Genomic DNA, 65,913 nt, shown 5'->3' with positions numbered 1-65,913 from the left:
TGCTATTGTTGCTTTACATCTTTCCTCTAAATGTTATAAATCTCATAACTGTCATATTTTTGCTTTAAATAGCCGGATATCACTTAGAGTATTGGTGGGGGGGGGGTTTACTTGGGATTGAATTTAGGGCTTCATGCATATTAGGCAAGGGCTGTACCACTGAGTTATAACCCCAGGCCCCTTTTAAAAATGTATTTTGAGCAAGGACTTGCTAAGATGCCCAGGGCACCTCAAACTTGGAAAACTTCTGCCTCAGTCTCCCAAGTAACTGGGATCACAGGCATGTGCCACAGCACCCCAGCTAAAGAATTTTTAATAAAAAATTTACTTTATTTCTCCACTTATATATTTCCTGTGCTATTTATTTCTATACATAGATCTATGCTTTCATCTAGTATCATTTTTTTCTTCTGTCTGAGCAAATTTTTAACAGTTCTTAAAGTGCAGAACTGCTGGTGCTAAATTCCCACAGCTTTTGTTTTACTAAAAAAGTTTTTTGTTACCATTTTTACTTTTTAAAAATATATTTTTTCTGGTTGGCAATTATTGATTAACAATTTCTTTTACTTTTTCCAGAATTTTAAAGAAATCGCCCCATTGTTCTGTTGCTCATGGATTTCAGACAATAAAGTTGTGGTCATTTTTTTGTAAAAAAAAATAAAAATAAAAAAGTACAGAGTGGATAGTAGACATCTGCTAAGTGCAGGCATAATATTCTGGTGTAGTATGTGGGCCCTGAAGCCAAAGTGCCTGGGTTCTTTCTGACCCTGCCAGTTATTACCTGTGGACTATGAGAAAGATACTTATGCTTTCTATGCCTCAGTTTCTTCCCCTGTAAAATGAAGATAAGAGTAGCTCTCTCCTGTAGGGTTTTTCTAAGTGCTGAATTAATGTATATATAGTATTTAAAGCAAGCACTCAATAAAAATGATTACTGCTTAATGACAAAAATAGACAACACTGTCGACATTTGAGTGCTCAGAGTATTTTAATGTACTTGATTGGAGTTGTAGTTCAGTGGTAGAACTCTTGTTTAACATGTACAAGGCCATGGGATCAATCCCCAGTGTGGACGAAATAATAATAATAATAAAGTACAAGAGTTATGTCACTAGTCATTCATATATGCCAAAGGGAAGCCATAACATGGTTTCTTTGAGTGAATACATGAAAGTTCTCAACATGATAAAAAAAATTGTATACTGAGGATGTAAGATGTACAGAATAATAAGAGAGAGAAAGGGACCACATTCACGTGATTTTTATTATAGTATACAGTCATAATTTTGTTTTATTATTAGTTTTCTTAATCTCTTACTGTGCCTAACTTAAATTTAAACTTTAACATAGCTATGTATGTATTAGAAAAAAACGTATAGGTTCAGGAACTGTCTGGGTTTCAGGAATGAACTGGAGGTTTGGGAACATATCCTCCATAGATAAGGGGGGGGACAACTGTATAGATACCAGTAATGAGATGACAGAGAATTAGAATTCTATGAAAAATATTTCTGCAACTTTCATTAACCAAACTTTCTATTTGTTCATTTCAGGTATATTTGCCATTGCAATAGAAAATCTCATGGATGAATTAGAAAATCTCAGCAAAGAAACAGATGATTAAAAAACTAAATGCAAATTTTACAATAGAAAAATACAATAACAAAAACAAAATCTCAGTAGAAGAATGGAGTAGTTTAAGAAAAAGAATAAGTAAGCTAAAAGATAGAAAAATAGGGCTGGGGATATAGCTCAGTTGGTAAAGTGCTAGCCTTGCAAGCACAAAGCCCTGGGTTCAATCCCCAGCACCTGAAAAAAAAAAAAGATTGAAAAAATAAAAATTACCCAGTCTGAACAATAGAGAGAAAACAGATTAAAAGACATTAAAATGAACAGAACCTCATGTACTATAACAAAAGGTCTAGCATTCATGTTGTTGTTGTCATGGAGAGAAGAAAGAGAAGGAGGATGATAGAGTACTCAGAAATGAGAAACAAACTCTCCAACCTAGTAAACAACCTAGGAAGGTGAGTACACTCCAAAGAGGATAAATATAAAGAATCCACACCAAGACACATGGTAGGCACACTTCTGAAAGGAAAGACAAAAAATCTTGAGAACAGCAGGAGAGAGGACACCTTACCTACACATAGGTGGTACGATTCTAATTAAGTGAATTTCCCATGAGAAAGTATGAAAGTCAGAAAGAAGTGTCACAATATTTTTAAAGTTGTGAGTGAAAATCACTGTCAACTCAGAATCCTAGACTCAGCAGGAGTAACAAATGAACAGTAAATCAGGAAATTTTCATATGAAGGAAAATCAAGACAATTTGTCACCAGCAGACCTACCTTAAAAGAATCACTAAGGGTTCTATAAAGAGAAAGGAAATGATAAAAGAAGGTATATTGAGAGATCAAGAAGGAAGAAAGAATACAATAAGCAAAAATATGGGTAAACAAAATAGTATTTTGTCTTCAGATTTAAAAATTATTTGGTAGTTGAAACAAAAAATTACAACACTGTTGCCTATGGATTTAAATGAAAAGTAGAGGAAATATTTACAAAAATTATAAAAATGGAATGGTAGAAGGATGTAAAGAAGTTACATACGCTAAATTTTATTTGAACTAGTAAAATGAGAAAATAGACTAAAACAAGATAAAATGAACAGAACCTCATGGACTATAACAAAGGTAATAGTCACCAGTAGACTGATGTGTACATAATGTAATATCTACAGCAACAAATAAAAAGCTATACAAAAAGGTAAGCACAACAATACCACCAGTAAATGAAAATGGAATTCTAATATATGTTCAAGGAACCTACATAAAGACAGGAAATAGAAAGCAGAAATGAAATAATATAAAGAACAAAAAAAAACAAAACAAAAATAAAATAACATACTTAAGCCAATATGTGTAATTACATGAAACACAAATGATGTAAAATATACCAAATAATGGACAGATCAAGAAAGTAAATATGACCCAGTTATCTCCTGTATATAAGAATCTCACTTAAAATATTACAATATAAGGAAACTGAAATAGAAAGATATATCACACAACCATTAATTGAAGAAAAGCGGAGTATCGATTAATATAAGATTTGGCGCAAAGAAAATTACTGAAGACGAGGAAATTATAAATGATAAGGGGTCACTCCAAGATGATGTAGCTGTCCTAAATGTGTATGCATTAAATAACAGAGATGAAAAATATAAGAGGCAAAACATGATAGAACTGAAAAGAGAAATAGACAAATCCATAATTAAAATTGGTTATTTCAACACTCCTCTCTCAACAACTGATAGAACAACTAAAGAGAAAATCAGCAAGGATTGAGAAAAGTCAGCAATAGTAGCAAATGGACATTTATAGAACATACCACACACCACACCTGATAAAATACATATATGAAAAATCTGTGGATAATATAATACTTAATTGTGAAAAACTGAATACTATAACAACAAAGTAAAAATATCTGTTCTCCCCACTCTCACTTTACTACTGGAAATTCTACTCTATGCAATAATGCATGAAAGGAAATACAAGGCAGAAAGAAAGATTTTCCCATTTGAAAATAACACAGTTGTATACATTAAAATACCAAAGAATGGGCAAAAACTCCTGGAATAAGTGAGTTTGTCAAGGTTGCAGTAAACAAGATGAACATACAAAAAAAAAATAGTATCTCACACACTAACAGTAAAATGATAGATGTCCAAATTAAAAATGCAGGGCTGGGATGTAGCTCAGTGGCAAAGCATCTACCTCACATTTGCAATGCCCTGGGATTGACTCCCAGTTCCAAAAAACAATTTAAAATGCTATACTATTGATATAGCAAAAATAATGCTTAGGGGTAAATGTAACAAAACATGTACAGGACTTGTATTCTGAAAACTAAACAACATTAATGAAAATTTAAAAATCTAAATAAACAGACAAATATACTATATTCATGAATTGGGAAAGTCAATGTGTCACAGATGTCAGTTTTCCCTGAATTGATACATTGATTGAAAACAATTCCTTTCAAAGTGCCAGCAAGATATTCTATAGATGTAGATGAGATTATTCTAAACTTTTTATGGAATAGCAAAGGGACTAGTGCAATTTTAGAAAAACAAAAAGTAAGAATAATCAGTGTACTCTATTTTGTAATTTTATTATATAACTATAGTAGTCAAGATTATGTGCTATTTGGCAGATGAGTAGACATGTAGATAAACAGAATAAATTAATATAAAAATAGGCCCATGTACTCTTCCACCAGGAAATTAATATCAAGATATTAAAGAACTCAAAAAATGCAACACAAGAAATAATAAATGGGCAAAAGAATTACACACTCCTCAAAAGAAGAAATACAAATGATCAACAAATATATGAAAAAACATTCTGACATTTTGGGAAATCAGGAAAATGCAAATCAAAACTACATTGAGATTTTATCTCACTCCAGTTGAAATGCCCATCATAAAGAATACTACTAATAATAAATGTGGTGAGGATGTGGGGGTAAAGGTAGTATATACATTCTTGGTGGGAGTGCAAATTAGTAAAACTACTCTGGAAAGAACTACAGAACATTAAAGAAAGAAATTGAAGAAGACCTTAGAAGATGGAAAGATCTCCCATGTTCTTGGATAGGCAGAATTAATATTATCAAAATGTTCATACTTCCAAAGGTATACAGATTTAACACAATTCCAATTAAAATCCCTATGACATTTCTCATAGAAACAGAAAAAGCAATCATGAAATTCATCTGGAAGAATAAAAGACCCAGAATAGCCAAAGAAATCCTGGGCAGGAAGAGTAATGCAGGAATTATCACAATACCAGGCCTTAAACTCTACTATAGAGCAATAGTAACAAAAATGGCATGGTAAATCAGCAAGACATAACAATCATAAACATCTATGCCCCAAACACTGGCTCATCCATGTATATCAAACAAATCCTTCTCAATTTCAGAAACCAAATAGACCGTAACACAATAATACTAGGTGATTTTAACATGCCTCTCTCACCACTGACAGATCCTCCAAACAAAAATTGAACAAAGAAGCCATAGATCTCAATAACACAATAATTTAGACTTAACAGACATTTATAGAATATACCATCCAACCAAGAGCGAATACACCTTCTCAGCAGCACATGGATCCTTCTCTAAAATAGACCATATATTATGCCACAAAGCTAATGTTAGCAAATACAAGAAGATAGAGACACTACCTTGTATTCTATCAGATCATAATGGATTGAAGTTAGAAATAAATGAAAGAGTAAAAAACAGAAACTACTCCAACACCTGGAGATGAAACAATATGCTATTATATGATGAATGGATAACAGAAGATATTAGGAAGGAAATTTAAAAATTCTTAGAGGTAAATGAGAACAAAGAAACATCATACCAAAATCTCTGGGACACTATGAAAGCAGTACCTAGAGGAAAATTTATTTCATGGAGTGCATTCAATAAAAGAAGTAAAATTCAACAAATAAACAACCTAACACTACAGCTCAAAGCCCTAGAAAAAGAAGAACAGACCAACACCAAAAGTAGTAGAAGACAGGAAATAGTTAAACTCAGATCTGAAATCAATGAAATGTAAACAAAAGAAACAATACAAAAAAATTGACAAAATAAATAGTTGGTTCTTCGAAAAAGTAAACAAAATTGATAAACCTTTAGCCACACTAACAAAGAGAAGACAAGAGGAAACCCAAATCACTAAAATTCAGAATGAACAAGGAAATATCACAACAGACACGATTGAAATACAAAACATAATTAGAAGCTATTTTGAAAATCTATACTCCAACAAAATAGAAAATTTCGAAGACATCAACAGGTTTCTAGAGACATATGAATTGCCTAAACTGAACGAGGAGGACATACACAATTTAAATAGACCAATTTCAAGTAATGAAATAGAAGAAGTCATCAAAAACCTACCAACAGAGAAAAGGCCTGGACCAGATGGGTTCTCAGCAGAGTTCTACAAAACCTTTAAAGAAGAGCTCATTCCAATTCTCCTCAAAGTATTCCATGAAATAGAAGAGGAGGGAACCCTCCCAAACTCATTCTATGAAGCCAATATTACCCTGATACCTAAACCAGACAGAGACACATCGAGGAAAGAAAATTTCAGACCAATATCCTTAATGAACATCGACGCAAAAATTCTCAACAAAATTTTAGCAAATCGCATACAAAAACATATTAAAAAGATAGTGCACCATGATCAAGTGGGTTTCATCCCAGGGATGCAAGGTTGGTTCAACATCAGGAAATCAATAAATGTAATTCACCATATCAATAGACTTAAAGTCAAGAATCACATGATTATTTCAATAGATGCAGAAAAAGCATTTGATAAAATACAGCACCCCTTCATGCTCAAAACACTAGAAAAAATAGGGATAGTGGGAACATTCCTTAACATTGTAAAGGCCATCTATGCTAAGCCCATGGCTAATATCATTCTAAATGGTGAAAAACTGAAAGCATTCCCCCTAAAATCTGGAACAAGGCAGGGATGCCTTCTTTCACCACTTCTATTCAATATCGTCCTTGAAACTCTAGCCAGAGCAATTAGACAGTCCAAAGAAATTAAAGGGATCCGAATAGGAAAAGAAGAACTCAAACTATCCCTGTTTGCTGATGATATGATTATATACTTAGAGGAACCAGGAAATTCCACCAGAAAACTTTTAGAACGCATAAGTGAATTCAGTAAAGTAGCAGGATATAAGATCAATGCACATAAATCTAATGCATTTTTATACATAAGTGATGAATCTTTGGAAAGAATAATTAGGAAAACTACCCCATTCACAATAGCCTCGAAAAAAATAAAATACTTGGGAATCAATCTCACAAAGGAGGTGAAAGACCTCTGCAATGAGACCTACAGAACACTAAAGAAAGAAATTAGAGAAAACCTTAGAAAATGGAAAGATCTCCCATGTTCTTGGATAGGCAGAATTAATATTGTCAAAATGGCCATACTACCAAAAGTGCTATACAGATTCAATGCAATTCCAATTAAAATCCCAATGACATACCTTACAGAAATAGAGCAAGCCATTATGAAATTCATCTGGAAGAATAAGAAACCAAGAATAGCTAAAGCAATCCTTAGCAGAAAGAGTGAAGCAGGGGGTATCGCAATACCAGATCTTCAACTCTACTACAAAGCAATAGTAACAAAAATGGCATGGTATTGGTACCAAAATAGAAAGGTAGATCAATGGTACAGAATAGAGGACATGGACACAAACCCAAATAAATACAATTTTCTCATACTAGACAAAGGGGCCAAAAATATGCAATGGAGAAAAGATAGCCTCTTCAACAAATGGTGCTGGGAGAATTGGAAATCCATATGCAACAGAATGAAACTAAACCCATATCTCTCACCATGCACGAAACTAAACTCAAAATGGATTAAGGACCTCGGAATCAGACCAGAGACCCTGCAGATTATAGAAGAAAAAGTAGGTCCAGACCTTCAACATGTCGGCTTAGGACCAGACTTCCTCAACAGGACTCCCATAGCACAAGAAATAAAAGCAAGAATCAATAACTGGGATAGATTCAAACTAAAAAGCTTTCTCTCAGCAAAGGAAACTATCAGTAATGCGAAGAAAGAGCCTACAGAGTGGGAGAAAATCTTTGCCAATCATACTTCAGATAGAGCACTAATCTCCAGAATCTATAAAGAACTCAAAAAACTCTACACCAAGAATGCAAATAATCCAATCAACAAATGGGCTAAGGAAATGAATAGTACTTCACAGAAGAAGATCAATAAGCAATCAACAAACATATGGAAAAATGTTCAACATCTCTAGTAATAAGAGAAATGCAAATCAAAACCACCCTAAGATTCCATCTCACCCCAATTAGAATGGCGATTATCAAGAATACAAGCAACAACAGGTGTTGGCGAGGATGTGGGGAGAAAGATACACTCATACATTGCTGGTGTGCAAATTAGTGCAGCCACTCTGGAAAGCAGTGTGGAGATTCCTTAAAAAACTTGGAATGGAACCACCATTTGACCCAGCTATCCCACTCCTCGGCCTATACCCAAAGGACTTAAAATCAGCATACTACAGAGATACAGCCACATCAATGTTCATAGCTGCTCAATTCACAATAGCCAGATTGTGGAACCAACCTAGATGTCCTTCAATTGATGAATGGATAAAGAAACTGTGGTATATATATATACAATGGAATATTACTCAGCCATAAAGAATGATAAAATTATGGCATTTGCCATAATTGGAGAATATCATGCTAAGTGAGATAAGCCAATCTCAAAAAAACAAAGGATGAATGATATCGCTAATAAGTGAATGATGACACATAATGGGGGGTGGGAGGGGTTAGTGTTAGGGTTAGAGTTAGGGTTAGGGAGGGGGGCAAGAATGGAGGAAGGAAGGACTGTATAGAGGGAAAAGAGGGGTGGGAGGGGTGGGGGGAAGGGAAAAAATAACAGAATGAATCAAACAACATTACCCTATGTAAATTTATGATTACACAAATGGTATGCCTTTACGCCATGTACAAACAGAGAAACAACATGTATCCCATTTGTTTACAATAAAAAAAATGGCATGGTATTGGCACCAAAATAGACAGGTAGAACAATGGTGCAGGATAGAAGACAAGGAGACATGCCCACATAAGTACAGTTATCTCATACTAGACAAAAATACCAAAAACTTACAATGGAGAAAAGATAGCCTCTTCAACAAATAGTGCTGGCAAAACTGGAAATCCATATACAGTAAAATGAAATTAAACCCCTGTCTCCCACCCTGTACAAAACTCAACTCACAATGGATCAATGATCTAGGAATTATATCCCTTCATTCTTCTCTTCCCAAAGGTAGAAAAGGTAGGCCCAAATCTCCATCACATTGGTTTAGGACCAAACTTCCTTAACAAGATCCCAATAACACAAGAAATAAAAGCATGATTTAATAAATGGGATAAATTCAAACTAAAAGTTTTTTCTCAGCACAGGAAACAATAATGTGAAAAGAGAGCCGACAGAGTGGGAGAAAATCTTTTCCACACACACTTCAGACAGAGCACTTATCTCCAAAGTTTATAAAGAACTTAAAAAACTTTATACCCAAAATACAAAAAAAAAAAAAAAAACAATCAATTAATGGGCTAAGGAAATAGGCAGACACTTCACAGAAGATATACAGGTGACCAACAAATATATGAAAAAGTGCTCATCATCCCTAGTAATTAGAGAAATGCAAATTAAAATCAGCCTAAGATTTCATCTAACTCCAATTAGAATGGCTATTATCAAGAACACAAGCAATAATAAGTGTTGGCATGGATGTGGGGAAAAAGGCACACTCATACATTGCTGGTGGAGTTGCAAATTGGTGCAGCCACTCTGGAAAGCATGTGGAGATTCCTCAGAAAACTTGGAATGGAACCACCATTTTACTCAGTCATCCCACTCCTAGGTTTATACCCAAAGGACTTAAAATTAGCATACTACAGTGACACAGCCACATCAATGTTCATAGCAGCTCAATTCATAATAGCTAGATTGTGGAACCAACCTATATGTCCTTCAATTGATGAATGGATAAAGAAACTGTGGTATATATACACAATGGAATATTACTCAACCATAAAGAAGAATAAAATTATGGCATTTGCTAGTAAGTGGATGAAGTTGGAAAGTATCATGCTAAGTGAAATAGGCCAAGCCCAAAAAACTAAAGGCTGAATGTTTTCTCTGATAAGTGTATGACAATATATAATGAGGGAGGTGGCAGGGGGGAAGAGAAGAATGAAGGAACTTTGGATGGTGTAGAGGAAAATGGGTTGGGAGGGGATGGGGGATAGAAAGATAGTAGAATGAAATAGTATTACCCTATGTATTTGTATGATTACATGAATGGTGTGAATCTACATTGTGTACAACCATAGAAATGAAAAAGTTGTACCCCATTTGTGTACAATGAATCAAAATGCAGCCTATAAAAATAAAAAAGATTTTAATAAAAAATAAGAATTTAAAACATGGATTATTCAAAGTAACAGAATAAATGAACAGGAACAATTACTGAGGAAGTCCATACATAAGACTTACTGGAAAAAAAAAGGAAAAAAAAAGACTTATTGGGTAAAGACTTTTAAGTAATTGTCTAAATTTTATTCTCTAAAACATAAGGGAAAATGTATACAAACAAGTAAAGAAATTCAGGAGAATGATACAAGAACAAAACAAGAATATAAACAATGACATAAAAATTATGAAAAGTAACCAAATTCTGGAGATGAAACACAATTACCGAAATAAAAAGTCCACTACAGGAGTTTTCAGCAGATACGAGTATTCAAAAGAAAGAAAGCTTGAAGGAAGAAAAATTGAAATTGTCAAGGCGAAGGAACAGAAAGGAAAAAGGAACAAACAAAAGCCTAAGGAACTAGTGGTACATAACCAAGCAACCATACATTTATATATACATTTATATATATATATGTATATATGTGTGTGTGTGAGTGTGTGTGTGTGTGTGTATGTATGTATGTATTACATTTATGGGGGTCTCAGAAAGAAAGAAAAAGAGAAGGGAGAGAGAGTCGGACAGAGACAGAAGACAGAGAGATTGGCAGAAAGATTACTTGAAAAACTAATAGCCAAAAACTTCCCAATTTTAATGAAAGACATAAATTCACAAGTCCAAGAAGTTCAACGAACTCCAAGTAGAAAAACAGAAGAAACTCACACTAAGAAACATAATCAGACAGGCTAGAAGAGTAAAATTAAAAATTTTTGCAAACAAGTTTTTGTCAATTCCTTCTGGTTCAAGGAAGAGAACCGGAAAATACAATGTCACTTATTCAAAACCAAACCTAATCAAACTAAATAAAGTCAAAGATGGGGGGAAATCTTGAAAACAACAAGAGAAAAGAAACTCATCATGAACAAGGAATGCTCTTAAAATTATCAATGAGTTTCTCATCAGAAATTTTGGGGAGTTGTTTACTTCCTGCAGTGTGGACACTGTGGCCACATCCCCACTGTTTTTCATATCCAATAGGATGACTCTGGAGATGGTGCCCAAGAACTTGCAGCATCTGCAGGCTTGTCTGCTGTGTTCACTTATCAAGATACAATATACCAGTTTGAATATAATGGTTGAGATAAATGTGATGCATACCTACAAATGAAGGATAACTGAAAGAATGGTGTGTGACTGCACCAGCTCTTCCTTTGATGGAATCATGGTGATCAGTCCAGAGGACTTTTGGGTCTCCAAGTGGCAGCAAGTCAGTAATTTTAATTCAGGTGTGTATACAGTATCCGTCACTGGTCGCCTGCCCCAAGGAATCATGGTGAAACTGAAAAGTCAATGAATGACCTGAATCCAGGGATGTGGCTATAAATGCCTAGCAGGATGCAGATTGTCAGCATCTTTGCTCTCTACCTCCTTCTTCTGCTTACTTTTTGTTGTGGAACTAAACAGGAAGAACTTCAAATACCCTTGCCCTTCAACTCTGAGAATCAGCAAACTATTGAAGGAGCAACACATCCTGTCCCTGAGCCATTTCTCCTTCTTGGGACTACTGGTAAATTTGGAGGGGGGCTTTGGACTGGGGGATTCACACAGACTGAATTGGGGAGGAGTGCAAGATGCTGGTTTTCCTACCCATGCCCAGAGCTGTTCCCTTGCCAATGGGTCATACTCTGGATTGAATATCAATCAACATGAATGCCTGGAAAATTCTTAAAGCCATGACACATGCATTACCTTCCTCTCCATTTCTCAGGCACAGTAAGAGTTCACATGTCCAGTAAACACCATCCCAGCACAGGAAAGGCCTTTCTGCTCTCGTTATCTGTCTCTGGTCCTCCAGAGGTGCAGCCTTCCTAATGTGCTTGCTTGGGTTTCTTTGGAAGTTCTGGAATCCTGAGGCAAAGTAACTCCTCAGTGTGGTAGTCCCATTGTCTAGTGGTTGTATCTTCCTGCCTTCTAGACCTGGAAAATCAGTCTCCCTTGAAGAAATCTGGAGGCTTCTTAAGATTTGCCCCTCAGTTGTGTTTAATATTACTTCTTTTCCTTCTTTGTTTCTGTTTTCTTTTTTACTGATCTTCCTATACATTTAGCCAGTCTCTTCTGCATTTTACATTCCCTTCCTAGAGAACTTCTGGCCTCACATGGCTTCTGGGCTGTGTCTGGGTTGTTTGTGTTTCCAGAGAAAGCTAGTCTTTTCTTCTCTGGCCTAGGAGGGAACCTTGCATAAAGTACATTGACCAAGATGAGTTATTTGTTTTAGAACTTAAAATTACCATAAATTTCAAAAAATTATTGGGACCAATATGGCTGTGGTAAATTTAAAATATTGGAAAAAACTGTGAAAAAGAATTCCATATCCAGCAAAACTGTTCTTCAAAACTGAATGAAAATTAAGATATTCTGAGATAAATAAGAGATGGGAGAGCTAGTTTCCATTAAACGTGCAATACAAGAAGTGCTCAGTTTAAATTAAAGAATGTTGAACAATAACCCAAACTTGAATGAAGATATAAGAATTTCCAGTAAAAGAAATTACATAGACATATATAAATGCAAATATTGTAATTTTGGTTTGTAGCTCCACTTTTTGTATTCTATAGGCTTTTAGGAACAAATGCATAAAAATAATTATAACTCTGTTATTGGACACACAATATATAAAGATGTAATGTGTAGCCAAATGTGGTAGCACATACCTGTAATCCAGCTACTTGAAAAGTTAAGGTAGAAGGATCACAAGTTCAGGGCCAGCCTGGGCAACATAGTAGGACTTATGGCAAAATAAAAATAAGAAGGGCTGGGGTTGCAGCTCAGTGCTAACCTACCATGGCTTCTGGTGCAATCCCTAGCATTAAAAAAAAGATATAATGTGTAACATTAATGACATAAAGGGGAAACAACGTTTTATAGGAGTAGAGTTATGAGTGAAATTAAATTGTTATCAATTCCAATTAGATTGCTATAACTTTAGGATATTGCCTTACTCTGTTTGGTTTTACTTTAAAAGAACACCACAGACTGGGCTCATTTATAAACAATAGAAGTTTATTTGTTCCATGGAGCTGGATACTGGGAAATCCAACATCAAGGTGCTGGCATCTTGTGAGAGTCTGTGTGTTACATTATCCCACTGGCAATAAAGTGCAAGAGAACATAAAATCAGGAGGGTGTCAAACTCAATTTTATAATAAGTCCAGTTGTTTTAGTCAGCTTTTTTGCTGCTGTGACTAAAGGACCTGACCAGAACAAATGTAGAGGAGGAAAAATTTATATGAAGGATCATGGTTTTAGAGATCCTAGTCTATAAAAGTTTGGCTCCGTTCCTTGGGCTTGAGGTGAGGCAGAACATCATGGTGGAAGAGTATGGTAGAAGGAAGTGACTCGCATGGGTATCAGAAAGTAGAGAGAGAGGTATTCACTTGCCAGATACAAATATATACCCCAAAACCACACCCCCAATTCCCACTTCCTCCAGCCACACCCTACCACTTCAGTTACCACACAGTTAAACCCTATCAGAGTATTAATTCGCTGATTGATTAAAGACTCTCACAATCCAATAATTTCTCCTCTGAACCTTCTTCCATTATCTCACATGTTAACTTTTGGGGGACACTTCACATCCAAACCATAATACAAGTCTTGAAGTAGCTAACAAATTCCAATATCTATATCATGAATTCATTAATGAGAGCAGAGCTCCCATGAACTAATCATCTCTTGTTATGTTGCACCTCCTAATGCTGTTGCATTGGGAATTAAATTTCCAACACATGAATTTTGGGGAACATATCCAAAGTATAACAGATGTTATATGTAATCCTCATGTCATTCAATAAGGGTAAGATCTACAGAATATACACAAAAGTAAATGAGAGGAGAATCAAAGATTTTTACTTTTTGTGTGTGTGTGATACAGAAGATCAAAACTAGGGCCTCATGCATGCTAGGCAAACCCTATACTGAGCCACATCCCCAGTCAAAAGCTTGTTATTTTAAAAAAAATCAACTAAGCAAAAATAAGGCAGTACTGGAGTAAATGAGCAGGGAAAAGTTATTAAACATACACAAAACAAAAACCATTGCAGAAGTCTTTTTTATTAATAATTACTCTAAATATCAATGTATAAAATTCTCTATTCAAAAGATGGAGATTGCCAAAATGGAATTTTTTAAAAACCATAATCCAACCATATGTTATCTACAAGACCACACTTTTGAATCAAAGAGAGAAGTATATCAAAATTAAATGATTGGCAAAGTATATATGCAAACAGTTGATATACAAAAGTTAGGATAACTATACTTATATCAGACAAAATAGACTTGAAGGAACTGGGTACATTGGTGCACACCTGAAATCCCAGCAGCTCAACAGAGGCTGAGGCAAGGGGATCACAAATTCAAAGCCAGCCTCAGCAACTTAGTGAGGTGAGAAGCAACTCAATGAGACCTGTCTCTAAATAAGATACAAAATAGGGCTTGGAATGTAGCTCAGTAGTCAAGCCCCTGAATTCAACTCCCAGTGCCAAAAGAAAAATTGACTTGAAAATGAAAATATTACTAGAGATAAAAATCAATATTTTATATTGGTAAACCTTTCCATCTATATTGAAGTTCTAAAAATTATAAATATGTATACACATAATAGAGCCCCAAAATATATGAATCAGGTTGCCCAAATGGAGGGTAGACACAGTACTGAATAATAATAGTGAAAGAATTCAATATCCCACTGTTGCATTTATTTTTATTTATTTATTTTTAATTTGTTCTTTTTAGATATACATGACAGTAGAGTGTATTTTGACATAGTATACATACATGGAGTATAACTTCCCATTTTAGGGGTTGTACATGATGTGGAGTTACACTGATCATGTATTCCTATATGAACATAGGAAAGTTATGTCTGATTCATTATATGGTCTTTCCTATTCCCATCTCCCCTGCCTTCCTTTCATTCCTCTTTGTCTAATCCAATGAACTCCTTTTTTTCCCTCCCCCATCCTTACTTTGTGTTAGCATCCATATATCAGAGAAAACATTTTGCCTTTGAACTGCTATAAACATTGATGTGGCTGCATCACTATACTCTGCTGATTTTAACTCCTTTGGGTATATACAAAGAAGTGGGATAACTGGGTCAAATGGTGGTTCCATTCCAAGTTTTCGGAAGAGTCTCCATACTGCTTTCCATTGTGGTTGCACCAATTTGCAGTCCCACCAGCAATGTATGAGTGTATCTTTTTCCCCACATTCTCATCAACACTTATTATTGCTTGTATTCCTGATAATTGCATTCTGATTGGAGTGAGATGAAATCTCAGTGTAGTTTTCATTTGTATTTCTCTAATTGCTAGAGATGTTGAACATTTTTTCATTTATTTATTGACCTATCATATTTCTTCTTCTTCTGTGAAGTGTCTGTTCTGTTCTTTTGCCCATTTATTGATTGGGTTATTTTGGTTTTTGTTGTCATTTGAGTTTATATATCCTGGATATTAAAATTCTCTATCAAAGGTGTAGGTGGAAAAGATTTTCTCACATTCTGTAGGCTCTCTCTCTTCATGTTATTGTTTCCTTTACTATGAAGAAGCTTTTAAGTTTGATGCCATTACATTTATTGATTCTTGATTTTACTTGCACTTTAGGAGTCTTGTTGAGGAACTCATTTCCTAAGTTGACATGATGGAGAGTTGGGCCTACTTTTTCTTCTAGTAGGCACAGGGTCTCTGGTCTAATGCCCAGATCCTTGCTCCACTTTGAGTTTTGTTCAGGGTGAGAGACAGAGTTTAATTTCATTTTGCTACAGATGAATTTCCAATTTCCCCTGCACCATTTGTTGAAGAGGTTATCTTTTCTCCCAAGTACCTTTTTCTAGTATAAGATAACTGTATTTATGTGGGTTTGTCTCTATGTTTTCTATTCTGTACCATTGGTTTTCATGTCTGTTTTGGTGCCAATACGATGCCATTTTGTAACTATAGCTCTGTAGAAAAATTTAAGGTCTGATAGCGTGCTTCCCTTTTCTTGCTAAGGATTGCTTTGACTATTCTGGGACTCTTACATTTCCAAATGAATTTCATGACTGCTTTTTCTATTTCTATGGAGAACATCATTGGCATTTTAATAGGAATTGCATTATATCAGAATAGTGCTTTTAGTAGTACGGCCATTTTGACAATATTAATTCTGCCTATCCAAGAACATGGGAGATTTTTCCATCTTCTAAGGTCTTCTTCAATGTCTTTCTTTAGTGTTCTGTAGTTTTCATTGTAGTTCTTATTCTTTTTGTTAGATTGATTCCCAAATATTTTAATTTTTTTAGGCTATCATGAATGGGATAGTTTTCTCAATTTCTCTTTCAGTTGATTCATCACTGATGTATAGAAATGCAATTGATTTGTGGGTCCTAATTTTATATCCTGCTACTTTGCTGAATTCATTTATGAGTTCTAGAAGTTTTCTGATGGAGTTTCTTGGGTCTTCTAAATATAGAATCATGTCATTGGCAAATAGGGACAGTTTGGTTCTTCTTTTTCAAGTTGTATCTATTTAATTTCTTTCTTCTACCAAATTGCTCTGGTTAGAGTTTCAAGGAATATATCAAAGAGAAGTGATGATAGAGGTCATTGTAGCCTTGTTCCAGTTTTTAGAGTGAATGCTTTCAATTTTTCTCCATTTAGACTGATGTTGGCCTTGGGTTTATTGTATACAGCTTTTATAATGTTGAGATATGTTCCTATTATCCCTAGTTTTTCCAGTGTTTTGAACATGAATGGATGCTCTATTTTATCAAATGCTTTTCCCACATCTATTGAGATAATCATGTGATTCTTATCTTTAAATTTATTAATATGATGTATTAAATTTATTGATTTCTGTATGTGAACCAACCTTGCATCCCTGGGATGAACTCCACTTGATCTTGGTGCGCTATCTTTTTAATGTGCTTTTGTACACAATTTGCCAGTATTTTATGAAGAAATTTTTGCATCAGTGTTCATCAAGGATATTGGTCTTAAGTTTTCTTTCTTTCATGTGTCTGGTTTTGGTATAAGGGCAATAAGTAGCTTCATAGAATGAATTTGGAAGGGTTTCCTTCTTTTATTTTTCATGGAATAACATGAGGAGGATTAGTGTTAGTTCTTCTTTGAAGGTCTGATAGAACTCAACTGAGAATCTATCTGGTCCTGGACTTTCCCTTGTTGGTATGCATTTGACAGCATCTTCAATTTCATTACTTGAAATTGATCTGTTTGAATTTTGTATGTCCTGATTCCATTTGGGTAGGTCATATATCTCTAGAAATTTGCTGATTCTTCAAGATTTTCTATTTTATTAAAGTATAAATTTTCAAAATAGTTTACTATATTTTAGTAGTGTCCATAATATTTCATTTTTCATCACAAATTTTAGTAGTTTGAGTTTTTCTCTTTCTCTTCATTAGCTTGGCTAAGGATTTATCAATTTTATTTATTTTGCAAAGAACCAATTTTTTATTTTATTGATTTTTGAATTTTTTGTTTCAACTTCATTGATTTTGACTGATTTTAATTATTTCCTATTGTCTGGTGTTAAAGTAATTTGTTTTTATTTTATCATTGATTTCTAATTTTATTCCATTATGATCGATAGAATGCAATGTATTATCTCTAGTTTTTTATATTTTCTAAGAGTTACTTTATGTCCTAAGATATGGTCTATTTTAGAAAAAGATCCATATGGTGCTGAGAAGAAAATGTATCATTCATTGATGGATGAAATATTCTATAGATCTGTTATGTCTAAATTATTAATTGATTAATTGTATTTTTTAATTCCATAGCTTCTTTGCTTAGTTTTTGTTTGGATGTTCTATTCAGTTGTGAGAGAGGTGTGTTAAAGTCACCCAGTATTATTGTGTTGCAGTCTATTTTATTCTTGAAATTAAGAATGGTTTGTTTCATGTTTGTAGATGTTCCATTGTTTGGGGCATAAATATTTATGATTGTTATGTCTTACTGATATATAATTCCCATAAGCAGTACAAAATGTTCTTCTTTGTTCCTTCTGATTAACTTTGTCTTGAAGCACACTTTATCTGATATGAGATTAAAAACTCTGCTTATTCATGAGATCCATGTGCATGATATGTTTTTTCCCATTCTTTAACCTTCATTTCATGAATGTCTTTGCCTAGGTGGTGAGTCTCTTGGGTCTTTTTTTTTTTTTTTTAATTTAATTTTCCACTATATGTCTTTTCATTGATGAATTAGGCCATTTATATTCAATACTATTATTGAGAAATGATTTTATTCCCTGTTATTTTTATTTACTTCTGTTTTTTAGTTTAGATTAGTTTCTCCCTTGATTGACTAGTCTTCTGGTATAGTTCTTCCCTCTTCTGGTTTTCACTCTTATTTATTTCTTCTTCATGAAATATTTTGAGTATGTTTTGTAGTGAAGGCTTTCTAGCTGTGAATTCTTTTAACTTTTGTTTATCACGGGGAGTTTTTATTTCATCATCAATTCTGAAGTTTAATTTTGCTGGGTATAGTATTCTTGACTGATGTCTATTTTCTTTCAAAGCTTGGTATATATTATTCCAAGCCCTCCTAACTTTGAAGGTCTGGGTTGAAAAATCAACTGAGGTGTAGATTGGTTTCCCTCTAAATGTGACCTGTCTTCATTTTTCTCTGGAAGTCTTTAAAATTCTGTCCTTATTTTATACATTAGGGATTTTCATAATAATGTGCTTTGGTGTGGATCTGTTGTAATTTTGTGGATTAAGAATCTTGTAAACTTCCTATATTTGATTTTTCATTTCATTGCTTAGATTTGGGGAATTTTCTGATATTGTTTCATTGAAAATACTATGCATTCCTTTGGTTTGTATCTCTGAGCCTTCATCTATCCTGATAAATCTTAGATTTGGTCTTTTCAAGTCATATTTCTTGGAAGTTCTGTTCATGGTCTCTTAACATCTTTTCTCCACAATCAACTTTATTTTCAAGATTATATGTTTTGTCTTCATTGTCTGAAACTCTGACTTCCACGTGGTCTAGTTTGTTGGTGATTTTTTCCTTTGAATTTTTAATTTGGCTTACTGATTCCTTCATTTCCAGGATTTCTGCATGATTTTTTTCAGAATCTCTCTTTATTGAAGTGTTCTTTCACTTGCTGTTTTTTCTCTCTGATTTCACTCCTGACATCATCCTTTACCTCACAAATCAGTTTAACTATGTGCATTCAAAATTTCCTCTCTGACATTTCTTCAAATCTGATGTTGATCGATTCTTTTATTGAAGTATCTTGGTTTGTTTGGGACAATTTATTCCCTTGCTTTTTCATGCTGTTTATGTGTCTACCCATCTAACAGTATGGATCTGAGGCAATAGAATTTCTACACTGTGGACTTATAATGTCACTGAAAGTTTCCAGTATCTCACTGTTTATAGGATGACAAGTAATAACAACAAATGCAAACAATATACAGCATTAAAACAAATAGTTCCTTCTATGACATTTATAGAATGTTAATTATCACAATAAATATAAATGATATGATTAGTTACTGGTTACAGTAAAAACTCTAAGCTTGCAATTTCAAATAGTGGACAGGGAGAGAACAGAAGTGATGTAGGATGTGATGATTAAGAGGGAGGAGAGAAGATAGAAGTAATCAATTAAAGGAAGTGTGAAAGAGAGAACAATAGAATTGGCTGTTAGCAGAAGAAAGAAAGAGAATCAAGTGAAAAAATAAGTGAGAGAAACGTATATATAAAGTAAAAAATTTAAAAATTTAAAAATAAAAATAAAAAAATAGAAAACAACACTGAAATATACTAATTGAACATCCTAATTCTCAAAATACTGATACAAGAAAAATAACTGGCTTCCATAATCTATAAATGATTAAAAACAAAAACAAATATGTATAAATGTCCATGAACCATTAAGGTCACAATTAGAGAAAAGAATAAAAGATCTCAATGAAAAGTTAATTGTTTTTGTTGGAGTTCAAAAGATTCTCAGATTCCAATCTCAGCAGGGGTAAGTGGGGTCATCTGGAGTGTGATGCTCCAGGTTCTTCCCTGAATGCCAACTGGTCTGGAGATATTAAATCAGTTCGTATCCAGGGCCCAGCAATTGCCAGTTCATACTGGAAGACTGCACCCCAGGGATCTCCCCTGGATTCCACTCATGTGGTGGAGGAAACAATCTTAGTCCACTATGTCACCTGTGGACCCCACATTTCCTGGTCTCAGGTTCAGTCTCCAAACTCAATCTCTCCCAACCTGCCCTTTGGAATTCCCATCCAGGCACATCTCTCCCAGCTATTGCTTTAAGTAGCTGGATTGGAGGGGAAGGGGAATGCTGAGTGAGTTTTCAAGACCAGTAGTCCCCTGTGTAAACCTCTCTCAATGTTTGATTTTCTCCTGGTCAATTAAGTACAATCTATGTTGTGCAGTGTGGATTTGCAAGACCTGTATTTTGAGCCAAAACTAAGCTGAACTGATAAGATTATAGTTCTCACAATCTCATCATTTTACCTCCAAACATTTATGCATTAAGATGAGTTTTGGGGGAACATCTCATATCCAAACTGCAATATTCCACCCATGGCCTCCCAAGCTCAGGTCCATCTCACAATGCAAAATGTATTTAATTTATCTCCAAGAATATCACAGTTTTAAAAGTTTCAGTATTACCCAAAGGTCTGTGTCCAACATCTCCTCTGAGACTCAAGGAAAACTCTTGACTGTAAGCCCCTGTAAAAATCAAAAGCAAGTTACATATATCCAATATACAATAGCACAGAGTAAACATTCCAATTCCAAAAGGGAGGAATAGGGGTACAGAAAGAAGAGATGGGATCAAAATAGAGCTGAATCACAGCCTGACAAACAGGTTCTGTAGCTCCACACACATCATTTATGATACATAATGGGGAGATGTTCTCTCCAAAAGGTTTGGACAGCCTCATTTTTTTCATTGCTGGTTGCATCACACATAGGCTGTGTTTTAGCCTAGCTGTCTCCACAATCAGCAGCTTTTCTCAGCAGTCATTCCATATTACTGGCACATCTTAATTCCTCAGGTTTCCATAGTTTCAATTTTACCTTCTCATCTTTGTGCATAACTCTCGCAGGGACAGTTTTCAGGGATTCCAACCCTGCTACATTTTTTCTGAACTTCTAGGCCGTTCTTTGAAAACTCAGTGTAAGACTTCATGATACCTTAACTCCAGAATTCTGAATTCTGGCAGAGCCATCATTACATGGATGATGCAAAGATCTAATATCAGCTTGCTCATTACCTGGGCCTCTTGGAATCATGGCTTCAGTAGCTTCTGAATGGCTGCATGACTGAGCAGAGTGAAACAAGTTCTTAGGCAAGAAAACTGCCCCTGTGATCTCTTCTCAAATAAAATTTCTCTTCTTGGGTCTGAAATGGTGTGGTCTTTCAAATTCTGGAGATGCCTTCAAGTCATCTTTCCTATTATCTCTGTGCAAGGTACTTAGCATCTCTTTAGTTGCTATAATCTCTTTAATGAACACATTTTATTTTCCTTTTTCCCAGTTTTACATGTATTTTCTATCCATACTGCAAGTTTTTCTTAAACATTCAGTTCTAATTTCTGCTCCTGAAACTTATAGTAACACTGTCTAGGAGACTCTGGCACTGTGGTGATGGTGGAGGGGATGGCAATGTTGAGAAGGGAAAGGTTGTGCACCAAGGTGCAGGATTTCTATAATTGGCTTGATGAGTCACTTGATGAAATGGACAGTACACTTGATGAACAGCAATATATTCAACAAAACACAAAAAGTTGACAAAATTCTTGCACCACCTGAAGGCCAAGATGAAGGTGTATGAAAGTATGAATATTTAAGGCAATTACGAACTTAACAGACTTGCCAAAAAGTTCTGGCTGAATGCCATTCAGATACTTGTACTCAAATGATGAACCATGGATTTTTCTTTGTTCAGCTCATAAAATTCCAGAAGTGTCCTGCTATAGACTACACTAGACACAAACCTGATGGTGCCGCATGTCTTCTGAATACCAATAAACATTTTCAAATCAGGGTTGGCATAAAAGAATCATCTGTAGCAAAACTAGATGACTATGTAGAATTTACAGAATATTTTCACAAACTTATTTTCAATACTGGCAGGTATTTCATGAATATGAAAATGAAACATTTTATGTCATCAACTTATTAAATTCACTATGAAATATAATTTGATGTTGAAGGATAACCTGACTATACAAAATTTTAGAAGAGGAAGATCAGAATTCAGTTTCTGGGGAAAGAAGCATGAAGGGAATCAGAGAAAAATGTATTGATCACATCATTAACACTAATTTTGTACTATATATGTCATTTTATACACTTCAATCATCCATATTATAGCTTCTTTGTTTAGTGTAGGTTTTTGTGTGTTGTATGTTGCCTTTAAAAATGGGAAATACTTTTTAAAATTATTAATAATCTGTATCCTCACCAGTGTGGTACTCATGGTTTTAAAATGAGATTAGTATTGTCTGTTTATATTTGTTAATAAAAGAATTTACAGGGGAGCTGGGGATATAACCCAGTTGGTAGAGTGCTTGCCTCACATGTTGAAGGCCCTGTGTTCAATCCCCAGTACTACAAAAAAAAAAAAATTTAGTTTATTTTTTTAAAACTGTCTAAAAGCTGATAGCAGTAGCCATGCCACTGCTCAAATTCTCTGTTGCCTTCAAACAATCCATCACATTTAAATTCACATCAAATCTCAGAACTTGGGAAAAATGTAAACAAGTTTTTGGCCAGAATGTAATGCAACTAGCTTCTAGTCTAGCTCCCAATATCATGAGTACAGTCTGCATTTCTATTTGCATTCTCATCTTCTGAGCTCCCATAAGAATTGCTCATCAACATTCTAAGTCTTCTCCAACCTACATTTTCAAACTTTCCCAAACCAGTTACAAAGGCTTTTGAACCAAATGGTCAGATTAATCACAGCAATGACCTCACTTCTCAGTACCAATTTCTGTTAGTCAGTTTTGTGTCACTGTGACAAAAATACATGATGAGAGCAACATAGAAGAGAAATTTTATTTTGGTTCACAGTTCCAGAAGCTCAATCCATGGTAAGACAACTCTATTGCTTTGGGTTCAAGGTGAGACAGAACACCATGGTGGAAAGCTGCTTACCTCATGGCAGCCAAGAAATAGGGAAGAGAAGGGGCTATAGGGGGAAAAAACCCTTCTAGTGTGTGTCCCCAGTGACCCACTTACTCCAACTGACAGTTAACATAGTCTTCTCATTCAAACCAAGACAGACAGTTTAGATTCTAGCTCTTAAATCTAATCATTTCACCTCCAAACATTCCTGCATTAACTAATAGGAGCTTTTGGGAGACACCTAATATCTGAACGATAACATCTCTCTTTGAAGGTTTTTGATTCTACTTCAACTCCGAAGGATAGCTTTGAAGGATACAAAAGTGTTGGTAGGTGTTTATGTTCAGGGCTTGGAACAAATCTTACTTTCAGGGCTTGAATCCAACTTTCCAAGTCCTCCTGGAGTTTAGAGTTTCTGTTGAGAAATCAGAAGTAATTATGATATATACACCTCTATATGTGAGTTGATTGTTTCTCTCAAAGCTTTTAAAACTATTTTTAGACTATAAAAGTAGTAAATCAATGTTGAATTTCCTGAGCTTAATAACTGTTCTGTGGTTATATAAGAATATTCTCCTTTTTTGGCAACAGAGATTGAACCCAGGGGCACTTAACCACTGAGCCACATCTGCAGCACTTTTTGTATTTTATTTAGAAGCAGGATCTCACTGAGCTGCTTAGGGCATCACCAAGTTGCTGAGGCTGGCTTCAAACTTACCATCCTCCTGCCTCAGCCTCCTTAAGCTGCTGAGATTACAGGCAAGCATAACAATGCCCAGCAAATATTCTTGTCCTTTGAAAATACAGTCTGAAGTATTTTAAGAGTAAAAGTACATTATTTAAATTATTTAAATGGCTTAGGAAAAATTGTGTGTGTGTGTGTGTGTGTGTGTGTGTGTGTGTGTGAAAAGAAAGAGAGATTGGGATAGGGAGGAAGAGAATCAATATTTTTAAAAAATGAGTCAAAATTAAGAGCTGGCACATGTGAATGAAAAGTATAAAAGTTCTTTTTTAAAAAAAATTTCTTGTTACATATGTTGGGTATTTTGACTACCAGTGTAACAGAGTTTCTTTTTATCTTATTTTTTTCTGTATCATTTCACTATCAACGCCATTAGGCTGTATCTGAGATCCCTCTCCTATTCCAATGATTCTTAAGTTTGCATGAATAATTTTGTCTCAGAATTCTTACATATTCTGATTATGGTTTCTTCTTATTTTATCTTTATTGTGTAATGTGTGTTCAAATACAAATATTTCACAATAAAGTCCTGGAAATCTGTCTTCTTCATGATCCAATCTATTGGCGAAGAGTTTAAACATAATTTCTTATTTGGTTTTTTGAGTATTTCATTTCCAGGATTTCTGTTTGATTCTTTTTCAGAATCTCTTCCTCTTTATTGAACTGATCTTTCACCTCCGGTGTTTTTTATCCCCCAGGTCTTCTTTTAATTCATTGATCATTGTAGCTATCAATATTTTGATTTTTTATCTGGAATTTCAACCACTTTGATATTTGTGGATTCAGTTCTTGGTGGGTTACAAACTTTTGGAGGCATCTTGTTTCCTTGCTTTCTTGTGTTTCCTGTATTTCTATGTTTAAATTTGCCCATGTATTGGAATGTATCTCTCCCCTACTGTAATCTGGAAGACTTTTTAGTAGGTTCCTTTCACTTTACTATGTGTCCTAAGCCAGCAGTATATCACTGTGCCAAAGAACCCACTCAACTTGTTCAATGTGCTTTGATCAATCCCTTACACCATTTTGAGCAGTAATGATGGTAAATGCAAATATGAATCCAGCAGGATGTGAGGATCTACCCTTTAGTCACATTGGTTCGTTATGTAATAGTTAAATTTCCTTTGTACTCTATATGCCTACTTACATGATGCCGGAGGCTAAATTTCTTGAAATATTTATGATTTCTTTTTTTAACTCTCTAGGGAGGAATTTCTCCTCCCCCAGTGAATGGTAATGCTCCCAGGACTGGTGTAGTCTATTACTCTGTCTTGTTTTATTTTTACTTTGATATTCTTAATAATCACTATTCCTGCAGTTCAGGTACTCACTGCTTCTCTGAGTTGAAATCTAGTGCTTGCTCTTTGCTCCCTTATTTTGTCACATATCTGCACAAATGTTAATTTAATTCAATTCAGGGAGCAGACAGTACATGCTGACTGCTACTCATCTGCCATTTTCTCTTCAGGAACCTATGATATTTAAACTAATTATGCTTTTGTTATAGTTGATCTGTTATAAGCACACCCTGGAGATTTTGTTCATCTAACTAAACTGTCATACATAACTGAACATGATTGAAGAACCAGTGCTCTATATGCTAAGGCTCTGTTTTTCTCTCTCTCCAAGAAGCCACATATCACAATTTGAGTTAATATTGAAAACTAAAGGTTTTAAATGAAAGTAAAGCAAGTTCCTGGGAGTGGAAGAAGTGTAAAGAAAGCATACGAGATATGGGCAAAGAAATATAATGAGCTTTCATGGATTTATAAATGAGTCAGTTGAAAGTTTCTCACATTTTCCATTTGCTTTAGTTAAGGATATATTATTTAGTGAAGCAATTCTAAAATCCAAATTCTACTTGGAACCTTCTTCATCCCAACTGAGAAAAACACACCACTGAGGAAGCAGAAATATAATTTCATTATTATTATATCATTAATAATGAAATATTATTCATTATTATCATAAGATCCATCTAAAATGTATAATTTTTATTCTACATCAGGTGTTCTCCACAGTGCTCTCTGTAATTCACAATTGTACCTACTAAAAAATGTGCCATTTAGTGACATATGAGACTAAGGTAGCATGCAGATTTTCCATAATTTCCAAATTTTCTTTTAGAATGGGTATTATGCTATTCTACAGATATAAAAAAGTAAATAGAGTCGGTGCCGCCCAGAGCCACGAGAGCGGCCGGAGGGAGGCACAGGCTGTGGGGCTGCCGCTGGCCTGCCCGCCATGCCCGGCTTCGACTACAAGTTCCTGGAGAAGCCCAAGCGGCAGCTGCTGTGCCCTCTATGCGGGAAGCCCAAGCGCAGGCCCGTGCAGGTTTCTACCTGTGGCCACCATTTCTGCGACACCTGCCTGCAGGAGTTCCTCAGGAGTCTTCAAATGCCTGGAGGACCAACTTCCCCTGTACTATGCCAAGATCTACCCAGACCCAGAGTTGGAGGTCCAGGTGCTTGGCCTGCCCATCTGGTGCAAACACAGTGAGGAGGGCTGCCGCTGGAGTGGGCCACTTCGACATTTACAAGGTCACCTTAATACCTACAGCTTCAATGTAATCCCCTGCCCCAATCACTGCCCTACCAAGCTGAGTCGCCGTGATCTGCCTGCACACTTGCAGCATGACTGCCCCAAGCAGAGCCTCAAGTGTGAGTTCTGTGGTTGTGACTTCAGTGGGAAAGCCTACGAGAGCCATGAGGGCATGTGCCCCCAAGAGAGTGTGTACTGTGAGAACAATTGTGGTGCCCACATGATGCAGCGACTACTGGCCCAGCATGCCACTTCTGAGTGCCCCAAGCGCACCCAGTCTTGTACCTATTGCACAAAGGAGTTCGTTTTTTTTTTTTTTTTGGGAGGGGGTGCTGGGGATCGAACCCAAGGGAGTTCGTTTTTGACACCATCCAGAGCCACCAATACCAGTGCCCAAGGCTGCCAGTGCCCTGCCGCAACCAGTGCGGTGTGGGCACTGTGGCTCGGGAGGACCTGCCAAATCATCTGAAGGACAGCTGTAGTACTGCCTTGCTGCTATACCCATTCAAAGACTCCGGTTGCAAGCACAGGTGCCCTAAGCTGGCAATGGCACGGCACGTGGAGGAGAGTGTGAAACCACATCTGGCTATGATGTATGCCCTGGTGAGCCAGCAGTGGCAGGAGCTGCAGGAGCTTCATCGAGAGCTGGAGGAACTATCAGTAGGCTGTGATGGTGTGCTCATCTGGAAGATTGGCAGCTATAGGTGGTGGCTACAAGAGGTCAAGGCCAAGCCCAACCTCGGAGTGCTTCAGCCCAGCCTTCTACACACATAAGTATGGTTACAAGCTACAGGTGTCTGCATTCCTCAATGGCAACGGCAGTGGTGAGGGCACATCTCTCTCTCTCTACATTCGTGTGCTGCCAGGAGCCTTTGACAATCTCCTTGAGTGGCCCTTTGCCCATTGTGTCACTTTCTCCCTGCTGGATCAGAGTGATCCAGGGCTGGCTAAGGTCACTGAGACCTTCCACCCTGACCCAAACTGGAAGAATTTCCAAAAGCCAGGCACTTGGCAAGGCTCCCTGGATGAGAGTTCTGTAGGCTTTGAATACCCCAAGTTCATCTCCCACCAGGATATCTGAAAGTGAAAATGTGTGCAGGATGATGCAGTTTTCATCCATGCCTCCGTTGAACTGCCCTGGAAGATCCTCAGCTGAGTGCATAACTGGCAGGCTCAAGGGGAGAAGGGGGATGGGACATGACTTTTCAGGCACTGGTTGAACCCGGAGAGGGGGCCGGACCCCCTTTCAGCTGCTTATGCTGCCTGGGTTGTTAACTCTGTTCTCCCCCTACCACTACCACACTCAGGTGCCTCCAATTGGTGCTTCAGCCCTGGCCTCTGCGGGGAGCAGGTCTCTGGGTTATCAAGGGCTGGAAACAAGTGATCCCAGGGACTGTCTCCCCTCCTGGGCAGGGCAGGTATGCCTTGTTGCAGGCCACATTCTACCTGGACTGAGCACCTGCTTAGGTGCTATGTCCCAAGAGCCATAGGGTGGGGTTGGGAAAGGGAGGGGTAGTTAAAAGAAACTGTCTTGAGATTGATTTTTCTTCTTTCCCCAACCGTGTCCCTTCTGGTTATTTATTTACTTAGCGCCAGGAAGGCACAACAGGGGAGCCATGATTTTTAATAAATCCTGGATTGTATTTATTAACTTGGTTCCAGCCTGTCTCCTCTGGGTTGGTTAAGGCCCTGGGAGGTTGGGGCTTACAGTGCAAAGGACCACTGAGAGAAGTGTGGCCACTCTGACCCCGAAATCAGTTGCCCTGCTGGGCTGCCCTCTGGTGGGTAAGAGAACTGCAACAGGCTTTGGAGGAGAGCTGTCGCTACTTCCTGGTGGTTAAATGGGAGAGGTACAGGATGACTGGAGTCCCTAGTCCATAACTCACCTCAAAATGAATGCTATGCCCCAAGCAAGCCCCAGCCCCATGCCCCTGGTACTGGGGACTGAACCCAGGAGCACTTTATTAATAAGCGACTCCCCACAGCCTCTTACTTTTTCAGACCGGGTCTAAGTTACCGAGGTTGGCCTTGAACTTGTGATCCTCTGGCTCCAAGTTGTGTCAAGCCTGGCTGCTGCTGACAACTTCCATTCATTTAGTACTTTCTTGTTAGACACTGCTAAGAACTTCAGGTACAGTAATTCTTTTGTACAGCAAATTTAACATCATAGTAAAAGGGCCTATCTTAAGCAGGCTTTAGTGAAGTTAATGAGACAGTATATGTTCCTAACACAGAGTAAGTGCTTAATGAATGTTAATCTAACTGAAGCCCAGCCTACACCCAGGGACTAGACTGAGTAGAGGAGCCTTCAAGATGTACAAGGCACCCAGACTTTCTTGTCCATCTCTCATTTTTCACATAGGCCTTAGTGGGCAACTGCAATTACCCACATTTCACCAGCTAAGAACAGAGATATGAATTGATTCATCAGTGCTCCTTCAACTGGTCTGGGACAGGGGTGGATTTCCTTTTCCCCTAGTGCTGGACATACAACTCAGGATCTTGTATATGCTACACATACGCTCTACTGAGCTACAACTCCAGGCCCTGGATTGTTTTAAACTCCAGCAGTATCTGGAAGTATATCTCCAATTTTGGCCATAGATTTGGGCTTGCATTTTTCAAGTTTCTTAGCTACATGGGACATCACTACCCTCACTGGTAGAATGATTCTGCTCATGTCTAGATTTTGTTGTAATGATTAAATAAACTAATCAAAACTGCCTTAAAAAGAAAAAAATAAAATAAAAAATAAAAAAGTATATATTTGCTTAGTTCAATTAAATTATGCTAAGATTTCTCAATGTGGAAAAATATGTATGTGTTGCCCATGGGCCTTTCTCTGTGCTTTATATTTTTTTCTTAACAGAATAAATGATTTTAAGAAATCAATGAGACTTCTAAAATGTACAAAGACAGTCCCACATACTTTGCATTCATAAAATTTCTCTCCTATATGAATTAAATTAACTTGAATAATTTGATAGCCATTAAGTTCTCATCACAGTTCTCATATTTATAGGTAATAATCAGTATGAATTCTCTTTATCATTTTAAGATGTCTTAACTGATTAGAGATTTTCTCATATTCCTTATATTCACAATTTGTTCCAGTAAAAATTCAGTGAATTGTAGTAAGGTTTGAATTATATCTAAAAGTCTTTCCACATTAGGTGCATATATAAACCTTCTCAACAATATGAATATTCTGATCACAAGAAATTTTCAATACACCTTAAAGATTTTCCCAACTTTCCTTATATTCATAGGGTTTTTTTAAAAACAATGTTCAGATGTATAGTAAATTATTCAAACACAAAAAATGCTTTATTGCATTTCTTACATTAACAAGAATTCTCACCAGTATGAATTCTCTAATGTAGAGTGAGGACAGTCAAGTCTCAATATTTTCTTACATTTCTTACATTCATCAAGTTTCTCACCAGTATGAATTCTCTGTTTTCTCTTTATATTACATTCCTTAAATTCATAAAATTTATCAGTAACATAAGTTATCCAGTTTTTAGAAGAATTCAATTAGATACCAATACCTTCTTACATTCTTTGTATTTATGGAATTTCTCATTCATATTAATATGATGACATTGGGTAAGTTGTTCATAAAAAATGAAAACTTTATTGTATTTCTTGTATTCATTATATTTCTTACCAGTATGAATTCTCCAATAAATAATGAGGAATGAATTCAAAATCTCCTTCCATATTTCTTACATTCATCCAATTTCTCACTAGTATGAATTCTCTGATATTGACTAATTTGTCCACAAACAATAAAGGCATTCTCCTATTTCTAATATTCATAAAGTTTATAACCAGTATGAATTCTCTTATTTGCAGAATAGATTTAATTAGTTCTAAATATGTTTCGCTTTCCTTATATTCATGGGATTTCTTACTAGTATGAATCCTCTGATATTTACTAACTTGTCCACAAAATAACATTTTCTCACATTCTTTTTTTTTTTTTTTTTTTTTTGCGGTACTGGGGATCGAACTCAGGGCCTTGTGCTTGCAAGGCGAGCACTCTACCAGCTGAGCTATCTCCCCAGCCCTCTCACATTCTTAATATTCATTTTATCTCATCAATGTAAATTCATTCTCATGTACTAAAAACTAAATTAAAAGAGACATCTATTCACATGTTTTAACTTGTATTTTTTTTTCACCAGTCTGAGTTCTCTAATATTGGGGCAATTGGTATTCACTAATAATGGTCATCCCTGATTCTTCTTTTTATGGTAAAATGATTTTTTTCTTGATTCTTCTTATATACATCTTTTTTTTTACATCTTTCTTTAACATACATTTTGACATAATCACAAAATCATGGAATACAATTTGCTCTATTTCAGTTCCCAGCACTTTCCCCTCCCCTTTTCCCTCCCCCTTCTCCCTGCCCTCTCTTCTACTGATCTTTCTGCCATTTATTTATAGTTTTTAAAACTAGCATTTCGTGGATATACTTGATGTTGGGATTCACTGTGCTATATTCATGTACACATGAAAACTTGGTTAGATTCATTCCACCATTCTTCCCCTTTTTCTGCCCCACATTCCTCCCCTTCATTTGCCTTCATCTACCCTCCTGATCTTTCCTATTTTGATGAAATTCTTTCTCTTCTCTCCTCCTTTCTCTTCTTTGTGTTATGGTTTAGATATGACGTGTCCCCTAAAAGCTAATGTGTGAAATGATGAGTTTAGAGGACATAAATGGGTTCTGGGATTCTTAACCTAATCAGTGCATTAATCCCATGATAGGGATTAACTGGTTTTTAACTGTAGGCAGTTAGAGTGCGGCTGGAGAAGGTGAGTCCCTAGTTACATGCTTTTGGGGTATATACTTTGTCCTGGTTGATTAGAACCAACTTTCTCTCTCTCCTTCCTGGTGCCATGCCCCAGCTGTTTCCTCCACCACTCCCTTTTGCCATGATGTTCTGCCTCACCTCAAACCCAAAGAATTGGAGCCAACTGTCTGTGAGCTGAGATCTCTGAAATAGTGAGCCACCAAATAAACTTTTTCTTCTCTGAAACTGTTCTTGTCTTTTGATCATAGCAGTGAGAAAGTCAACTAAAACAGCATCTCCCTTATTTTGGATTAGCTTCTGTATATCAGAGAAAAGAGCAAACCTTTGACTTTTGGGGGCTGATTTATATCACTTAGCATGATAGTTCCCAGTGACACCCATTTACCAACAAATGACCTTATTTCATTCCTCTTTATGGCTGAATAATACTCCAATGTGTACATAAAAATTTTCTCAATCAATTCATCTGTTGAAGGACACCTAGTTTGGTTTCTTAGGTTGACTATTGTGAATTCTACCACTATAAAAATTAATGTGTCTGCATTATTATAAAATGTTGATTTTTAAAACTTTTGGATATATACTGAGGAGTGGGATAGCAGGAACAAATGATGGTTCTGGTCCTAATTTTTGAGGAATCTCCATACTGCTTTCTGGAGGGCTAATTTGTACTAATTTACAGTCCCACCAGTAATGTATGAGTGTACATTTTCTGCCACATCCTCATCAACATTTATTATTACTTATATTCTTGATAATAGCCATTCTAACTGGAGTGAGTTGAAATCTCAATGTAGTTTTTAATCTGCATTTCCCTAATTGCTAGAGATGTTGAACATTTTTTATATATTTAATTAACATTTGTATTTCTTATTTTGAGATGTGTCTGTTTAGTTCTTTTGCCCATTTACTGATTTTTTTGGTGGTAAGTCTTTTGTGTTCTTTGTACATTCTGATATTAATGCACTCTCTGAGGAACAGATACTGTATCTTCTTCCATTCTGTAGGCTCTCTCTTCATGCTCATAATTTTTTTCCTTTGCTGTGCAGAAGCTTTTTAATTTGATGCCACCCCACTTAATGATATTTTTATTTTATTTTTGTGCTTTAGAAGTCAGTTCCTGTACCATCATTTTGGAGTATTGGATCTCCATTTTCTTCTATCAGTTTGAAGAGTTTCTGATCTAATTCCTGGGGCTTTGATCCACTTTGAGATGACTTTTGTGCAGGGTGTGAGAAAGGGGACAAATTTCATTCTACTACGTGTGTCTTTCCAGTTTTCCCAATACCATTTGTTAAAAAGGCTATCTGTTCCCCAACATATGTGTTTGGTACCTTTGTCTAGTATCAGATAACTGCATTTATGTTGGAACCAATGAAACGTTAATTAACTCAGGCTGACCCCTTACTTCCTGGAGGGTGAGCAAGATCAAAGCCTCAAAGGCGGTTTCAAAAGTTAATGATGATAAATCAGACCACTGTCAGGGATTGGTTAACAACAGTTCTGTGAACGTGATCAGCTCGTGCTTGCCATATAGTCCTATGGGACTCTCGCCTGTGTGAATCCCCTGTGCCTTGCTGACCTTTAAGCTGATTGGTTCCCGCCTAGCCTTCACCCTACATAAAAGCTGTGTGACTTCCTCAATAAATGAGTTCCTGCTGTGACTGGTCTCCCTGACACGTCTGACTGTCCTCCACCAGAAGGGCTGGGTGTGGGTGGTCAGGCAGCCCTACCTTTCTCAGTCTGACCTTGTTGGGGAGTGCTCCCTTTCCTTGTCGCTGGTTGAGAAGAGCAAGGGGGCTAAAGACCCCAACACATTTATGTGCGTTTGTCTTTGTGTCTTCTATTCTATCCCATTGTCTTTATGTTTGTTTTGGTGTTAGTACCGTGCTGCTTTTGTTGCTATAACTCTGTAGTACAATTTGTGGTCCACATTGTGATGCCTCCAGTTTCACTTTTTTCACTAAAAATTGCTTTGCCTATTCTGGGTCTCTTATTTTTCCAAATGAATTTCAGCACTGGTTTTTCTAGTTCAGTGAAGACTGTCATTGAAATTTTTATGGGAAATGTATTGAATCTAAATTCTTCAACTTCTTTTTCAGTGTTCTATAGTTTTCATTCTAAAGATTCTTTAATCTTTTATTAGATTGATTTCCAAGTATTTTATTCTTTTTTTTTAGGTTATTATGAATGGGATAGATTTCCTAATTTCTAGTCCATCAGGTTCATTATTGGAATATAGGAATACAATTGATTTATGAATGCTGATCTTCTATCCTGCAACTTTGCTGAATTCATATTTGAGCTCTAGAAGTCTTCTAGTGGATTTTTACAGGGGGGTCTTCTAAATATAGAATCATGTTGTCAGCAGACAGAAATAATTTGAGCTCTTCTTTTCCCATATAGACCCTTTTGTTTCCTTCTCTTGCCTGATTGCTCTGGCTAGAGTTTCAAGCACTATGTTGAATTGGAATGGTGAAAGTGGGCATCCTTGTCATTTTTTTTGTTTTTAGAGGAAATGCTTTCAGTTTTTATCAATTCAGTATAAGTTGACCTTGGTTTTGTCATGTATAGCCTTTACAATTTGGGGTTAAGTTCTTCTATCCCTAGTTGTTCTAGTGTTTTAAACAAGAATGGTGAGACTGGAGTTGTACCCCAGTGGTAGCATGATTGCCTAGCATGTGTGAGACAGTGTGTTCAATCCTCAGCACCACATAAAAATAAGTGAACATGAATGGGTGTTGTATTTTGTAAAATGCTTTTGCCACATGCTATGATTATGATTCTTGACCTTAACTCTATTTATGTGGTGAATTATATTTATTAATTTCTATATGCTGAACCAACTTGCATTCCTGGAATGAAACCCATTTAATCATGTTGCACTATTTAATGTGCTTTTGTATGCAGTTTGCCAATATTTTATTGAGACTTATTGCATCTATATTCATCAAGGATATTGGCCTGAACTTTTCTTTTTTTATGACTTTGTATAGTTTTGGCATCATGGTGATACTGGGTTCATAGAATGAATTTGGCAGTGTGCTGCTCATTTTCCACTTCATGGAATAATTTGAGGAAGATTGGTATTAGTTCTTCTTTAAAGGTCTGGTAGTAATCACCTGAGAATCCATCCAGTTCTGTTCTTTAATATTTTACATATTAATGTCCCATCTCTTCAGATTTGTCTCTGTGTTTTTCTCTGTTGGAAATAAAAACTATATTTGTTGATAGTTGCTTCAATTTTATTACTTTATGTAGATAGATGTTTTCTGTATCCTCATAGTGTAATTTTGATAGTTCATATGTCTCTAGAAATTTGTCAATATCTTCAAAATTTTCTAACTTATTGAAGTATAAATTTTCAAAATAGTTTCTGAAGATTATCTGGATTACAGTAGTGTCTGTGGTGATGTTTCCTTTTTCATCTCTTATTTTGTTAATTTTGAGTGCATTTTCCCTCTCTCTCTCTCTCTCTCTCTCTCTCTCTCTCTCTCTCTCTCTCTGGTTAATTTGGCTTAAGTGTTTATCAATCTTATTTATCCTTTCAAAAAACTGACTCTGTTTCATTGATCTTTTGTATTGTTTTCTTTATTCTCCATTTCATTGATTTGGCTCTGCTTTTAATTAGTTCCTGTCTTCTACTGATTTTGATGGTTGGTTCTTCTTTCTCTAGGGCCTTGAGATATAACATCAGATTATTCATTTGGTATTCTTCTATTCTTTTGACTTAAGACCTAAATGCTATAAACTTTCTTCTTAGAACTTCCTTCATACCATCCCAGAGATTTTGATATGTTCATCACTATTCTCATTTACCTCTAAGTATTTTTTTATTTCACCCCTGATTCTTCTGCTATCCATTCATCATTTAAAAGTGTATTATTTAGTCTCCAGGTGTTAGAGTGGTTTCTATTTTTAATCTTATGGTTGATTTCTAATTTCATTCCATGATGATCTGATAGAATGTAAAGCATTATCTCTATTTTTTTGTATTTGCTAAGAGTTACTTTGTGGCCTAATATATGGTCTATTTTAGAAAATGTTCCATGTGCTGCTAAGAAGAAAGTGAATTCAATAATTGATGGATGAAATATTCTACAGATGTCTGTTAGGTTCATATTAATTATATTTTTAATTCTGTAGAATCTTTATATAGTTGATACTAAAATATACTATAGTTGATACTATAATATACTATAGTTGATGATCTATCCATTGATGATAGAGGTGTGTTAAATTCACCCAATAGTATTGTAATACAGTCTATTTGATCACTAATATTGAGAATATGTTGTTTTATGCACATAGATGCACAATTATTTAGGGCATAAATATTTACAATCATTATATCTTGTATGATTCCATTAAACAGTATGAAGTTACCTTCTTTGTAACTCTTTGTACCTCTTCTGATTAATTTTGGCTTGAAATCCACTTTTTCTGATAAAAGAATATCTATCCCTGTTTGTTTATGAGTACCATTTTCATAGTATGTCTTTCCCCATCCTTTCATATTCGACCTGTGGATAGCTGCATGTGATTTGATTCTTTTGAATACAGCATACTGTTGGGTCTTGTTTTTAATCCAATCTGCCAAGCTATGATTGAAGAGTTTAGACCATTTACATTCAATGTTATTGAAGAGAGATGCTGTTTATTTCCTATAATTTTTATGCATTTTATGCATTTCTAATGTTTAAATTGGACTTGATTTTCCTTTCAGTATTCTTCTAGTTTAATTAATCCCTATACTTGTTTTAATTTTTGAATTTTTAGTTGTAAATGAACACAACACCTTTATTTTATTTATTCATTATTTATTTATTTATTTATGGGATGCTGAGGTTTGAACCCAGTACCTCATATATCCTAGGCAAGCACTCTACCACTGAGTTATAACTCCAGCTCATAGTTTTCATTTTTATTTTTCATCTTCTTCATGAGATATTTCATTAAGTATGTTTCATAGTGCAAGTTTTATGGTAATGAATTATTTTAGCTTCTGTTTGTCATGGAAAGTTGTCTTTTTTCCTTCAAATATGAAGCTTAATTTTGCTGAGTATAATATAGTTGGTTGGCATTCATTTTCTTTGATTTTGGTATATATTATTCCAAGTCCTCCTGGCTTTTATGGTCTGGGCTGAGAAATCAGTTGAAATCCAGATTGATTTACCTCTGAGTATGATCAGCTATTTTTCTCTTACAGATTTAAAAATTCTCTTTATTCTTTATGTTAGACATTTTCATTACAAAGTGATTTAGAGTGGATCTATTCTGATTTTTTATATTTGGAATTATATATGCCTCTTATATTTGAATTTCCAACTCATTTTTAGGTTTGGAAAAATTTCTGATACTATCTCATTGAAGAGTGTGTATTCCTTTAGTTTGTATTTTACAGCCTTTGTCCACCCCAGTGATTTTTAAGTTTGACCTCTTCTTGTTCCAGATTTCTTCTTTTACCTTAATTTTCACTTTTTTAATTTTTAACTTTTATTTGTTCTTTTTAGTTATACATGATGGTAGAATCTATTTTGACATATTTATAAAAACATGGAGTATAGCTTATTCTAATTAGCATCCCAGTCTTGTGGCTGTACATGATTCTTGAATATTCTGGTCATGGTCTCTTAACATCTTTTCTTTAATAATAATGGTCAACATTACTTTCAAGATTACATACTTTGTCTTTGAGACCAAAAAAATCAAAGGGGTCTAATCTATTGGTAATGCTTTCCATTGAATTTTAAATTTTGGTTTATTTAGTCCTTCATTTCCAGGATTTCTGTTTGGGTTTTTTGGGTTTTTGTTTGTTTGTATGGTTGGTTGGTTGGTTGGTTGGTTGGTTTTTTTTTTTTTTTTTAGACTCTCTCTATTGATATTTCACTTCCTATATTTTTCTTCTAATTTCACTCCTTACATCTTCTTGTAACTTACAGACCATTTTAACTTTGAATTTTCTAAATTCCCTCTTTGACATTTCCTCAACTGTGGTGTTGATGGAGTCAGTTGTTGAAGCATAATAAGCTGTTTGGAGTGGTATGTTCCCTTGCTTTTCATATTGTTTGTATGTCTACCCATCTACTGGGATAATTATCACTTCTTCTTTTAAGCAAGGGACTATTTTGTGAACTTCTTTCTCTTACGAACTCTCTTGGGCAGATATCCAGATATTGATACTTTAACTCAACGTGTAACCTCTGCAGATTCCAAATCAGTACCATTTTGAGAGATGCCATTGAACATTATTTACTACAATCACTTCAGAGTCAAGCCTCATACAATTCAACCTTATGAAAAATGAAAAGCTTATTGATATTATTCTCCACAGTTCCTCAAATTCAGGCAAAAACTTGTAGTAAAATTCTGGAATAGGTAAAAAAAATTAGTTATTAAATTTAGTAAAATTGCTATAACATTAAATGAGGCTAAAAGGAGGGACAAAAAGAGGAAGAAAAGAGAAAGAGACAGAGAAAAGGTAGAAAAGAATAATACACACCAAAGCAGAAAGGAGAAATAGATGGATGGTGGGTATTTGAGGTATTAGTAGCTAATGTAAGAGGTTGGATAGGGAATAAGAGGAGCAAGTATAAACTAGAGCTAGGAAAAAAAGAGGAAGATTGATTCTAATTTATGCTTTAAAAGAAAGCACAATTTAATAATAAGTTATAATTCTAATTTATGCATTAGAAGAAATACATTCAAATAGGTTGAAGATACAATGTTAACTATTAGGGTAATGACTATCAATCAAGTTAAAGAGTGATATATTTGACCAAAGTTGATATTAAAGTTATTTATAGTAAACCATGCCAAGATGAAGAACATTTTCGTTGAATCTTGGTTTGGATTTCACTGCGGTTTGGAATTTTAGCACATGTTCATCATTCTTTGGCTGTGGATCCCTCCAGAGTTTCTGGGGCACAGGAACCATTTCCCTAGTTGCAATGGACCTCCTACCAGTTGATTCTGATTTGTCAACTCAGGGACCTGCGGTTGACTGCTCCGCTGGTGCTGTGTTGGATCTTGGTTATTTCTATTGAGTGCAAAATTTCAGGATATAGACTCAGGAGTGTCCTTGTGATTGCTGAGGGTTACCATGGATCTGTTCCCCTATACAGGATCCTTTTCATGATGGTATAGTGCCTAGTGGCTGTCTACAAGCACAGGTCCTCTGGTTGGGGATTTGCCATGGGTGTTCTGTTGTGCAAAAGTATTCCCCCCAGCTGAAGCCACTCTCTGGGTTACTACAGTAAAGGGACTCAGGTGGTTTACCTGTGTTCAAGTTTCCACTGCCCCAGGTTATGAACAATGGGCACCAATCCCCTCTGTTTACAGTGACTGATTCAAGGTCCATCCAGTGTCAAACGCTTTCACTCATCAGTTGTAACCAGGATCAGGCTGGGAACTGGGTCATGATGGGAATAGTCATCCTCTGCTGCCTTGGATAAGGCATTTTCTGCCTTAACTCTGCTATGGTTGCAGTTGCCTTTTGTTTACATTTCCTGGAGTATTCATGCAACTTCTCCTAGTGGCTTTCTTTTGGCGGTTGCTACAAATGGGGAGCCAAATCTCTGTCACTGGACACCCAGTCAGCTTCCATCTGGTATTTCCCTTCAATCAAGGAGCAGTCCCTAGGTTTCCCAAGGTGCCTCTCCCCAGTGTCAGTGGTTGGGTACTGGTGTGGTCCTGATGGATCCACTTTCCTCTGCTCAGGGCCAAAGCTGCTTTGTTGCTTGTCTCTGCCTGGGTACCATGGGGGGTACACAGAGCATTCTGCCTCTGCCTGGATCACAAGAAGGCTGAGCAGAGTACTGGGTTAGGTGTACATCCCCATACAAGTCTGCTCCACACCACTCCCCTTATTCATGGTAAGGGAGGGGTTTCAGCAATTTTAAGCCAGTAGTGATCCCTCTGGAATTTATTTCTAGTCAGATTCTTAAGAAATCCCCCTATAGAAGAGTTACCTCTGGTATAATTGCAGCTGTCTGGATGTGGAAAAATACCATGTTGACTTAAGGGGGAAACTAGTCAGCTGAGGGCTCCACAAAATGACTACAAATCCCCAGCACAGCTTTTTTTTTTTTTTTTTTCAAAAATTGGTTTTAAACTTTTGCTCTGCTTCAAGGACATGGAATATTACTCAGCTACAAAGAATAATAAAATGATGGCATTTGCAGGCAAATGGATGAAATTGGAGAATATCATGCTAAGTGAGATAAGCCAATCTCAAAAATCCAAAAGATGAATGATCTCACTGATAAGCAGATGATGACACATAATGGAGGGGGGCAAAAATGGAGGAAGGAGGGACTGTATAGAGGGAAAAGAGGGGTGGGAGGGGTGGGGGGGAAGGAAAAAACAACAGAATGAATCAAACATCATTACCCTATGTAAATGTATGATTATGCAAATGGCATGCTGTTACTCCATGTACAAACAGAATCATAATCATAGCATGTGGCAAAAGCATTTGACGAAATACAAACAGAAACAACATGTATATCATTTGTTTACAATAAAAATAATTTTTTTAAAAAAGGTAAAAAAAAAAGGGGGGGGGCTGGGAATGTGGCTTAGTGGTTAAGTGACCTTGGGTTAAATCCCTGGTACATATAGATATAGAGATAGATGATAGATAGATAGATAGATAGATAGATAGATAGATAGATAGATAAACAGGCAGATAGATGATAGATGGATACTACAATCTCCCTGTTTTAGTTAACTACTTATTGCTGTGACCAAAATATCTGACAAGAAAAACTTTAAGGAGAAAAAGGATATTTGGGGCTCATGGTTTCTGAGGTATCAGTCCACAGAGAGCTGACACCATGGCTCTGGGTCCACCATGAGGCAGCACATCATGGGGGAAGGGCATGGCAGAGGAAAACTTCTCTTCTCATGGAAGCAAGAAAGAAGATAGAAAATGAAAGAGAATGAGCCTCCCAGGGCATGCTCCTAAAAACCCACCTCTTCCACCTATACCTCCACCTGCCTAGTTACCACCCAGTCAGTCCATTTAAACTAGGGTTGACCAATTAGATTACAACTCTGATGACCTTATTATTTTACCTCTGAATATTTTGCATTAACAGGGGCTTTTGGGGGACACCTCATATTTAAACCATAAAACTCCCCAAGTTAGTATAAACTAAAAATCTTTGACATCAGTGCTTCAGTTGGATTTTTAAGGCTACTGTAGAATCTTAATTTAATACTTAAAAGAAATACATAATCCAATGAATTTTAAGTCAATATTGAAAAGGAAGTGAAAAGATGGAGAATTTGACTTGTGAGCTACTGTAGTGTGCCACAAAACTATACGGAAAGAATTATGTTGCCAGTGTAAGAATAGTCAAAGAAACCAATGGATTTCTATATCAAAAATTTTTTTGATACATTTAAATTAACAAGGAAAAATAGCACCATAAGTCAATGGATAAAGGATAAATTGTTTTGTAGATAGGTGTGGAAAACTGCTTTGCTCATTATTCTCTTCTTTCTGTTATAACAAAATACCTTTCACTGAGTAATTTATAAATAGTAAAAATTTATTCTCAGTTCTGGAATCTGGGATGTTCAACATCATTGCATCAACACACTCAGTTCCTGGTGAGGGGTCTTCTCACATCATCTTCATGTGGCAGAAAAGGCAGAAGAGACAAATGTCATTTCTTCAATTATAAGAATGGCAAAAGATAATAAACTAACCCCTTCAAGTCTTTTTATAATGGTTCTAATCCCATCGATGAGGGCAGAGCCACCATGGTTAATCAACTCCCAACAGATTCATCACTTGGTACTATCATATTGCAGCATAGGTTTCACCACAAGAGTTCTAGAGGGACAAACTTCTCAATTCAGAGTACCCAGTACACATTATGTACAAAAAAATATAAATAACACTATAATCAAATATGGACACCAAGTGACTTGAAGAACTGACATGAAAACAGAGCTATAAAGTTGATAGGAGAAAATAGAGGAAAATACCTTTATGACACAGGGACAAGAAAGGACTTTTTAAATGAAACTTCAAATATAAGGCAAGTACAAATAAAAATTTCATTATAAAAATTTACTTAATCAATGGTATATATTAAATAGTTATGCACTACACACAAAGGCTTATAATACACCTAGTTCTAAATGCCATTATTTACTAGAAGAATCAGGGCTCCTTTGAGTCACAGGACTGTGACTAGAAAACTGCAAGATGAAATTGGAATATTTTTCTTTTTTCTTTAGAAAGTGAGGAAGTGCTCAAAATTGTGAGATCACTTTTAAAGAACACAAGATACATGCAAAGGATCTCTCACTGGCAAAATATGACACAATTTGAATAAGAAAATGAATATTGACAGTAACAAAATGTGTAAAACAGAATCCATAATACTAACAACTAATAACTGATAAAATGAATAAATCAATATTCAAAGATGTAAATATGATCTAAAATAGGAGAGAAGTAAAGTTCCTCATGGAAAAATTAATATATGTAGAAAATGACAATGTTTAAAAGTCACTCTTTCGCAGTCATCATAGTAATAATCTATTTGAATAAGAATAATCAATAGGTGATAAAACATTTCCTAAAACTGCATTAGTGATTAGTCTTCAGGTATCTTCCCACAAATTACTAATTACAAAAGAAAAATAACATGTTTATAGTTGAAACACTTGGTTTATTAGTCCATTTTGTGTTGTTCTTTATAAAACAAAAGGATTTTCTCTTCTTCCTGGATGCCATGATCTGAGCAGCTTTCCTACATTGTGCCCTCCTGCAATAACGCCATTGCTCTGCAGACCCAGAAAAATGAAGTCGGCCAACCAAGGAATGAGACCATGAACCAAAATAAACTTTTTCTCCTCTAAGTCATTCTTGTTCAACCCCAGGGCTACAAAAGCCACCAGCATACTGTTTTCTGATTCTGAAGAAAGAACTTTAAGGAATCAACAGAGAAGATTTGGACATTTTATTACTCCTGCACTTCTTGGTGGCAGCAGTCTGAGAAACAATGGAGGGCCACACCACACCTACAAGCAGGGGAAATATATAGGACAGGTTTTATGCTCACTGCACGGATGGATTTCTTCAGATGTTTTATGAAGATGTTTCTTTTAGTTTAAAACCAAGGTCATAATAGGACTGGGGAGATAGCTCAGTTGGTAGAGTGCTTGCCTTGCAAGCACAAGGCCCTGGGTTCAATCCCCAGCACCAGGGAGTGGGGGGTCATTCTGTTTTAATCCTCACCTAAATACTGGTGACAAAGAGGCAAGTTTCTTCTACATTTCCTTCACTATCACATACTTTAGAGTACTTCTCATCTCACTTCCTCAATTAACTTTCTTAGGCACTGACTAGTGTTTTCACCAGCAGTATTTTGGTTACAGTGACAAAAGGTGACCAACACAGCCAAGAAGTGGAGTTGTTGCTGTCATCATACCTTACCATGTTGTTCGGAAGCTTTGGAAAATGGTTTGAGGGAGGAGTTTTTAAAAGTTCAGAGATGAAGGATGGAGAAGGCTTAGTATGTTGTAAGCAGAGCTTAATGGGTGATTCTAGTTGGAGCTTAGAAGACCAGAATGCAGAAAGGAAATATTGTGTTCGTGAAGTTCCAGATTTCCATCTGGAGGGCTCTATTGGGAAGTGGACTAGTGGCCACTTATGTTACATTCTGACAAAGAACTTGTCTACATTTGGCTCATGTCCTAAGACTTTTGTGAGGTTAACATTAAAAATGATGACCTAATAAATCTGGTAGAGAAAGTCAAGGCAGCACAGCATTCAAGCAGTGGTATGGGTATTGCTGATAGGTTTTAGCCAGGTTTATTATGAGAATTTGAAGCAAAAGGCAGGAGGGAAAGATTTGAAAAACCTGCATTTTGGCCATAAAAGCATGTGTGAAATATTGGGGCCAAGGAATGTTTGGTTGTAAAAGAGAAGTTAAGTACTTTGAACAGATGTAATAGGAAAGAGGTTTTGAAGGCATCTCAGGAATCAGCAAGATCACACCTATTCCTTACTCAAGGGTGTAACCCATCTCTCTCTCTCTCTCTCTCACCACCCCCAGGGATTAAATCCAGGGGCACTAAACAAAGAGACACATCCCTAGCCCTTTGTAAATTTTTTTTTTTTTTTTTTGTGGCACTGGGGACTGAACCCAGGGCCTTGTGCTTGTAAGGCAAGCACTCTACCAACTGGGCTATCTCGCCACTGGGATTACGGGCAGGTGCTACCACACCCAGCTGTGAAAACTCATTTAAGACACCATAGGGGCACTCAGTTAACACAAACGTGGTTTGAAAGGTACTTCACCAGGATTTATTTCACCATGTTCACCTACTCAGGCAATCAAAGGCTGTTGCAACCATGGTTCAAGGGGACCCCAGACACTACTTGGACTGGTGACAGAACTTGGTTCTGTCGATGTGGTGCTGGTTTGGCAGAAATGGGGAAGCTGGAGTTAAGGCGTCATGGAGGCTTTCATTCATATTTCAAAAGAAGGCCCGAGAGGCCATGAAAACTGTTATAGGGTTGGAATCCCTGCACGCAGCCTCTGATAGGACAATGGTAGAAGTTGTGATTGTGAAGCTTGAAGCTGCAGTGGAGACCGTGGGAATTAAAAGATGTGAGGAACATGGAATATCTAGCATGGAAAGCTGCAGGAATGAGTCAATCCAAACCAACAGAAAGGCCATGTTGGCTTCAACAGGCAAGGCTATGGGGACAGGGCTTCCCAAATCCTTTGGAGTCCACATCAGATCACCACATGCTCAAATGCTGGAGCTACAGGACTTAATGTCTTCCCAGATGGTTTTTGGTCTTGCTTTGGTTTCATTCTTTCCTTCTACACCCCAATTCCTCCTTACTAGAATGAGAATGTTTACTCTGTGCCATTGTATATTGGAAGTGTGTAATTTGCTTTTGATTTTTACAGGGGCTCACAGGTAAGAATATGCCTTGAGTCTCAGAGAAGACTTTGGACTTGGACTTGTGAGCATTGCTAAAATTATTAAAACTATGGAGATTCTTGGAAATAGACGATGCATTTTGCATTGTGAGATGGACGTGAACTTGGTGGGGGCAGGGGCAAAGAGTGGAATGTTGTTTTGGATCTAGAAATGTCCTCCCAAAAGTTCATGTTTTGAAAGCATTACTCAATGCAGAAAGGTTCAGAGGTCAGGCTTTTAGGCAATGATAACCTAATTAGTGAATTATCTATTTGGTGAATTAATAATTAGAATGGACTACTGGATGGTAACTGTAAGCAAGTGGGCATGGCTGAAAGAAATAGGTGACTGGGGATATGCACTTGGAGATTACATCTTGTCCCCAGCTTCTCTCTCTTCATTCTGGGTGCCATGAGCAGAGAAGATTTTCCTCTGCTATACCCTTCCACCATTATGTTCTGCCTCACTGCAGATGCAGAACAATGTAGTTATCCAGCCATAGACTGAAACCTCTGAAACTATGAGACAAAATAAAATTTTCCTCCTAAGTTGTTCTTGCCAGGTATATTTTCCAAAGTGGTGAAAAACTAACTAATGAAGAAATACTTGGGTTGTCTCCAGTTTTTAGTTACTATGAATGAAGTTAGTGGTTATAAGCATTTTTGTGCAAGCCTTCATTGTCAACATTTTTATTTCATATCTTTAGGGTAAGATGTTAGGAATAGAATGACTAACCCATTGTTTATTGAACTGTATAAGAAATTGTCAATGAGATTCAACATGGTGGATTAGAGAAAGGTTGCAATTCCAGTTGCTCCATGGCACCAGAATCAAGCAGTGGAAGTACTGCTTCTCAGTGAGGTAGGTGAAAGAGGGAATTTACTGAAATTCAATAGGGGACAATCAGAGTTTGTTAAAAACTCAAAAATTCAAGTGTATTGAACAAAGAACAGGAAAGAATACATTAGAGTCAAGACAGTTGGGGCAGCAGCAGCAGTACTGGTTCAGTGCAGAAGGAAGGAATTAACACAGAGAAACACAATGGATAAATTTGGCATGAAAATATCTACAGAACAGAAAAGCAACCTGAACTTAGCTGATCTATAGGTTGCACAGCAAAACTGGTATTTGAAAAGTGCTGCCTGTGTTTCTCAACTGGCAAGAAGAGAGCTGAAACAGGACATCATCTTGGGGAGGTCACCCTGCAGCCTGCTGTTGTGGGAGCCCAGATCATAGGAAAAATTGTCTTACAATCCTATAAAGCACATACCATGTAGGCTAGGGCATATTTAGCAGAATATGAGTGAGACAGGCACACACAAAAAAAGATTTTAGCCAGGGAATTCAAGTCAGAGATATGGAGGGGTAAGTGACCAGCTTCATCTTTGTCTGGGGACTCATATGGCCAGTTGAAGAGGTTCTGGGAACTGAACAGGTGGGCATGATTACACTCAGGGATTAATCCAGGAAAGGCCATATTCATAGGCAGCAGAATATGTGACACCTGTGGAGGGCTGCCTCCCCTGCCCCCTGAGTAGGATTCTCAGGAAACTCCCAGAATACAGACTCTCAGCACAAATCAGCATCGACCCTAGGGGTGTGCTGATCTAATCTCTCCAGAGCTCATACCACCCAATAAAGTCCAAAGCCTGATTAGAGCTAAGCCTAGCCACTGGAGCTCCCCTCTTAGAACTCTGCAGCAACCCACACTGAGAGTGTATCAATCTGGTCTATCCAGATGAAACCCCAAATAACTTTTCATTCCATCCTACTTTACACTAGTGACAAGGGAAGTTGAAAGTTATTTCAACCAGCTTCAGTTTTAAGACACTCCAGCTGGCAGCTCAGTGAGCAACACAAAAAGAGGGAGGGCTTAACAACCACAAACCTTTCTCTAAGTGGTAGCCCAAGAAGAAAGAGAGAAGACAGTTGGGCACAGTCAGTGATCACCCATTCTCATTGACAGTTTTGACCACCTCAGTAGAGAAAATTCTTTCATTAAGAAACTTCTTTCTTTACTTTTTCACTTTTGGTGTTCTTACTGTGCTAATTAGTTTGTGGCTATATATACATACTTTCTTCTTTTTCTCGTATGTAGCATTTTTAACGAATGTTATTTTTCCTTGTATTTTGAGGGTTAAAGTTTGTTTAAATATGTTTTGTTGTGTTTTTGTTTGTTTCTCCTTTTCTCTTTATCTCCTTTCTTCTTCCTCTAACAGCCAAATTCTCCCAATCTCTCTCTCCCATTACCCTGCTTATTTTTCCTCCTTTTTTATAGTCATCACTTGCTACATCTCTTCTGCTTTCTGTTTACATTTTTAACATTCTAAATTTTCTTTTACCTTCCTATCACATTTTCTTCTCATATTGAACTGTATTTTTACCATCTTTTATAATTCTTTGGTTTATATAAGTCCTGCACCCACCATTAATATTGTTGCAGCTATTAGTACTGTGGACAGCATAGTTGACACCTGCTGTTTAATGCCAGATCTAGCTCATGGCTATTTATGCTTTTTGATTTTGGCAATTGCTCACCCCTTCCATTCCTGTTTTTGTGCTAATTTGTGTTGCTGATATCATAGTAGGCACCAGAAACTTTTGGCACTTTTTTCCCCACTCTTTTCTAATGTTTGTATTATTGCATCATAGTTATACATAATATTGGAGTTTATTTTGGTATAATCATAAGTGATGAAATATAATTTGCTTAGTTTCTGCACTCAGAACTTCCTCCCTCCTTCCCCTCCATTTCCCTTTCTACTATACTGGCCTTCCTTCTATTTGTTTATAGTTTTCTAAATTGGTGTTTTTTAGGTAAACATAAAGGTAATTCACTGTGACATAGTCATTACGTACATACTGTAATTTGGTCAATTTCATTCCACCAACCCCCTTCCTCTGCCCATCAAGATAGCTGCACCTAGCAGAGGTATTATTCAAGATTAAAATGGAAATAAAAACCTTTCAACATGTGACAGGTTGACATATTTGACTCCATGGAAATGTTATAGGCCAGGTTATATGGGCAGTGACTAAACAGACTCCTTTTTACCTTGAGACTCCACATTATGTAGGAAATGCTTCTCCCATGGGAACACCCCACCTCTGTACCTGTCAACAGTTGCTTAGCATGACTTGTTTGGCAATAAAATAAAATGATGAAATGGCAATTCTTGTAAAATGAAAAATTATTCTCTTTTTGATTCCTAGTTTCCCAAACAATGTACCATGTTAATGGTGATGTCAACAGTGATTGTTCAGATGTTAGTAACCATTCTTTAGTTTGTACCTAAGTAATGTCATTTTGATCCACTTCCCCCTCTGCTAATGATTTCAGATCCCATGATGTTACTTTATAATTTTGAATCATAGCAACAGACACTTAAGATTGATGTACTGATTTATAGTATAAAAACCCCTGCAACCCTATGGTTGGGGCTGTTCTCCCAATAGCCATGTTTGGGGTATTGTGTGAGACAGTTAGTTGGCTGGCTTAATAAAGACTCTCAAATTTGGACTTCACAGTGGTGATCGGTCTGTTCTTAAGTTGTGCCCCAGAAGAAATATATGAAGAAACTAAAGGAATTCATGATTATTAAGTCAGCACTGCAGAAAACACTTAGGAAAAAGTATATGTAGAAGAATTTTTTTTTAAGTACTAGAACTCACAAATGAACAAATCTCATTTGAAGAGCAGCTAAATAAATAAGAAACGGAATCAAATTAAACAATAAAGATAATCAAAATAGCAGTATTTAATAAACATCACACTATAATAACACTGAATATAAATGGTCTCAGCTCTTTAATTAAAAGACATAGGCTGTTAGAATGGATTAAAAAACAACACCCAACTATATGTTGGTTGACAGACTCATCTTACAGGAAAAGAAAGCCACAAGCAGAAAGTGAAAGAATGGAAATTGATATACTATGCAAATCAAGGAGTCAGTACTCTTATAGCCAATAAAGCAAACTCAAGCCAAAATTAATCAGAAGAGACAAAGAAAGTCACGTCATACCAGCAAAGGGAACAACCCAACAAGAAGATATAATGATAGTAAATATTTATGTCCCAAACATTGGTGCACCTAATTACATAAAACAGACACCACTCAAATTAAAGACTAACATAGGCCCCAATACAACAATACTGGGCAATTTCAACACACCCCTATCACCAATAAAGAGGTTATCTTGAAATGGACTCAGTAAAACTCTTCAAACCTAAAAAATATTATAAATCAAATGAACTTAACATACAGTTCTAGAATATTTCATACAATGGCAGCTGAATGCACTTTCTTCTCAGCTATTCATGGAATCTTCTCCAAAATAGACCATATTTTTGGCCACAAAGCAACTCTGAGCAAATACAAAGAAAAGTGGCAGAAAGATCAATAGAGGGATGGGAACTGAGGTGGGTAGTAGGAAGGGGAAAGAGAAGTACTGGGGTCTGAATTATAACAAGATATATTCCATGCTTTTGTAATTATGTCACAATGGATTCTACTGTCATGTATAACTAAAAAGAACCAATAAAAAATGATACAGTTCCTTGCATCTTATCTGATCATAATGGAATAAAACTAGAAATCAACAGAAAAAAAAAAAACCCTACCAAAACTAAATAAACACATGGTGATTGAGCAATACACTTTTGAATAATGAAGTGGTGATAGAAGAAATCAGGGTAGAAATTTTTAAATTCTCAAAGTCAAATGAGAAGAGTGATACAACATATCAGAACTTCTGGGACATTATGAAAGAAGTTCTAAGAGAAAAGTTTAAAGCTAAAGTGACTGCATAAGAAAATTAGAAAGATCCAAAATAAAAAACCCAATGCTGCATATCCAGGCCCTTGAAAAACAAGAACAAACCAATTCCCAAATCAGCAGAAGGAAGGAAAAAATTAAGATCAGGGTCAAATCAATTAATTTGATGATAAAGCAAATACAAATGATCAATGACATGATCAGTTCTTTTCAAAGATAAACAAAATTGATAAATCCTTAGCAAAACTAACAAAAGAAAAATAGAGAAGAACCAAACTAATAAAATAAGAGATAAAAAGAGAAATTATCATAGACATCAGAGAAGCCCAGAGGATTGTTGGGAATTTTGAAAACTTACACTCTAACAAACTGGAAAACACAAAATAAATAACTAAATTTCTAGATACATATGATCTGCCAAAGTTAATTACATTTATTAATTTGTGTATGTTAAACCATCTTTGCAACTCTGGGAGAAAACCAACTTGAGCATGATGTACAATCTTCTTAAGAGGTTGTGAAATATGATTTGCTAATATTTTATTAAGGATTTTTGCATCAAAGTTCATCAGGGATACTGGTCTGTAGTATTCTTTCTTTGACATGTCTTTATCTGGTTTGGTATAAGGGCAATACAGGCTTTATAGAATGAATTTGGAAGTATTCCATGCTTTTCTATTTCATGGAATAATTAGAGGGACAGGGGCATTCATTCTTTAAAAGTCTGGTAGAATTCAGCTGAGAATATATCAGGTCCTAGGTCATTCCTTGTTAGAAGACTATTACTGCTTCTATCTCATTGCTGGTTATTGGTCTGCTAAGGTTTTCAAGGTACTATTAGTTCAATTTGGGAATGCATTGAACTGGTCTATGCAGCAAAAACTCCAGCTGACTGTACTTCCCATCCTATCCTACCTCATATTGCCAAGAAGGGAAGCTGAGAATTTTTGAACTCCAACTGGCAACATGGTAAGCAACATGAAAACAGGAAGGGTTTAACATATTCAGCCCTTATGCTTATGCTCAGTACATACCTCAAGAAGAAATGGAAAGAAATACTGTTGGGCACAGACAGTGAAAACATATTCTCACTGACTATTTTGACCACCTCAGTGGAAACGATTCTTTAATTTTTCAATAATAATCTCCTTTTTTTTCTTTTCATATCTCTTTTTTTGTGTGTATGTCTGCTGAAGTGTTTGTGGACATATATACATATATATATTTGTTTTTCTTTTTTCTCATTTGTAGCATTTTTTAAATATAATTATTTTCCTTGCCTTGTCTTTTCAGGTTTAGGGTTTTTATTAGTGTACTTGGGTTCTATTTTGTATTGTTTTTAATCTGTCTGTTTCTCTTGCTTCTCTTTCTCTTTTCTTTTGCTAACATCCAAATTCTATTGTTCTCACTTTCATTCTTCCTTTAATTTTTTCTTCCATTTTTCTCCTCCTTTCTCATAACCATCACATCCTACATCTCTTCTGCATTCTCTCTGTTCACCTTTGGAAATTGTAAACTCCTTTTTACCCACCTATCATGATTTGTTTCCTCTAAATAAACTCTATTCTTACCATCTTTTAGCACTAATTGATTAGTATAATATCTTCCCCCACCATCAATGTTGTTGTAATTATCACTGCTGTAGATGCCATACTTGGCACCTGTTGTTTGATTTAATGCCAGATATAATATGTGATTACTTTGTTTTTACTGAGGGCAATTGCTGACCCTACTACTTCTGTTCATTGTGCCAATTAACATTGTAGATGTCACAGTACTATTTACTTTAATGTGGTATATTGTTTGCATTGATTGTTGCTTTTATTTGTCTCCCCACAATCTGTGAGAAGACACTACAAGTTCACAGGGTAGAAACTCTGCTGCTTCAGAACCATGCTAATAGATGGATAGACACATAAACAATATAAAAAGGCAAGAGAACAAACCATCCCAAACAACCCAAAATGCCTTAACAACAGAATCCATTGACATCACAGTGGAGGAAATGTCAGAGAAGAAATTTAGGAAGTTCATAGTTAAACTGTTTTATGAGATAGAAGACAATGTAAGGAGTGAAATCAGAGAAAAGATACAAGATGTTGAACAATCACTTGCATTAGGAGGTAGAGATTCTGAAAAAGAATCAGAGATCCTCAAAATGAAGGAATCAATAAACCAAATTGAAAATTCAATGGAAAGCATTAACAATAGACTAGATCACTTGGAATACAGATTTTCAGACATAGAAGACAAAGTATATAATCTTGAAAATAAAGATGACCATTGAGAAAAGATGTTAAGAGACCATGAACAGAATTTTCAAGAATATGGATGACATTAAAAGGCCATAGGATTCATCAGGATAGATGAGGGCTCTGAAATACAAACTAAAGGAATGCACAATCTTTTCAATGAGATAATATCAGAAATTTTTCTAAACCTTAAAAGTGAAATGGAAATTTAAATACAGGAGTGTTATAGTCTGGATGTGAGATGTCCCCCAAAAGCTCATGTGTAAGACAACGCAAGAAGGTTTAGAGGAGAAATAATTGGGCCATGAGAGCCTTAATCCAAACAGTGAATTAATCCCATGATGGAATTAAGTGAGTAGGAATTGAAACTGGTAGGGTATGACTGGAGGTGGTGGGTCATTTGGGGTGTGGCTTGGGGGTATATTTTTGTATTGGGCAAGTGAAGCCTCTCTGCTCTGCTTCTTGATCATCATATGAGCTGCTTCCCTCTGCTACATTCTTCTGCCATGATATTCTGCCTCACCTAGAACCCTGGAGAAAGGAACCAGCTATCAATGGACTGAGATCTCTGAAACTGTGAGCCCTCAAATAAACTTTTCCTCCTCTACAATTGTTCTGGTCAGGTCTTTTAGTCAAAGCAATGAAAAAGCTGACTAAAACAAGGAGGCATACAGAACTCCAAATATACAAAATTACAACAGATCCACTCTAAGACACATTATTATGAAAATGCCTAACATACAGAATAAGAATAGAATTTTTAGAGCTGCTAGAGAAAAATGATCACATTTAAAGGCAAACCAATCTAGATTTCAACTGATTTCTCAACCCAGACCCTAAAAACTAGGAGATCATGGAATAATGTATGTCTACCTCTGAAAGAAAATTGATGCCAATTAAGAATACTTTATCCAGCAACATTAAGCTTCAGAATCAAAGATAAAATTAAAACTTTCCACTATGCACAAAAGCTAAAAAAATTCACAACTAGAAAGTCTGTACAACAAAACATACTTAATAAAATATTTTATGAAGAGAAAAATAAAAGTGAAAACCAGCAAAGGGAGAAACTACACTAGAAGAATAGTCAATTGAAGGAGAATTAAATTCAATTTAAAAACCAGAAATACATCAAAATGACAGGGAATAAAAATCATCTCAATAATAACATTGAATATTAATAGTCTAAATTCTTCAATCAAAAGACATAATTTGTCAGACTGTATTAAAAACAAGACTCAACAATATGCTGTCTCCAAGAGACTCACCTCATAAGCAAAGACATTCACAAACTGAAAGTGAAAGGATGGTGGGAAAAAAACATACCATTCACATGGATCTTGTAACAGGAGTTATTACTATTCTCATATCAGAAAAAGTGGACTTCAAACCAAAATTAATCAGAAGAGACAAAGAAGGTCTTTTATACTGCTCAAGAGAACCATACAACAAGAAATAACAATCATAAATATGTATGTCCCAAACAACAGAGCATATATGTACATCCATAAAAACCTTCTCAATTTTTTTTTTGTGGTGCTTGGGATTTGAACCCAGGGCCTTGTGCTTGTGAGGCAAGTACTCTATCAACTGAGCTATATCCCCAGCCCCCTTCTCAATATTAAGAATCAAATAGACCACAACACAATAATACTTGTAGCTTCAAAACACCTCTCTCATCACCGAATAGATCATCCAAACAAAAACCAAATAAAGAAGTAGGGGCTGGAGTTGTGGCTCAGTGGGAGAGTGCTTGCCTGGCATTTGTGAGGCACTGGGTTCAATTCTCAGTACCACATATAAATAAATGAATAAAACTAAGGTTCATCAACATCTAAAAAATTTTTCAAAAAAAAGAAACTACAGAACTAAAAAAATACAATTAATAATTAGAACCCAATGACTTGCACAGAATAGTTCATCCATCGATGACTGTATTCACTTTCTTCTCAGCAGCACATGCAATGTTTTCTAAAACAGACTATATATTAGGCCACAAAGCAACCCTTAGAAAATACAAAAAAAAAAAAATGGAGATCATGCCTTGTATTCCATCAGAACATAATGGACTAAAATTAGAAATCAACCATAAGATAAAAAATAGAAACAACTGTAACACATGGAGACTAAAGAATACACTTTTAAATGATGAATTGATAGCAGAGGAAATCCGGGGTGAAATTTAAAGAAAGTATTTAGAGACAAATGAGAATAGTGATACAACATATCAAAATCTCTGGGGCATTACGAGATGGTTCTGAGAGGAAAGGTCAAGGCATTGAGCTCATACATTAAAAGAACAGACAAATGTCAAATAAATAATCTAACATTACATCTCAAAGCCCTAGGAAAAGAACAAATCAACAACAAAATCAGTAGAAGACAAGAAATACTTAAAATCAGAGCCAAAATTAATGAAATTGAGATTTCTTTAAAATTCAGAAAATCAATGAAACAAAAAGTGAATTATTTGGAAAAACAAACAAAATTGATAAACCGAAAAGCCAAGCTAATCAAAAAAGAGTAGAACTCAAGTTATTAAAATTTGTGATGAAAAAGGAAATATCACCACAGTCACTACTGAAATACAGAGGATTATCAGAAACTATTTTGTAAATTTCTACTCCAAAAAGCTAGAAAATCTTGAAGATATTGACAAATTCCTAGAGACATATGACTGACACAAATTGAAAAAAGGAGGATGCAGAAAATTTAAAAAGATAAATTTCAAGTTATGAAATTGAAAAAACCATCAAAAGTTTATCAACAAAGAAAAGTCTAGGACCAAATGGATTCTCAGTCAAGTTCTACCAGAACTTTAAAGAAGAACTAAAACCAATCCTCCTCAGATTATTCCATGTAATAGAAAAGAAGGGAGCTCTTCCAAACTCATTCTATGAAGCAGTATCACCCTGATAGCAAAACCAGACAAAGACACATCAAGAAAACTTCAGACCAATATCCTTGATGAACACTGATACAAAAATTCCTAATAAAATACTAGCAAGTTGTACACAAAAACATTTAAAAGATAGTGCACCATGAAATACAAATGGTGACCAAATATATAAAAGAAGTTCAGCAACTCTAGCAATTAGAAAAATGCAAATTAAAACCACATTGGAATTTCATCTCACTCTAGTCAGAATGGCAATTATAAAGAATACAAGTAACAATATGTTACTTGTTAAATGTTGGCAAGAATGTGGGGGAAAAAGTGACACTCATACATTGCTGGTGGGACTGAAAATTGGTGCAACCGCTTTAGAAAGCAGGATGGAGATTCTTCAGAAAACTTGGAACAGAACTGCCATTTGATCCAGTTACCCTGCTCCTTGGTCTATACCCAAAGGACTTAAAATCAGTATACTACAGTGACACAGCCACATCAATGTTTATAGTAGCTCAATTCACAATGGATAAGGTATAGAACAAACCTAGATGCCCTTCAACAGATTAATGGATAATATATATATATATACATATATATATATATATTCCTTCATATATATATATATGAAGGAATATTACTCAGCCTTAAAGAAGAATGAAATTACAGCATTTGCTGGTAAATGGAGGGAACTGGAAAATATCATGCTAAGTGAAATAAGCCAATCCCAAAACACCAAAGGCAAAATGTTCTCTCTGATATGTGAATGCTAACACACAATGGGGGTGGGGGGCAAGGGAAGAATAGAAGTTCTTTGGATTGGAAAAGGGGAATGAAGGGAAGGGAGGGGAGATGGGAATAGAAAAGACAGTAGAATGAATTGGATAAAAGTTTTCTAAATTCATATATGAATATACAATCCATGAAACTCCACATCATGTACAATCACAATTGGGTCTTAATTAAAATAAGTTATACTATATGTATATATAACACGTCAAAATACACTTCACTTTCAGGTATATCTAAAAAGAACAAATAAAATAATAACAAAAATAAATGTTGGTGAGGATGTGAGAGAAAGGGTATACTCATACATTGCTGGTGAGACTGCAAACTGGTGCAACCACTCTGGAAAGCAGTATGAACATTCCTCAAAAATCTAGGAATGGAGCCACCATTCAACAAGTTATCCCATTCCTCAGTATATATTCAAAGGATTTTAAGTCAGCATACTTTACAATGATGCAGTCACATCAACATTTATAGCAGCACAACTCACAATATCTAAGCTATGGAGCCAAACTAGGTACCTTTCAACAGATAAATGGATAGAGAAAATGTCGTATATGTACACAATGAAATATTACTCAGTCATAAAGAAGAATTAAATTATGGCATTTGTTGGTAAGTTGATGGATCTGAAGACCATTGTGCTAAGTGACATAAGCCAGTACCCAAAAACCACAGATCAAATATTTTCTCTTATATATGGAAGATAACTTACATTAAAGGGGGTGGGGAGAATAGAAGTTCAGTGGAGTAGACAAAGGGGAATGGAGGTAAGGGAGGGGGAATAGGAAAAGGAAAGACAGAGGAACGAATTTGACATAACTTTTCTATGTACATAAATGAATATACCACACTGAATTTTACCATCATGTATATCCAGAAGAAATTATTTTTTAAAAAGTAACTATGGGTAAATGGCAGAAAGATCAATAGAGGAAGGGAATAGGGCTTGGGGAGGAAGGGGAAGGAGAGGTATTGGGTTCTGAATTAGAACAGAACATATTCCATGCTTGTATAACTATTTCAAAGTGGATTCTACTGTCATGTATAAATAAAAAGAACCAATAGGGGCTGGGATCGTGTCTGGGGCTGGGGTTGTGGCTCAGGGGTACATCACCTGCCTAGCATGTGTAAGGCACTGGGTTCGATTCTCAGCACCACATATAAATAAATGAATAAAATAAAGGTCCATCAACATCTAAAAAAATTTTTTTAAAAAGAACCAATAAAGAAAAGAAAAAAAAACTTTTTCTAAGTCATCTTTGTAAAAAATCCTAGACCTACAATAAAATACTGTTTAAGTATATAAGATGTTGATATATTCTCTTCTTCTGCCATCAATCTAGTAATTATTTAATATGATAGATAAGACTTCAAAATTTCTTTTTTTTTTTTTAATTATTTTGGTACCAGGGATTGAACCCCAGGGTGCTTAACCACTGAGCCACATTGCCAGTTCTTTTTATTTTTTATTTTGAGACAGGGTCTCACTAGGTTGCTTACAGTCTTACTAAGTTGCTAAGGCTGTCCTGGAAACTATGATCCTCCTGCCTCAGCCTTCCAAGTCTGTAGGATTACGGGCATGGGTCGCCATGCCTGGTCCTTCAACATTTCTTGAAGAAACATCTGACAACTCACTCTGCCATTTGAAACTCTTGTTTCTTATGGGGGCGAGCCAGAATGATAGTAGTCTATTATCAGGGTTGGAATATACAAAGTTGAGTAGAGTCCATGTGATCGCCATGTAAAAAGTTATTATGATTTGAATGTATTCTCCAAAAGTTCATGTGTGGGAGATTTAGTCTCTAAATTCATATGTTAATGGTTCTCAGAAGTGGGGTCTTTTGAAGGTAATTAAGATTAGATGTATAATTAGAAAAATGAGAGATTATACTCTATTTGTGTATGAGCTATCAAAATATATAAATGCATTCTACTGTCATGTACAACTAATTAGAACAAATAAAATTTAAAAATTAAAAAAAAGGATTAGATGAGGCCATGAATGTGGGAATCCCATGATGGCATTAGTGACTTTATAAGAAGAGTAAAAGAAAATAAAGTAAGTATGCTTGCTCTGTCTTGCCGTGTGATGCACTCTGCTATATTATACAACAGAAGATCCCCATCAGATACTGTACAGATGCTAGTGCCATGCTCTTAGAACTTCCAGTCTTCAGAATTATAAGTTCAATAAACTTTTATCCTTTATAATTTGTTCAGTCATGGGAATTTTGAAAATAGACTAAAACAAATATGCTGGAATTGGGTTTCCTCTCTTGCTTGGGTTTAGAATGTTAACATCCTTAAAATTGTACTTGGATGGGGGCTGGGGTTGTGCCTCAGTGGTACAGTGCTTGCCTAGCATGTGTGAGGCACTGGGTTCAATTCTCAGTACCACATATAAATAAATAAAATAAAGGTCCATTGACAACTAAAAAAATATTTTTAAAAAATTGTACTTGGATGGACAGAAATTCTTTGAAGTGTTTATTTTTTATCTTAATTTTAATGCTGATAAAAATATAGAGGAAAAGACCACTTGTACACTGTAGGTGGCATTTTAAATTATTGAAACCAGTGTGGAAATCAGTATGGACCTTCCTCAAAAGACCAGGAATGGTACCACCACATGATAAAGTTATACAACTCCTTAATATCTATCCAGAAGAATGTGTAAGCCAGACATTATGGTGCATGCCTATAATCCCAACAGCACAGGTGGCTTAGGTAGGAGGATTGCAAGTTCAAGGCCAGTCTTGGCAACTTTGCAAGACTCTGTATCAAAATAAAACAAATAAAAAGAACTGAGGATGTAGTTCAGTGGTAAAGCATACCTGGGTTAGATCCCTAATAACATACACAGAGAGAGAAAGAGAGAGAGAGAGAGAGAGAGAGAGAGAGAGAGAGAGAGAGAGAGAGAGAGAGAGAGAGAGAGAGAGAGGGGAAGGGGAGGGGAAGAGAGGGGAGAGGAAAAGAGGAGAGAGGAGGGGAGGGGAGGGAGGGGAAGGGAATGGAAGAGAACATTGAACACTAAAAAGCCATTAGAAAAACATGGGCAAAGGATATAAACAGCTCACAGAAAATACTTTAAAATGCCTTTAAACATATTAAAAGCTTATTAACTTAATCTAGAACAAGAAATATAAAATTAAGCCATAAGAGATACTATTTCTCCTAATTAGAAAGCAAACAATCAAAAAGTTGACAATAAACTCTTCAAACAAATCTGTGGGAAAACAAGCATTCTAATATATTGCTAGTAGGAGTGAAAAAAATAGCAGAATCTTATGAAGGGAATTTGGCAATATCTTTAACAAATGACATGTGTTTGGCTTTTGAACTAGCAATGTCATCTGTAAGAATTTTCTCTAAATATACGCTTCACAAATATTAAACATTACACAAACTTCTTCATTGTGGAATCATTTGTAATATGAAAATGCCTAGGAAACAAGATAATGTTGCTGGACATGGTGGCACACACCTATAATCCTAGTGACTTGGGAGAAAGAGGCAAGAAAATGACAAGTTTGAGGCCAGCCTCAGCAACATAGCAAGCTCCTCAGAAATTAAATGAGACCCTGATCAAAATAAAAATTTTAAAAGAACTGAGAATGTCGCTCAGTTGTAACATGTTAGCTGACTTTTAATTGCTGTTATCAAAATATCTGACATAAACAACTTGGAGGAGGAAAGGTTTACTTTGGCTATTTTAAAGATTTTAGTATATTGTTAGCTGGATCCATTACTCTAGGCCTGAGGTGAGGCAGAGATTATGGTGGAAATGAAACAGGAAAGCTACTCAGCTCATGGCAATTGGGAAGGAGGCAGCAGGTGAGGGAGAAAGATGATCTGGGGGACAAGATACAGTCCCCAAGGGTGTACCCCTCAGACCCACTCCATTCTATTAGGTCCTACCTCTTTCACTTTCCACCACCTTCCAATAGTTCATTCAAATTGTTAATCCATCAAATGGATTAATCCACTGATAAGGTTAGAGCCCTTGTGATTCAAACATTTCCTAAGATGCCCACCATGAGTCTTTGGGGGACACTTCATATCCAAACCATAACACACAATAAAATGAAATATAATAAAATGAGGTATGCCTGTATTAATATTCAGGAATAAAAAAGGCAACAAAGGAGCATATGTAGTATGTTACCTTTGCTCAGGAAGAGAATGTGTGTGTGTGTGTGTGTGTGTGTGTGTGTGTGTGTGAGCATGCACATACACCTAGTTCTGCAAAAAGAAACATAAGAGACATCAATGATAAACCTATGAAAGTGGTGAGAATAGAGAGTTGTGATGAAATGAAAGGACAGAAATAGGAATGAAACTTCTCTGAGTTGAACTTTTTACATATAGTTTTGGTTTTAAATCAATAATTTAAAATAAATAGGAACATATCCTTTAAGTGAATATAAAAATAAACACATGGTCATAACAGTATATCAAATTGGTAATGATCATAGTGGGGAGGGGAGGAGCTGCTTCAAATAGCTTTTGAACATAGCATCTTAACTCTTCACCCTAAGAAATATATATTCTAAGAACAAAAAGAGCTTCAAAAAATCTTAAAATTTACTTACTAGATTTGTTGATGGTATTTTTGTTGATAGTAATTTTGACTCTTTTTGTGTATCATAGGATAGAGCAAATAAGTAAATGTTTGAATAACCAGAGATTTCTATATGAAAGATATAAGATAAAAATACAGATTCATTGTCTGATGAGGGCCTGATTCATGATTCATAAACAGCCATCTTCTCATTTTGTTTTTCGCCTCCACCTTTTTTTAATGCAACTTTTTAAATGTGTTCTACATGACAGTAGAATGCACTTTAATACGTCATACATACATGGAATAAAATTTTTCATTCTTCTGGTTGTACATGATGTAGAATCTCACCAATCATATAGTTATATATATACACAGGGTAATAATATATGATTCATTCTACAGTCCTTCCTCCCCCTATACCCCTTCCCCTCCCTTTACTCCCCTCTATCTAATCCAAAGTAACTCTATTCTTCCCTAGCACCCCCCCCCACTGCACTTATTATGAATTAGTATCCACATACCAGAAAAAATATTTGAACTTTGGTTTGGGGGAATTAGCTTATTTCACTCAGCATGATATTCTCCAGTTTTCCATCCATTTACCAGGAAATATCATAATTTCGTTCTTCTTTAAGACTGAGTAATATTCCTTCATATACATATATATACATACATACATATACATATATACACACATACATATATATATATCACATTTTCTTTATCCATTAATCTGTTGAAGGGCACCTAGGTTTGTTCTATACCTTCTCCATTATGAATTGAGCTACTATAAACATTAATGTGGCTGTGTCACTGTAGTATGCTGATTTTAAGTCCTTTGGGTATAGACCAAGGAGCAGGGTAACTGGATCAAATGGCAGTTCTGTTCCAAGTTTTCTGAGGAATCTCTATACTGCTTTCCATAGTGGTTGCACCAATTTTCAGTACCACCAGCAATGTATGAGTGTACCTTTCCCCACATCCTCACCAACATTTTTGTTATTTGTATTCTTTATAATTGCTATTCTGACTGGAGTAATATGGACTCTCAGTGTAGTTTTAACTCCACATCATGTACAACCACAAGAATAGTTATACTCCATGTGTATACAATACGCCAAAATACATTCTACTCTCATGTATATCTAAAAAGAACAAATAAAATTTTAAAAAGAAATTTTAAAAAGTTGTTACTTATTCTCCCATTTTCCTCCCTTTTATATTTTAAATTTTTTAAAACTTTTTCCATTCTATGTGCTTGTATGTGTATGTATGGGCATGTGTATGTGTGTGTTCTTACTGCACAGATAGATGTTAGGGAAAAAATATATGTATGATATTCCTATAATTCTTCATTTATTTTAATTGCTCTCTTCTTCACCCATTTATTGTTTTAGCCTTGGTTTGCCTTTGATTTCTTTTGTTTTGATCTAAGGCTGCACTTAAAGGTCTTAGAAAAGTAAGAACAAAGTAATTCCAAAACCCCACTTGTTTTCCCCTCTCTTATTATCCTTTTTTCACTCTCTGTCTCCACTAATAACCAATTTTTCCTGTTCCATCTCCTTTATTTCATTACTTTTCATTATTTTTACTCCGCCATCTTCATAGTCATCCTCTCTAACCTATCTCTTGCTTCTCTTCTATTCACTTTTTCAATATTTCAAACTTTCTTTTGCCTTCCTATCTTATTTTCTCTTCACTTAAGAACTTCAATTCCACTGTCTGATAGAATTATATAGTTCATGTAATTCCTGCCCATTCATGTTGTTGTAATTTGTAATACAGCGCATGACATAATAAATACCTATTGGGTTTTACTATTTCATGGTTCACTAGTTCATCTAGTTCATGGTTGTTTATTACTGATGCTAACATGAAATGCTACCCCAGCATTCCTCTATAGGTGGTGATTGATGTTAATAGATGTCAAAGTAAACACCAGACATGTATTTTAAGACTGTACATTTGTGGAGAGCAGTGACAGACAATGGGAGAGCAGTGACTGAGATTGGGAGTCTCTGATGACTTCATGGTTGTGGTGTCCCTGCTGCCTGGGAATGTTTCTGTGCAAGGGCACAAGAAGCCTAACTGCTATGGTAACACCCTGCCTGAGGAGGCTCTATGCAAATCTTATCAGCTTCAACCTTGATCTCAGGCACATGGCTCCCAGAGATAGAGGAATTCTCATGCTTGAAAACCACAATGTTTCACCAACCCTCCTACTCTTGATTCCATCTGCTTAACAGTAACTTTAAACAATCGGTCTCCTTGAGTGCTACACAAAGCTCCTAACATTGCACATTGGAACAAGAGAAAAGCTGCATAGATGTTCTGTAACTTTCCTGGGTACAAAAAATAATGCTTGCATAATCTTTTACCTGATAATGAGACATATACAAATAAAGATTGCTGTCATGACGCTTTAGATCTGCTTCTCTATTAGAGAGCAGTGCTCCACCTGATCCCAGCATTTATCTTCCTATCTGCGTGTATCTTTCTTTTCTAATACCCCATCACCTCTCACCAGTACAGCAAGTTTGGCCATACAGGACATGACAGTTGGTGGCCCATATGGATTCAGACATAGGGGAACTTCTTCAATGACTAGATGAGGGGACACTCCTGAGGATACTTCAGAAAAACAAAAACCTCAAGGTAAGAAGGTGATGAGCAATTAAGAGTCAGGTATAAGGGCTGGGGTTGTGGCTCAGAGGTAGAACACTTGCCTAGCAAGTGTGAGGCACTGGATTTGATTCTCAGCACCACATACACATAAATAAAAAATAAAGGTCCATTAACAACTAAAAAAATTTTTAAAAAGAGGTGTAAAAAAAAATGGGAAATACAGGATCCAAAGAAAGTGATCCCTATGTTTCTATGCTTAAAGATATGCTTTAAAAAGAAGGTAGGTCTGTTAGAAGAGCACAGTTGTTATAATTCATTAACTTTATTACTGAAACTTGCCCCTGGTTCCCTAATGAGGGAGTGGTAAATGTAAAGACACAGGCAACTGGCACCCTGCTTAAAGTAATGCTTAAAGCTCATGGAACAAAAAAGGAAAAAAGGGGGCTCTCTGGAGAGAATATAAACAATAAAACCATGATTTAAGAGAATAGTCTTACAAAAGAAAAAATGGTTACAGCAGTTTTCCTTACTTCTAGGTTTCTGTTGGATCTCTGTCTCTCCCAGGCTTACAGTTAAGATATAAATTACAAAGCCTCCAAGATTTACAAGGCTTATGGAAAATCAGTTAAGCAAAAGGAAATGTGTCCCTTTTAAATCCAAACTGCTTGACTATCTTCTCTGTTTTCAGCCAGCTTTCTTAACCAGTTCTTCCTTAATGCTGCAGTAGAGAAAGAGAAAAGCAGAAAGATTCCAAAAGTACAAGCTTTCGTTTATTTAATATTTTTTCCTGAGGACTTCACAGGCTCCCACATTCTTTAGATATATGAACTGACTCTTAGCTGAGCTAAAAGCACACTCTGACCTGATAAAGATGTTAGAATTGTGTCTGTGTAATTTTTTTTTTTTGAGAACTCTGGTTTTGAAAAAAAAATCCTATATTTTTGTGCTCATGGTTTTATGTGCTTAAATTAATGTATTTTTCTGATCAGTGTTGTTTTATATAATTATAAAGGTTTTACACTCTTTGTTCAGAAGTCAAAGGTCCAGGGTTAGTTCTCAAATACATTAAAAATTCTTTTTACTAATCCTAAAGAGGATACAGACATGGTGATGTTAGGAATAATCTGATAACCATAAAGGACAAATAGGCAGTTATCTGAAACCTTTGAGTTTTGTGTCCATCATGGCTGTTAGATGTTACACCTAATATTTCCAACTGTACAGGCCTGCCCTATATTTAAGTCATAATATAAAAGTTGATGGGCCCTATTTTAATTTCTAATAGATTAAATCTAATAGGGGCAAAATAGCAGGCTATAAAATCAACACGCATAAATCTAAAGCATTTTTATACGCAAGCAACAAAACATCTGAAAGGGAAATGAGGAAAATAACTCCATTAGCAATAGCCTCAAAAAAATTAAAATACTTGGGAATCGATCTACCCAAAGAGGTAAAAGATCTCTACAATGAAAACTACAAAACATTGAAGAAAGAAATTGAGGAAGACCTTAGAATATGGAAAGATCTCCCATGTTCTTGGATAGGAAGAATTAATATTGTCAAAATGGCCATACTACCAAAAGTGCTATACAGATTCAATGCAATTCCAATTAAAATCCCAATGATGTACCTCACAGAAATAGAGCAAGCAATCATGAAGTTCATCTGGAAGAATAAGAAACCCAGAATAGCTAAAGCAATCCTTAGCAGGAAGATTGAAACAGGGGGTATCGTAATACCAGAACTTCAACTCTACTACAAAGCAATAGTAACAAAAATGGCATGGTATTGGCACCAAAATAGACAGGTAGATCAATGGTACAGAATAGAGGACACGGACACAAACCCAAATAAATATAATTTTCTAATACTAGACAAAGGTGCCAAAAAATTTGCAATGGAGAAAAGACAGCCTCTTCAACAAATGGTGTTGGGAAAAACTGAAAATCCATATGCAACAGAATGAAACTAAACCCCTATCTCTCACCCTGCACAAAAATCAACTCAAAATGGATCAAGGACCTTGAAATCAGACCAGAGACCCTGCATCTTATAGAAGAAAAAGTAGGTCCAAATCTTCAACTTGTTGGCTTAGGATCAGACTTCCTTAACAGGACTCCCATAGCACAAGAAATAAAAGCAACAATCAATAACTGGGACAGATTCAAACTAAAAAGCTTTCTCTCAGCAAAGGAAACTATCAGCAATGTGAAGAGAGAGCCTACAGAGTGGGAGAATATCTTTGCCACTCATACTTCAGATAGAGCACTAATTTCCAGAATATATTAAGAACTCAAAAAACTCTACACAAAGAATACAAATAACCCAATCAACAAATGGGCTAAGGATATGAACAGATGCTTCACAGAAGAAGATCTAAAAGCAAATCAACAAACATATGAAAAAATGTTTACCATCTTTAGTAATAAGAGAAATGGAAATCAAAACCACCCTAAGATTCCATCTCACCCCAATTAGAATGGCAATTATCAAGAATACAAGCAACAATAGGTGTTGGAGAGGATGTGGGGAAAAAGGTACACTTATACATTGCTGGTGGGGATGCAAATTAGTGCAGCCACTCTGGAAAGCAGTATGGAGATTCCTTAGAAAACTTGGAATGGAACCACCATTTGACCCAGCTATCCCACTCCTTGGCCTATACCCAAAGGACTTAAAATCAGCATACTACAGAGATACAGCCACATCAATGTTCATAGCTGCTCAATTCACAATAGCCAGATTGTGGAACCAACCTAGATGTCCTTCAATTGATGAATGGATAAAGAAACTGTGGTATATATATATACAATGGAATATTACTCAGCTATAAAGAATAATAAAATGATGGCATTTGCAGGCAAATGGATGAAATTATAGAATACATGCTAAGTGAGATAAGCCAATCTCAAAAAAACCAAGGATGAATGATCTCGCTGATAAGCAGATGATGACACATAATAGGGGGTGGGGGGGCCAAGAATGGAGGAAGGAAGGACCGTATAGAGGGAAAAGAAGGGTGGGAGAGGTGGGGGAACGGAAAAATAACAGAATGAATCAAACATCATTACCCTATGTAAATGTATGATTATGCAAATGGTATGCTGTTACTCCATGTACAAACAGAAACAACATGTATCCCATTTGTTTACAATAAAAATAAATTTAAAAAAAAATCTAATAGGGGCTTTAATATACATCCATAACATTGCCTCCTACCTGTGGAGCTCCACTTACAAACAGTTACAAAATCTTTGTTTCTTGTCTGTTTTGTGTATGTGTGTACACCTGTGTGTTGTGTTGTGGCTAAATATGTACTGTATGTGCTACTATGTACATTGTATGAAAATTAGCATATATACAAATGAGTGCTCATAAATTAAAATTTAAATAAAGAGATGGATCCAAATCTTTTAGTTTATGTGACTTTTTTAAAAAGGGAATTTAATTTAAATCAAGTAAACAGATAAAAATAAATATGTCTTTAAAATTCTAATTCACAAATTTTTCTAAGTGGTCCGATTTTCTAAGTGTTGATTTCTATAAAATGTAATGTAATATCCATTGCTTCTAGGATTTTTCTTCAACAGGAAGGAAATTGTTAATACTATTAATTACATTTGTCTGAAATTTTTATTTTACAGAGTAAAATAGATTTAACATAAATAGAATTAATCTTC

At 35.8% G+C, this 65,913-nt stretch overlaps 2 pseudogenes; both read left to right on the top strand.

Annotated features, from left to right (window-relative positions):
• Positions 1-10,352: 10,352 nt before the first annotated feature.
• Positions 10,353-22,504, top strand: LOC124986365 (MOB-like protein phocein; annotated as a pseudogene).
• A 3,739-nt stretch (positions 22,505-26,243) lies between these two features.
• Positions 26,244-27,696, top strand: LOC124986842 (TNF receptor-associated factor 4-like; annotated as a pseudogene).
• Positions 27,697-65,913: the final 38,217 nt, after the last annotated feature.

Source organism: Sciurus carolinensis, chromosome 6, assembly GCF_902686445.1.
Source record: "Sciurus carolinensis chromosome 6, mSciCar1.2, whole genome shotgun sequence".
NCBI lineage: Eukaryota > Metazoa > Chordata > Mammalia > Rodentia > Sciuridae > Sciurus > Sciurus carolinensis.
This window is presented reverse-complemented; position numbering and strand designations above follow the sequence as displayed.